This window comes from Myotis myotis, unplaced genomic scaffold (genome assembly GCF_014108235.1).
Source record: "Myotis myotis isolate mMyoMyo1 unplaced genomic scaffold, mMyoMyo1.p scaffold_m19_p_12, whole genome shotgun sequence".
Lineage (NCBI taxonomy): Eukaryota > Metazoa > Chordata > Mammalia > Chiroptera > Vespertilionidae > Myotis > Myotis myotis.
In genome coordinates, this window is record NW_023416316.1 from 70844647 (window position 1) to 70915749 (window position 71103).

Genomic DNA, 71103 nt, shown 5'->3' on the forward strand with positions numbered 1-71103 from the left:
CACCAAACACCAAAGCAACACAAGAAAAAAATTAATAAATTGGGCTTCATTAGAAGTTGAGACTTTTTTCCTTCCAAAGACACTCTCAAGAAAGTAAAGGACAGCCCAGAAAATGGGAGAATTTAGTGGAAACCATATCTCTGGAAAGACACTTTTACCTAGAATATGTAATGAACTCTCACAGCTCAATAATAAAAGCCAAACCAACTAAACTTGGCAAACGATGAGGACACACTGCTCCACAGAGATGTACACGTGGCCAGGAGCACAGAAAAGATGCTCAACATCAGGGAAACGCAATCTCCATCCGCAATAAGATGCCGCTCAGAGCCATGAGGGTGGTGACAGGTCGGTCCCATGTCACTGGGATTTCCCCAGGATGCCAGGGCTTCCTCGAGGGGATTGATTCCTCGTGGAGAAGGAGGAAGTCTCTGCAGCCAAACCTGCCTGGTGCCTCCCAGGCTGTCCCAGTTCCTGCTGTGGGACCCGCACTCAGTCCCCAGACCTCCCAGCCCCACTCTCCTCACAGAAAAACAGGGGAAAGGAACTCACTCGCAGGCTCCCTAAGGGAGGAGGTAATATTACAACATTACTCCCCTTTCCCTCCCCCCTCCCAGCCCCACCGGGAGCTACAAGGAAGTGGAGCAGCAGAGAGCGCTGAGCACACAGGGAGCACCTTCTCCGTATGAGCACCGCGATTTCCCTGGAGGAGTGACAGGAGGGCATTGCCGTTTCACAGATTCTACTCAGTCACTAGGAGCGCCGTCCTGCTTCCTGCCTAATGCCCTGCCCTCCAGGGTGTCGTGTCAAGTTTATTTTCCATTCATTTATGACAAACCCAGTTCATTTTATTTATGTCTGCAGAACTGCCTGTAATAAGTTTGTAATAAAGAAGGTTGGCTGCAGGGAAATATGAAACACTTCTTCCCTTTTCTCCCCATTGCACCTACCATAGTATTTTCCAAACGCTAATGTGCAAATCTCTCCAGGATTCCACATACCCCGTGGACTTGGCCTCGCCCACAGTTGAAGCAGCAATAGGCCTCCAGTCGGCCCCACTGTGCAGGTGCCAGGGAGATTTCGGGGTTCCCAGGGCTCCGAGGTGGGGGCAGCCCAGGCTCTGCCTCCCCCTGGGAACTGTTCATCCAAACAATGACGCAAAGGCAGAAACAGCAGGCGAGTGAGGACAAGCGCAGAGACACCCGGGGCCAGGTGTGAACCTGATGATGGTGACAAGGCACACAGGGGTGGAGCAAGTGTGTTCCCTTCAAACACAACTCAGTGCTCCGACAACCCTAGGGGTGGGGGGCCGGGGCCGGGGAGCAGTTACCCTGTTTAACCACGGAGACCCTGAAAGCAGAGACGTCACAGGACTAATCCGCACCAGTGACCAAGGGTCCAGGCTCTGTCCATCACCCACACATTTGCATCCAGGGCCTGCCACCCAGGCAGGGACACATCGGGGCTCATGGGGGGGATGCTCACCCGGGAGGGGAGGCAGCTTCTGCACCAGCCCCAGGACACACACACAGTCTGGCACAACCTCCGAGCCCGTTTCTCTGTTTGAGGCCCAGCGGGACAGGGAGGGGGCAACGGCCGGGGAAAGACGGGCCCAGGTGAGAAGTCTCCTTCACAAAGTGCCCAGGAGCTGGGAGAGTGGGTGCTGCCCGCCACACGGGACAAGGGAAGGCAGCAGAGGAGGACCTGAGGGCTGACCTGCGGTTTTGTGGGAGGGGTGAGGGCCCTGACATGAGTCCGTTCTCGCCCGAGCTCTTTGTGGGGCAGCAGAGGGTCAGGCCGCCTTTCACTGCGCGGCTTCCGCCCCATCCCATCGCTGCTGCTGGACCGCCGCCCGGGGCCACAGCTTCGCATGCTGGGTGGGCTGGGGCCGTGCTCGGGATCCTCAGCCGTCCCACCCAACCTGAGCCCGGGGCAGGAATCAGACTTGAACCTGGAGAAGAGGCAGTGGCCAGGAGGCAGGGGGTGAGGGCCAGGGCGTGGCCACGTGGGAGCAGAGCTGGGACAGGCAGTTCTGCAGACAGGGGTCTCCTCCTGGCTCAGCTCCGACCCTCACTGCTGGCTCATCTCACGCTTACATCCGGGGTCGGGTCTCTGCTTTGTCTGTGGGGTCGGTAGCAGTGCCCACAGCAGGTGACTGGGCCCCTCGCTCAGCCGGGATCTCAGCTGCCACCAGCCCTGGGGCCACACGCACCTGGGCCCCTGCCGCCCCTGCTGGTCGTGCTTGTGAAAGGGCCCCACAGGTTGTGAGTAGCACCTGTTTCCCACGCGGATGTAAATCTGCGTCAGCATCTGTCACACAAGAGTCCAGCCCTGGTTGGGAGGGAAGGGACAGCAGTCGTGGGCGTCCTTGAATCCCCGTTGTCCCTGAGCCCCTCCCCCAGCCACAGCAGAGGGGCCCTCCTCCCCCAGCTGGACAGGATCATCCCACACAGAAACCCCCCAAGGGACTTGGTATCCTCCCCACCCTCTGCCATTCCCCGTGTACCCACCTTTAACAGGCTTGTCGCCATGACTCTCCTGTCACCCCCTTGTTCCAGACTCCCCCCACCCCCTCCACTTTCAACCACCCGCTGAGACAGAGGGTGCTCCTCCTGCAGGAGGCCCATGGGGGACAGGTGCCCCTGAGGCCCAGCCTTTCCCTCTCGGGTCAGGACACAGTCCGGCCTTGGGAGCAGAAGTGGTGGGAGGGGTCCCTGGGATTGGAGAGCTGTGTGCTCCCAGGAGCAGGAAGAGGTCCCTGTCAATCAGGAGGAGGGACTGAGGGTCCCCTGTGGATGCAGAGCGCCCAGGACCTCCCGCATCCTCCCTTCCTCTCAGGTCCCCTCTCCAAGGAGCAGCGCAGACCCGAGTACAGACACAGCGGCCTCCAGAGCATTTTCAAACAAAATTATCTTTATTCATAACAGACCCACAATGCCCCACAGGTGCTACTCCTACCCCCACCCTGACCCACCCCCACCCTAATGGTACTGCCCTCACTCCTACCCCCACCTCAGGCCCACCCCTGCCCTAAGGGTCCCGCCCTCCCTCCTACCCCCACCCCAGGCGCACTCCTGCCCTAAGGGTCCTACCCTCCCTCCTACCCCCACCCCAGGCCCACCCCCCCCTAAGGGTCCCACACTCCCTCCTGCCTCCCACCCAATTCCCACTCCTGCCCTAAGGGTCCTGCCCTCCCTCCTATCCCCACCCCAGGCCCACCCCCCCCCTAAGGGTCCTGCCCTCCCTCCTATCCCCACCCAGGCCCACCCCCACCCTAAGGGTCCTGCCCTCCCTCCTATCCCCACCCAGGCCCACCCCCACCCTAAGGGTCCCGCCCTCCCTCCTGCCTCCCACCCTCCCATGTCAGTGGAACAGCAGGATCAGCCCTGCGATGAGAAGCAGCCCTTGGCTCCTCTGGGGGACAGCCAGGCCCCATGCAGTCTGGGCCCCTCGGGGCGCTGGCAGTGGGGGGCACACCCCAATGCTCCATCCTGGCTGCAGTGCCGCTTCCTCCCACTCCCTGGGTCAGACGGGTCACTCTTCCTCTTGCGAGGCTGTGAGGAGGGCACCAGCCCCAGAGCCAGTGCTGGCCGCCCACAGACCCCGAGGTCGGCCCCTGGGCGGGGGGTCTTCTTCTGAGACTTGGACGCGGCAGGTGCAGCTCGGCTGAGGCCTCGTCTCTGAAGGGGCTGGGACTGGGCCGCGCCCCGGGGCCCCCGACGTCCAGGGCAGGCCAGGCCCGAGGCGGGGACAGGACTCAGAGAGAGCGCGCAGGGCAGCAGGCGGCCGGGAGAGGCCCAGAGGAAGGCCAGGCTGCGGAGGTCCTCCTCCTCCTCACGGGGCCTGTCCGCTGGCCCGCGAGTCTCCCTGGCAGGAGAGGCCTCTCTGGGGACGCAGGCCTCCCTGGGGCCCAGTGCGCAGTCAGCAGGCCCGTGGCCCTGGGGAGCAGCGGGGGGGCATCGATCCCGGAGTGGTGGGTGCTCCTGACGCCCCGCAGAGACAGCAAAGGCCTGGGGCCTGGGCCGGTGGGCGCCTGCTGGGCCGCGCCTTTGCTGGTCCTTGAAGTCGGTCTCTGGTGGGCAGGCTTTGTCACTGACCCCCAGCTGGGGGCCACGGTCACGCCTCTGGGCATCTTGGCTGGTTGCAGACTCAGAAGGACTTGAGTCCCACAGGGGACCTTTGTGACTCGGGGGTGCCTGCACGCCCCCCTCTTTGGAGGCCAGGATTCGCTTCTCTATCAGCTGGGAGGAAGAAGGGACAGTGACTGGCGCTGCACACGTGTGTGTGTGTGTGTGTGTGTGTGTGTGTGTGTGTGTGTGTGTGTGTGTGTGGAGGAGGAGCGTGGGTGATGGGACAATGGCACAGGGGGGAGGAGGGGGAGGTGACACCGTGACTGGAATCCACCACAGTCATGTGTCTCTCCTCTGTCCCCTGTGCCATATTCCCAGCTTTGCAGTCCCTCTTCTTCTAAGTTTCCACCCCCTCCTCTCTGTAGCCCTCTCCTTCTTGTCATCCTGCCCTGGTCCCACCCAGGGCTGGCCCCTCTGCATGCAGTGCCTGCAGGCAGGGGTGGTGTGGACACAGGCATGTGTGTCCTGGTTCTGGACTGCTCCCTGCCCTGGTTTGCCCTCCCTTGGCTCCCTGAGGGCCCCCCACACCCGATCTACCTGGATCCCTCCCTCCCTGACTCACTAGGGCCTGTCCCTCCTCTAACTCCCCTGGGGTCCCTGGGTCCTATGGCTCACTTAGGGACCCCCTCCCATCTCCCTAATGTCCACACTCCCCTGGCTCACCTGGGCAGCAGTGAGCCCTTCTTCCTGTTCCAACTCCTCAGCTAGGGCCAAGGGATCCTGCTGTGCGTCTGGGGAAATTATTTGTTCCATGAATTGGGGGTGAATGACCGCCTCCACCTGGGACAGAAGGAAGCGGCTGTGAGCCCCTTGGCAGGGAGCAAACTGGGAGTCAGCGGGGCCTGGAGCACAAGTGGGAAAGCCAAGACCCACCCGTCCTCCTGCTCAGGGGGGTGTTTTACTCCATCATGGTCATCAGGTGCACACACACACACACACACACACAGAAACACATACATGCACACACACACAGGGACATACCCACAGGAACACAGCACACACACCACACCCACACAAAGCGCACACATGCACACAGACACACACTCTCTCACCCATCCAGCTCAGGAACAAAGAGCAGAGCCCAATCCCATCAGCCTGGGAGAACCCGGGTCTGGGTGCTGCAGCGCCTCCCTCTGGGACCGTATAGACCCGGAGCTGCCAGCCAGCCCACCTGGGTGACAAAGTCTTCCTGGGAGCACAGCTGGTCCAGGTAGCTCAGGAGACCCTCATCCTGCAGCCACTCCTTTTCTTCATCTTCCCGTCCTCCACCTGGCGCCCCCACGGGCAGCTCATCCATGATGTCCATGTCCTCTTGCTCGGGCTCAGGGGGGGTCCCATTGCGGGACTCAGTCTCCCGGGGCGGCTGGGGTGTGTGGGCGCACTGGGCGCTGGGTACAGCCTTCCTGGTAGTGCGCGCTGGGCAGAGAGGGAAGAGGAGGGAGCGTGAGGGGATAAAGCTCCCACCTTCAGGGCATGCGATGCTGAGGGCAGTGTTTGGGGCATTAATATGGGTGCGGCTGGGTCGGGCCACCTGAAGCCTGTGACTATGTGAGGGGAGACCAGAGGGGAGCACCCAAGAGAGTCATGTGTGAGGACGTGTGGAGCCACCAAATCTCCAAGGGGCCCCGCAGCCAGCCCGCTTCTCAGCAGACTTCATGTGGGGCCTTTGACAGGGAGCGGGGAGAGGGGATGAGAAAGAAGACCAGGTCCAGAGCCCATGGGGACAAAGGCTCAGAGGCCCGACTCTCAGGGCTGTTTCCCTTGAAAGCCCAAAGCCCCCCTGAAGGAGAAGGGCCCATGTGGGTGGGGACAGTGGCCTGCTCTAGGCCCTGTTGCCTTTGGCCATGGGCTCCCATGGGAACGTGTTGGCCTACCTGGCTGCCTGCCCACCACTGGGGCTGGGGGCCCCCGAGGATCAGGTCTCGGTGGGGCAGCAGGAGGCTGGGTGTGCGCCCCCTTCTTCCACTGGAACTTCTCAAACCGCATCTGCTCCTCCGCCTCAAACTCCATGAACCTGGAGGTGAGGAGGGCACAGCTGTGCTGATAAGGAGGCCGCCGGGAGCCCAGCAAGGCAGCAGCGGGTGGGCAGATGGGAGAGCCAGTGCCTTGGGGCTGTCAGGGCCCGGACACTGGGGAGGCAGGAGGCTGGCTGAGCATATTCCTGCACAGCCCCTCTGGCTGGAGTCTGCCCACTGGGCGGGGCACCTTCTCCCCAGCCTGTCCTGAGCCTTCATGTCCAGCCCAGGACGGGTCAGGGTCAGAGGAGAGGGGAGCTCCCAGGAGGTGAGACAAAAGCACCCACACTCTGAAGCTGATGGAGTGGCTTCCCCAGGAGAGAAGGGCCTCTGGGCTGCAGGGACCCCGTGCTGAGTGACACCCTCCCACCACCCTCCTCTCCGATGAGACCTCACAGCTGGACCCTGCCCAGCAGTCAGGCTCCACACGTGCCCCCGTTCGCCCCCCCCCCCCCACAAGCTGTGGGGACCAAGACTCACTTTTCTGCCATCTCAGAATAGACCCTCCGGTCAAAGTTGCTCTTGCGCTGCCATTCCTGCATGGCCTGCCCTATTCCCTCCTCCAGCGTCATGGTGGGCCTCAGGCGGGACAGGGACCGGAGCGCTGGCCTGTAATGGCTCAGGGTCAGTCATGGCTGCAGCCTGGCCTCCACCCGCCTGCCCACCCCAGCTCAATGGCGCCAGGTTCCCACCCCCACCCGGCAGGACTAAAAGCTCCAGGCGCCCCCTGCCCTGCCCAATGCACTCACATGAGGAAGCAGCAAAGAGCTCCCACATCAGGACTCTGGGGAAGGTGCTCCCGGGCCAGGGCCTTGAAGCACTGCCAACGACGGAAGTCCTCATACACACTCTTGGGGTTACAGGCGTCCTCCAGCGAGGCCTTGGACTGGGAGGCGGCCAGGCCACCCTCCCTGGAAGCCCCGTGTGGCCGTGGTCCAGGGTCCACTTGAGGGACAATGGGGGCCAGCTTGGCAGCTGGTGGTGGTGCCTGAGGAGGAAGGCCGGGACACCAGCCTCCATAGCCAGCCTGGGTGCCCCCAAAAGCCGAGGCAGACATGATTGTCTCCACCGCAGTGGCTTCCAAGAAGAGGGGTGCAGGACACACAGCACCCCCACAGATGGCCCCTGGAGCACTCCCGTTGAGGGGGGCCTGAGTCAGGACAATGGTCTCAGTCTGGGAGGGCTGTGGTCGTCCCCCTTCTGACCTGACCTGGTCCATGATGTTACAAGCCCCAGGCCCAGCGGGGCCTTGACCCACATCTCCTGCCACCAGAGGTGTCCTGGGCAAAGCGGGCAGCACCAGGGGGCGGCCAGGAGGGAATGACGAGGTCCTGAGGGGCGGCAGGTGCTGCTCCCAAGGTGGCGTGTGTGGGGGGCCAGTAGTGGGCTGGGGAAAGGGCCGTGCCATAAAAGGAGTCATGGAGGCACCAGGCTTCAGGGTCACATCTGCTCCCAGCACTGCAGATGCTGTTGAGACAAAGGAAAGGGTGAAGGGAGGAGGAGAACCAGCAAACAGCACTGAGGCACTCTGGGCCCCCTGTAGCTACTGGGGAGTCAGAGCAGTGAGTCTCCCAGGGGAGGGCCATTGGGATGGGCAGACTGAGGCGGTGGCAAATGTCCTCAGGTCATTGTCACGCTGTGACCTCCAGTTGGAAATTATTCCACTGGAGAGCTTGCTCCCCATCTCCAAGGCTCCCTGAGCATGGTCTGCGAGAAGAAACGGCCCCAGCCAGCGCTGACCCTGAGAGCCGCCCTAAGGATTCCCTGGTACCGACCCTGCCAGCCTCATGCCTGGCCCTGGGCAGCAGTCTACTCTGGGGGCAATGACCCCAGGCAGACCCACTCCGGTAGTGACCTTCTCCAAGGTAAGTTCTAGGCACCCAAAGGACCTCTGAGAACAGGCTGTGTCTAAAATATTAGGGCCCCATCTGTTCCTCAGTCTTCCCTTTTCTCAATAAATCACCCCCTTTCTGCCCTGGGCTTGCACAACACAGAAACACTTGCGTAATGTCTCCCCACAACAAGGTACAGGGACCCTGATCTGACCCTTGAACGCACTGACCAGCATGCACATGTGTGTCACAACCAACAGTGAACACTCAACATGGGCCAGGTCCTGCCACTCGGCCCCAGCGCTCAGACTAATGGCCCCTCAGGTGCTTGTCACTTCACAGCCAGCAATGGCTGCAGAGCGTTAGAGAAGGGCCACGGAATGCGGCAAAGTAGGGCTGTCAGTAGGGGTTTCCAGAAACTTCCTAGCTGCTGTCCTGTTAGATGGGTCATGGGACTGCAGACTGTGTGAGGTCCTTCCCCTTCCAGCTCCCAACAGTGGAAAGTGAAGGCCAGTAGGAAGCAGGTGTGAGCCGCTGACTGTGGGACACAGTTGTCTGAACACATCCCCGCTCAGGGGAACTCGAGCAGACCTAGTCCAGGAGAGCACGCTGCACACTGCGTGCCCCTAATTCCTCAGGACAGGCGGCCTCGGACGTTTACTACTGACACAGACCGTGGTCTTCCTGCCCCTGTGCACTCCCCTTCCCCTTTAATAAGGAATCTGCCTTCACAGAAGTTCCACGGACACCACCCAGGCTCCACATCTGTTTTCTGTCCCTGAAGCAGGGACGTGGACTCTGAGCAAACCCCTCATCTCAGAGGTAAAGGGCAGGGCAGAGGGTGCGCCATGAGATACAGGACAAGAGGAAGTAGGTCTGAAGACCTGGGTGGCCACAGGGGGGACTATTCGGGACAGCTCAGGGAGGCGGGGCCTCTCTTGGTTGAAGTTACCCGGCTGCCCTGCCCCTGTGGAATCCAACCCAACAAGCAGCTCTCTGGGCTGAGGAGGGGCGAGCTCTGGGCCAGAAGCAGGGGAGAAGCTCTGGGCTCCAGCAGTTGGAGGACCTTCCAGCCCAGCCCTCAGGGAGGACATTTCATTGTGGACTTGGCCACAGACAGCCCCACTGGACAGCTTTCTGGCTAAGACCCTCCCACAGCCCCCATTAGCTCTAGTGAACTCAGGTCAAGTCCCTTAGAAAGATACTGCGGGGCAAGCTCCAGGTGCCCGAAGAACAGCACACAGGACTAGGCTTTACCATGACCCTCCCTGTGCCACCCCCACGACATCGCCCACTACTCCCCCCACACACGTGGCAGTGGCTTGTCTCCCCTCTGGGAAGAACCCACGTGCCTGCTGCTGTCCTTTCTCCACACCCAGGCATTTCCCTGAGCCACCCTGACCCACCTCTAGGAGCCCTCCTGCCAGTGCCCTCACAGGTTCCCATGGGCTCCCAGCCTCCCTGGGTGACAGGTCCTTGGAGGTCCAGTGCTCGCTCCCTCCCCTACTTCAGTCAAACCGTGTTTCCCCAGTGTCACAGTTTAACCCCAAGTTTTGAGGGACAGCTCAGTGTTTAAAACATCCCCCTCCAATCTATAGTCTTACCTCCTACTGAAGCCATCCCCGCAGGCTCATTCACTGACCACTGCTGCCTAGTAGCCTCCACAATGAGAAAAGTCAAGTCGAGAATCCAGAGAGTGAGCTGCTCCAACAGCTGCTCAGCATCCAGTGGAGGGAAGGTTTGGATTTGAACTGTAGAATGTAGGGCTCCAGAACTTCTGCAGCGGGGGAGGGGCCGGGGACCAATGGGCTGGGGTGGGGGTGGGGGGGCATTCCATGGAGGGCTCTGATAGGTAGGCGAGAACCAGCAGTTCCTTTCAAATTTAAACTCACAAATTTAAAGACACACTAGCAGTAATGACCTTCTCTAAGTTCTAGGCACCCAAAGTCACCTCATGGGCCCTTTATTTCAGTTCTTGATCCATCACCCTAGTTCTGGTTCCTCAACCTGCTTCCTATCTGGACTTGGTTGACTTCAACACAGACTACACTTTCTGAAAAAAATTCAGAACATGCAGCCTGAAGAAATAATGGCAACTATGGCCACATGGAACCCAGTGTTTGAAATTAGGACTGACCCAGCAGAGGCAGCATGCTCGGTGGCTGTGTGCACATCATTCCTTAGGAAGCAGTCCTGTGGCCCCAAGGGTCGCCCAGTGCTGGGAGCCCTGCAGATGCAGCTGGCCCAGCCTTACAAACCATCCCCTTTGCTCCAGTCCATTAGGGCAAGGCCCTGTAGCCTACAGGGCAAGACCAGAAATCACCACTTTTTGTTTCTCAGAGTATTATGTTGTTCAATGTCTAATTTTTTACCCTTTGAGTGATTTTAATGTACTGTTTTAAGCAAGTAATGCCTTTGCATAGTTCACAAATTGTGCAAAATGGAAAATGTAGTGAGGAGTCTTTCTCCTGCCTCCTTCCCCTCTTGCAAATGACCGGAAAGATGATGCTATAATTTCAGTTTCTTTGGAAAGTATGACAAACTCAAGTCAGTAAGTTGATTCTGCTACTATATATATGTCCTATTGCCAACTGCAATTCTGCAATATAATACAAAAAAGGAGGGCGGGCAGGGTGACATTGTTCCCATGCTACCTGCCATGTCAACGGAAACTGGCCCAGACAGTCATGTCTTCATCAATGTTAAAACAACAGTCTTGCAACGGAAACATCTGTGAACCAACATTTATTGAAAACCCCCACGTACTGAATAAATACAGGAGGAACGGGGTCAGTGGCAAGCGTCTCTTAGAGTGTGTCCAGGTCTAAAGTTCTTGGCCGGAATTGTGCAATGCAGCGCCCAGACTTCTGGGAGGAAGGACCTACTCTCTCTAGAAACCAGGGACCTGCAGTCCAAGGGCATGAAGGCACTCGCCCCTCTGAGGACAGTGCTTTAGGCCGGCCTTTCCCAAACTCTGTCCCGAGGGGCAGCCAAGTGCATGGACTGCACGTTTGCAACGTTAAAGTCGCAAGTGCTCCCTGCACACGCGCTGGGAGGTTCCTGGGAGGAGGACCTGCAGGAGGCCTCACAGGGACCCTCCCTCCACTCCTTCCTCTCCTGCAGGGACAGCCTGGGCCCTTCCCAGGGTGCCTCGCGCCAGGACGCACGGGCACGCCCACTGGGGGCGGGACTCTGTCCCGCAACTGCTCCCAGCATCCGTTGCGGCCGTTGGCTCCCACAGGCGCGCGCATGCGCTAATGGCAGGCGGGTCCCCAACGGCCGCCCAGGCTGCACCCGGGGCCTGGCATGGCGGCCTCCGGAGTCCGTTAGGCAAACGGGGAGGTAAGGGGCGCGCGGCCTCCTCTCCCCTCAGGCGCCCCCTCTTCTCTGTGGTTCTCCCCGTGGGCTCTGTGCCCCGGGTCTCTGCTCAGCCCCCACCCTCCCATATTCTGTGTGTTTTCACCGGGAATTGACAGCAACTGGCCGTTGGGGGTCAGTGATGGGGGCCTACACGGCCCAGTGATGCCTGTGAGCGTCCAACTCGGGGTCGGTCTGTGTCCCCCGCTTTCTGAACAGCGCGGCTCCCGGCAGCTCTTCTGCCTCTGACAGCGCCTCCGGTTCGGCAGAAGCTGCTCGTGTCCCTGAAATGAGTGGACGGGGCGGAGCCCCCACTCCCCACAGTCCCGGGGCTCCCTCCTCAGGGCCTTGGCCCGCGGGCACCTCCCCGCACCCGCCATGCGGGCGATCTGCCGACCGACAGGGATGTGGCTGCTGCCAACGCAGGGGTGGCGGGCAGCCTGGGTCGGGGCGTGGGCACTGGCGGCGGGTCTGCGGTGTGTGCGCCATGTGGGCGCTCGCTGTGTCTGCGGGCGTCTGGCCACGGGGCGGCCATGCCTGTGTCTGAACGTGCAGGTGGAGGCTGCTTTTGGAGGGTGTGGAGGTGTAGTGCGTGTATCCTCAGGGAGTTGCTGGGTAGGTGTTTGTAATATGCTGACTGGGGAAAATGTTTTCCGGTGGTTTTGTGTGTTTTTTTCCTCCTGTGAATCCGGGTTTTTCCCCCTAATGGCCGACTTGGAGGGATTATCTGCATATGCACAGGGCAGTGTTAGGACAAGTGCGGGTGTTCATTGGCTTGGGTGTGTGCTCTGTGTTTGTACTTGGGGAGTGTGGACGGATCAATGTGTGTTCGGGGCATGTTGTGTGGTTACGTGCATTCCCTTTTGTGATCTTCAGCGGCTGTCTACGCCTGCGTCAGTGTGCAGAGGGCAGCCTGTGACTGTTTTCAGGACTGGTGGGTCTTGTATATGCTGGTGAACAGTAGTGTTTGTGCGGTTTGGTGTGGGGTGTGTGACTGTGTGTTCTGCAAGATGGAAGAGTGAATTCTGTGGGAATTTGGGAGGGGTTATGTATACGCAGGTGTGTGTATGTGGCATGAAGTGTGTTTGGGACATACGTCCAGGGAGACAGGTGTGCATGTTTGCAGGGCATTGGGTAATTGTCGGTCTGTTTGGGGCTTGTGGAGAGTGTGTGTGTGGAGTTTACATGTGTGTGTTCCAGGGCCATGACCGGGGAAGGATGTTTGCTTGAGCTCCGGTTTGTATTTTTCAGTCGGGCCCTAAGGCTTACATATTTTGGGAACTGAGGGTGTGAGTATTTGAGCGAGAGATGGTTTCTGTGCTTATACAGGGGATGGAGGATAGTATCTATGTACGGGAGGTGTGTGATACGGTTATTTGTAGTGTTTTTGGATGTGAGAACTGACTCATTCACTAGGGGTAATTTGGAATTTGGAAGTTGTTTCATATGTGGTTTGCTGGAGATATTTCTACATGTCTTGCCCATGTATACTGGTCCGTGTTTATGTCAATCACCAGGTGCATGAATTGTCAGTCTGCTCATAGGTTATGGGGTTGTTAGGTGTACTTAAAGTGTATCTCTTTGGGGAGTGCTCTTGTTTCTACATGTATTTAGTAGCCAGTAAAAAGCAGTGGTCTGTAGATCCAGAGTGAGGGTAGAAAAAATATATATTATGGTGACCTTTTATTACATACTAGAGGCCCAATGCACGAAATTCATGCAAGGGCCTAGGCCCCAGTCCCCGCTCCCGGCCACCATGGCCAGGGGCCTCTGCTGCCTCTGCCACAGCCCCACCCGCTGTGGCTTATTCTGGAAGGAAGGACATCCGGAAGGATGTCTGGTCTAATTAGCATATAAAGCTTTTATTAATATAGACTGAAGTGGAGAGATGATGAGGTTGTATTCTAGAGATGTGGAATAATGTATAGAGTTTGAGGGATCTATATGTTCAGGAATTGGGAATTTTTGTATGCAAGTGTGTGAGAATTGTGTATGCATATTAGCGAGAATTAGGGGATTGTCAGTATTTTGTGTTTTGCGTGTATCTATCCTTGTGTGTGGGGTGTATATTCATGAGTGGCTTGAGGGTATATGTATTTGGGATCTGTGAGTGTATCAGGAAGTCCTCTTTGCATTCGTTCCAGAATGTAATGCTTGCAGAATGTGGTGGTGATGGTTGTATGTGTCCTCTCAGTGTGTGGGAGGCAGGCATATATGTATTTGATATAGAGGTTTTTAGTGTGACTGTGTATGTATTTGAGTACTTGGAGCTTAGGGGGTGCATATGCTAAGGAATGTGAGATTCCAGTTTGTGTGTTGAGAAGTTGAGACTGTAGTGTGTGTGTGTGTGTGTGTTAGAAATCATGGAGAATGTGCATTTTAGGGCTATGGGAATGCATATGGATGTTTTTTTGGGTGGTACATGAGACAGTTGTGTATTTGGTAATTTTAGAGAGTCTGTGTGTAGGTATTCAGTGTGTACATCTGGGTGGTATGTTGGTTGCACATGTTTGTATTCACAACCATGTTGTGTGTGTGTGTGTGTGTGTGTGTGTGTGTGTGTGTGTGTAGCATGTGAATATACAGAGTAATTAGGATTTTGCTGGTAACCATTTAAGTAGTAAGAGTAGTAATTATACTATCTGTATATTCAGTGAGGGTGAGGGTAGAAATGTTCATGTGTGAGATATATGTATCTGGGGTGGGAGTTGAGGGTCCTACTCAGTGTGTAAGAGTATTGTGTGCACATATGGTATGAAAAAGGAAATCAATAAACATATATTTAAAAAAAAAAGGATGGGGTGCACTGGAACTGGCTCATCCTAGCTTGGGATACTTGATGACATATGACTCTCCTAGACACTGTGTTCAGTGACATCAGGTGGATACCTTGAAATTAGTCATGCTGGGGATTTTTGTATCAGGTACACACCAGAAATGAAATCTTTCCTACATGCCCCTGAGGGTGTTCAGCACTCACCAGCACACCACTAGTGTGTGTGTGTGTGTGTGTGTGTGTGTGTGTGTGTGTGAAGCAAAAATATTCAGGCATCAGTGGACATATGTATGCGAAGCTCTATGTAATTTGCAAGTAAGGCATCTGGGTCTGTGGGCCCTTCTGTGTGTGCATGGACCCTAGTTATTGCATTGCTCTTAATCAGGTTAGTCCATTCTCTTTTCTTAATTTTTATTTTTGTTTGATTAAAGTATTACGTATGTCTCCTTTTTCCCCATTGACCCCCCACCCCAACCTGGTTCATTCTTTAGGGTCAAATATTGACACAAATGTGGGTAAGTTCTGGCTCCTCCATGCAGATGGGTTCAGGCATGTCTGTCCTTTAGGCAGGTGGACATTTCTTTTGCACTTGAATGGACCTGACATCAGGGACCCAGATGAGTGGGCCTGGTAGACAGATAGCCAGGCAGAGCAGAACCTTCACAGGTGTGTTATTGGTGTGACAGGGAGCAGTCAGGAAGTCTTGGGGTTTCCTAGACAGGAGGTCAGATGGCCAAGGGTACCCCAGGCAAACTCTCTAAGAATCAGCTGGACAGCTACAGGCATTGTGGCCCTTCTGGGGTATGGCTGGTTGTCAAGGACACCCTTCACATGGGGTCCAGGTGGTGAAAGCCTTGTGTCCCTGCATCCATCTGCTCCATGGTGGTTTCTCAACTAGGTGTGTCACTAGTTCTCAACCCACCTAGCTCCATGGAAACCTCAATCCTTAGGTATAGGAAGTACTTTAGGGCTCAGTGAAGTGGCAGAGATGGAGATGGGGAGACTTTTGGGCCTGTGGAGGGCTGGAAGCTGAGAACTGGAGAGACTGGGGTGTGTTACTCTGATGAAATATATGTCTCTGATACTCCCAAGCCCTTTTAGACATGATCTTCTTTGTTTTCTGAAGGCTCAGGATGCTTCTCACACTGACATGAAGCTCATCTCAGCTTCATATTTCACAGAGGATGACCTGACCCTCTTTTCTCTATTCCATGTTTAACTGCACACTCACCAGAGGGAACCACGTGATCAATGTAGCCACCAGCTGACCCCACAGCTGCCTCCTGGCTCCCTTAGTTCCCCCCGAGGATTTCTGGGCCTTCTCCTTCCTTATGGTTAGTCTCATTCTGGCCTTTTCTCTCTCATGGTGAATCCTCCTGCCAACAGAATGTGCCAGACCCACTTGCTTGAATGCCCCAATAACTGCTTCTCTTAATACTAGCAGATTCCTAGTGACTCTCAATGCCCTCTTCATAACCTATCCTAATATATATAAAGAGCTAAGTGCTGTCACGACCGAACAGGCAGCCGGTCACCATGAAATGCATGGAGCACCTCTCAGTCTCCCTTTCTCCCCCGGCCCCAAGCCACTCAAGATGAGGGGGTGCTGGCGTCAGGGTAGGACTGGGAACTGTTGAGCGGCAGTGGTGGTCTGCCATGAGCTTAGCAGAGCAGTCACCCAGGCGGCAGCAAGTTTCGCGAAGCGGTTGTGGGGAGGCGGGAGGAGGCAGTTTCGCAGAGCAGCTAGCTTCATGGGGTGGCAGCAAGCTTCGTGGAGCAGCTGAGGGGCTCAGAGTGTCCTGGGGTGAGGAGAGGCCATGCTAAGGGGAGACCAGGCTAGGCCTAGGGACCCTAACTGCACACAATTTCGTGCAAGTTGGGCCTCGAGTCCTCAGTAAAATGACAGTGTGTTGTACTGATCATATTGTGTGTTGTTGGTAGAATGGAGCTGGGCCTGGTTTTATATTTTTATAAAGTTTTATATTTTAAATGAAAATGCAGTATAACGTATATACAAGGTATATGTTTTGGTTTTGTTGTTTTGATTGGTTTGGTTTTGAAATGGTAAGTCACGGACCCCGAGTTCTATTAGGGGGAAGGGACAGGAGTATCTCTGTATCTTGAATCAGCACTGAAAATCCCCCACCAGGTGGAATGAATTCAAATTATTGGAATGGCTAAGTCTGGACAGAGCTAGTGTCCTGCGGCCGATATTTTTTGGAGTATATGTTATTCCCCCATCTCGCCATGGACAGAAGGAATCCTCTGCTCTTTAGTGTTAAAATAATTTTTTAAACTTTTAAATGTCAGATGCCATTCAATATTATAATAGTTTCAGGTGTACAACATGGCGACTTTATATAACTTACAAAGTGATTACCTCAATAAGTCTAGTATTCATCTGACAGCATATAGAGTTACAATATTATTGTAAGTATTACACTGTACTTTATATCCCCATAAATGTTTTCATAACTGGCAAACCTTATATCTTTCTCCCTTCTCCTTTTTCACCCATTTCTCCCAACTTCTTCCTAACTACCAACCACTAAAATGTTCTCCGTACCTACAAGTTTATTTCTGTTTTGTTTGTTCATTTATTTTGTTTTTTAGATTCCATATATAAGTGAAATTATATTTGTGTTTTGTGTCTGACATTTCACCATGTTGTTGCAAATGACAAGATTTCATTCTTTCTTTTGGCCATATAATATTCCATTTTCAACAGTAGCACATCTTTCTTTATCCATTCATCTGTTGACAGACAATTAGGTTACTTCTGTATCTAGGGTTCCCTTTTCTCCACATTCTCACCAACATGTGTCGTTTGTTGATTTGTTGATAGCCATTCTGACAGGTGTGAGGTGATATCTCATTGTCCTTTTTATTTGCATCTCTTGGATTACTAGTGACTTTGAGCATTTATTTCTGTCTATTGACCTTCTTATTTCTACTTTGGAGAAGTGTCTATTTAGGTCCTTTGCTCATTTTTTAATTGGATTGTTTGTCTTCCTTTTGTTAAGTTGTATGAGTTCCCTGTATATTTTGGAAATTAACTCCTAATCGGGTGTAGCATTGGCAAATATATTCTCCAATCCATTGGGCTCTCTCGTCATTTTTTATGGTTTCTTTTGCTGTGCAGAAGCTTTTTATTTTGATGTAGTCCTGTTTGTTTAATTTCTCCTTAGTTTCCTTTGCCATAGGAGATGTATCAGTAAACATCTGCTACGAGAGATGTCTGAGATTTTGGTGCCGATGGTTTCTTCTAAGATTTTTATGGTTTCATGTCTTACATTTAAGCCTTTTACCCATTTTGAGTTTATTGTTGTGTATGGTGTAATTTGGTGGTCTAGTTTCTTTCTTTTTTTTTTTTTTGCATATAAGTGGCCAATTTTTCCAACACCATTTATTGAAGAGACTGTCTCTGCTCCATTGTGTGCTCTTGCCTCCTTTATCAAATATTGAGTATAATGGCTTGAGTCAATTTCTGGGTTCTCTGTTCTATTCCATTGATCTATATGCCTGTTCTTATGCCAGTAGGAGGCTGTTTTGAATACAGTGGCTTTGTAGTATAACTTGATATCTGGTATTATGATTCCAGTTTGTTGTTCTTTCTCAAGATTGCTGCAGCTATTTGGGGACTTTTTAAGTTCTGTGTGAATTTTTGCAGTTATTGTTCTGGATCTGTGAAGTATGGCATTATTATTTTGATAGGGATTGCATTGAATGTATAGATTGCTTTGGGTAGTATTGACATTTTAAGAATGTTGATTCTACAAATCTATGAACATGGTATATTCTTCCACTTTTTTATCTTCCTCTATCTCTTTTTCCAACGTCCTATAGTTTTCTGAACACAGGTCTTTAAATTCCTTTGTTATGTTTATTCATAAGTATCATAAATTTTTTGCTGCAATGGTAAATGGGATTTTTTTCTTAGTTCCCCTTTCTGAGAGTTCATTATTGGCCTATAAAAATGCCATAGATTTTTAGGTGTTAATTTTGTATCCTGGTACATTTTAAAATTCATTTATTAAATCGAATAGTTTTTTGATGAAGTCTTTAGGGTGTTCAGTGTACTGTATCATGTCATCTGCCAATGAGAGTTTTACTACTTCCTTTACAATTTAGATGCCATTTATTTCTTCTTCTTGTTTGATCGCAATGGCTAGGACATCCAGTACTATATTGAATAAAGTGGTGAAAGAGGGCATCCCTATCTTATTCCTGTTCTTAGAAAAAATGATTTTAGTATTTGTCCATTGAGTATGATGTTGGCTGTAGGTTTGTTATTATGATCTTTATTATGTTGAGGTATGATCCCTCTATTTCCACTTTGCTGAGAGTTTTTATCAAAAAAGAGTGTTGGGTTTTGTTAAATGCTTTTTCTGCATCAATTGATATGATCATGTGATTTATGTCTTAATTTGTTTATGTGATATATCACATTTATTGATTTGTGAAATTGTACCAGCCTTGCATCACTGGAATAAATCCCACTTGGTCATGGTGTATGATATTTTTAATGTATTGATGGATCTGATTTTTAATAGTTTGTTGAGGATTTTAGTGTCTCTCTTCATCAGGGATATTGACCTGTAATTCTCTTTCTTTGTAGTGTCTTTACCTGGTTTTGAAATTAGGGTAATGCTAGCCTCATAGAGCTGGGAAGTCTTCCTTCTTCTTGATTTTTTGGAATAATTTGAGGAGGATAGGTGTTAGTTCTTCTTTGAATGTTTGGTAAAATTCCCCTGTGAAGCCATCCGGACCATGGCTTTTTTTGCTGGAAATTTTTTTTATTACTGCTTCAATTTTATCACTAGTTATTGGCCTATTCTGGTTGTCTGATTCTTCCTGATTGAGTTTTGGAAGGTTTTCTTTTTCTAGGGATATGTCTAGTTCATCCAGGTTATCCCATTTGTTGGAATAAAGTCATTCACAGTACTTTTTTTTTTTTTTTTACGATCCTTTGTATTTCTCTGGGGTCAGTTGTTACTCTTTCAGTTCTGATTTTGTTTTTTGGGTCCTCTTTCTTTATTTCCTAGTGAGTCTGGCTAGAGATTTATCAATCTTGTTTATCTTTTCAAAGAACCAGCTCTGGATTTTATTGATATTTTGAATTTTTTTTTGTGTTTATTTCTCTATGTTATTTATTTCTGCTCTGATCTTTATTATTTCCTTCCTTCTATTTACTCTGGATTTTTCTTATTCTTCTCTTTCTAATTCTTTAAGTTGTAGTGTTACATAAATTATTATCAGTTTTTCTTGTTTTTTGAGGCAGGCCCTTAGTGCTATGAACTTCCCTCTTAGGACTTCTTTCACTATGTCCCATAGATTTTGGATTGTTATGTGTTCATTTTCATTTGTTTCCATGATGTTTTTTATTTCTTCTCTGACCTCTTTGGTAACCCATTCATTGTTTAATAGCATGCTATTTCCTTGTTGATTTTTTTGTGTAGAAGATTTATACAGTGATGTTAGTGGGGTATTAAAGTCCCCTACAATGATTGTATTGCTGTCGATCTCTCCCTTGATATCCTCCAGAAGTTTTTTTAAAAAATATATTTGGATATTCCTGTATTGGGTTCATATATGTTTAACAGAAAATTGAAACATATAGTGATAAGGTGCAGATCACTGATTGTCTGCAGCCAGAGGCAGATGAAGGGATGGGCTACAAAGGGGCATAAGGAATATCTGTGGGCATATTGGATGTGGTCTTTTTCTTTTTCTTTTTTTTTATTATTAGTTAAGGTATTACAAATGTGTCCTCATCCCCCCCCATTAACCCCCAACCTCCCTCCCCGCCCCGCACACTCATGCTCCCATCCCCCTGTTGTCCATGTCCATTGGTTTGGCTTATATATATGTATACAAGTCCTTCGGTTGATCTCTTCCCCTTACCCCCGCCCTCCCCTACTTTCCTTCTGGGGATTGATAGCCTGATCGCTGTTTCTCAGTCTTTGGATCTGTTTCCTTTCATCTGTCTATGTTGTTCTCTATAATCCACAAATGAGTGAGATCATGTGGTATTTACCTTTCTCTGACTGGCTTATTTCACTTAGCATAATGCTCTCCAGTTCCATCCATGCTGTTGCAAAAGGCAAGAGTTCCTTTTATTTTTTTTTACTGCAGCATAGTATTCCATTGTGTACATGTACCACAGTTTTCTAATCCACTCATCTGCTGATGGGCACTTAGGCTGTTTCCAGATCTTAGCTATGGTGAATTGTGCTGCTATGAACATATGGGTGCACATATCCTTTCTGATTGGTGTTTCTGGTTTCTTGGGATATATTCCTAAAAGTGGGATCACTGGGTCAAATGGGAGTTCCATTTTCAGTTTTTTGAGGTAGCTCCATACTGTTCTCCACAGTGGCGTGGTCTTTTTCTTGATTGTGGTAATGATTCCACTGGTATATTATGGCTCAGGATTCAGTGGATTATTTGTACAAGTTGTAACACAAGAATTAGATAAATATAAAAAGGGTTTCTGAACAAGGATATACATTGAGCTACAATTTTAAATAGAAAAAATTAAAACAGTCTTAATTTTCAGTACGAGTTTAAATTAATCCAGTTGCCTACAACAATTCCACTAAAACCAGAACTTGTTCCTAATATTCAAAGAAGCATCATCATAACTAAAACTTATTAGATTGCCAAAATGTCTTAGCCCAAGATATCAGAATGTGTCTTTGTGTTTTTAAAATTTGGTTTTGAAAATATTTAGTATAATTGCGTTGATCTTCCTTTTTTATTATTAACATTAACCACCTACTACTGTCCATTCCTTCTATTATGAAGTGCAAATACATGGCTTTTGGTGAATTCATATCTAAGTATTATAATCTGGTGAATAGTAATACAGGGTTGGGAAACGTATACGTAGGTGAATATTCATTCTCTGTCATCTCCTAGCTATGTTCACCTGGAACAGGTTATTATTCTCAGTGTAAAATGCAGTACTAAGAATATTTATTTCAGAGAGATGTTGTGGAGAACTGCTGAGACATGTAAATGATACACAATCATGATACTTATTACTTTCCATAATTACCAACTACTGCTCTTGTTTAGCAATTTCATTTTACATATGAGGTAACTGAGAACTAGAAAAGTTAATAGACTGACCCAAGGCTATAGATCATTCAGCTTAAAGCCTAATTTACACCTATTTATTCTAAATACTGTTACTTTGCTGTATAAAATGTAGATGGACTTTAGTTTAATTTACCATTCTGTCAAATTTTTTTCTAAAACTAATAAATTAAGATGCATAATTCATGGTTATATTTCATTCAGATCAAATATACTCAGCTCCATAATTTAGAACAATGCCTTAATGTTTCTCCACAGGCCAGAAATATGCCACTATTGAGTCTTTTGCAGACAGATGTTCTAGACTCTATAAAAACTTGAGAAGGTGAAAATCTCACCTACCCCCACTTTACACTCATAAACCCTTCTTGTCTGCAGTGAGCAATATGTTTCCAGGTAATAATTTGGGGACATTTACAGCATTCACCCTGTTTATTTTCTTAAAGTATCACAGATCTATGCTGCATTTGTTTAAAGTCTGAAAACAATTATTTCATATATTTTTGTTTTCCTTTAGATTTTGTTTTTGCATAAGGAGAGAGGGCTAATCCAGTTCATTACTTTGCCATGGCTAGAAAGGGAAGCTACTGTTTTATTTTTACTCTGATTATTTTTTTTATTATTTTATTAGAATACCTTTAGGTAATTTCAGTTGGGAACTTTCTACCAGGTATATTAAAATATTTTATGGGTTTTTCCAGTACAAGTTTTTATACACTAGGGTTTTATCATAGAGTCATGATCAAGAGGGTTTCATTCCCTTTGCACACATGAATTCCCTCTGAGCTTGAACCACCAAGTCTAAATATACTTGATTCTAGAAAACATGTAAGAGTATAAGAGTTTAGTATTTTTTCCACTTCACAAGTGCTGTTTAGATAAATAATATTTTGATGTTCTAAGCTGGTTCATCATATTCAGGAACAATTATATTTTGTGTTTTCAAGTTTCCCTTTGCTAATATGTGCCAGGCTCTGATTAACTACATTTATACAAATTTACATCTGATCGTCTTTTGTAGATGATTACACAAAGAATTCCCAATTTCACAAGCTTCACTTTTCTTTAAAGTTTAAAATATGAGTATCTTGGTTGTCTTAACTACAAAGAAAAGTTTCTAAATAATACTTCAACACAATTAGAGTAATTGATCATTATCAATAGGTTTTGTTTTAAAATACATATTTTCTGAATATTATATACTAGAGGCCCGGTGCATGAGATTTGTGCACAGGAAGGTTCCCTAGGCCTAGCCGGCAATCAGGGCCTATTGGGGCCTCCCAGCTGCCAGCCAGGGCCTTCCTTCATTCCACACCACACCCTGGTGGTCAGCACACTTCATAGCGAGCAATCAAACTCCTGGTCTCCTGGTCAAACACCCGAGGGGACAATTTGCATATTAGGCTTTAATATATATAGATTTCTAACTTGCTGACAGCCTGTTTCAAACACTAAATAAACTAATTTACTCTCCAATATATTTCCCTTATGGTATTTTAATTATAAAATAGGGGGGAGAAAGAAGCTGCATTCTACATCTGCAGCGGTTCTCAACCTGTGGGTCACGACCCCTTTGGGGGTCTAAGGACCCTTTCACAGGGGTCGCCTAAGACCATCGGAAAACACATAAATAATTACATGTTGTTTTTGTGATTAATCACTATGCTTTAATTATGTTCAATTTGTAACAATGAAAATACATCTTGCATATCAGTTATTTACATTACGATTCATAACAGTAGCAAAATTACAGTTATGAAGTAGCAACGAAAATAATTTTATGGTTGGGGGTCACCACAACATGAAGACCTGTATTAAAGGGTCGCGGCATTAGGAAGTTTGAGAACCATTATACATCTCTGATAAAGTCTTTCAATAAATGAGACAAGCAACATCAGTAATAAATAAAGGAATTTACATATTTCAAAGATGACTATCTTTTTTTTTATAGTTTAAACGTTTTATTTTGTTAACTCTTATGTACCTCATAGCATCCTCTCCTGCACAGAGGTTTCCAAGTTGACTCCCACCGCCTTATGTCCCCCGGTTTTAAGCTCGATCCCCAGGAGGGCTCGCACTGGCAAAGAAAGTAATTGATGGGTGTTCCTGCCTTTACCTCCCACTAGCCTAAAAAGAACATGAACATATTTATAAGAAAAAGCAGGCACAGCTGTTCATACTTTTAAAGTATCCACAGCAGTTCCCAACTACCACGAAAACAAACTACAATTGCGTTCACGAACTTAACCTTTCTTTTCAACCAAATAAAAACCAAAAGCCACTCAGAATGCATTCTCTCCTTCTTCTCCCCTGAGAAAGAGAAGAACGATCATCAATGGCAGGCGGCTGTTGCCGAAACAACACCTAGAGCCGGCTTCACACTCAGAAGAGAACGCTGCATCTCCTCCTCGTGGAAAGATGACTATCTTGCCCTAGCCAGTATAGGTTAGTGGATAGAGCATCAGCCTGCAGACTGAAGGTTCCCAGGTTTGAATCCTGGTCAGGGCACATGCCCAGGTTGTGGGCTCAATCCCCAGTAGGGGGTGTGCAGGAAGCCACCCATCAATGATTCTCCTCATTGATGTTTCTATCTCTCTCTCCTTCCTCTCTAAAACCAATAAAAAAAATTACTCTCTCTACTTAATATCAAAGCTGTAGCCAGTGGTAGAGCCTAGCAGCTGATATGGCTAAAGTGAGTACTTACTGGGAAATCAGATTGTCATTATATCAGCTACATTATACCGACAAGGACACACTAAGATTCCTGTGAAACATTTAAGAGCTTTCCTTTTGAGAGAAACTAAGATGGCGGCATAGATAAACACCGGGAAATTGCTGCCTCCCACAACAACTTCAAAAACAACAACATAAAGACAAAAGGGACATCATCCAGAACTACAGGAAGGCTGGCTGAGTGGAAATTCTACAACTAGAAGAAAAGAGAAAAGCACACTGAGACTCAGAGGAGCTGCGGAAGTAAAGTGCAGAGGTACGGAGGCTTGCGCGTGCAGAAAGGGGCTGGCACCTGAGGACGTGGCTGTCTTTTTGAATCGGGAGGGAGTTACAAGCTCCCGACTGCTCTGAACTCCGGTTCTGGGAAGTCTCTGGGGACCCAGGACTCATACGGGGAGAAACTGGACTGTCTGGCAGTGGGCAGGACTCGGAACTTGAGGTTGGCTTTCCCTCAGAGGTGCAGCAATTACCCGGACACTGAGACGCGGGGCCCCTTAGGGCAGGGCTGAGGATCAGCCATAGCTGCTTGCTCCGCCCTTTGATTCCCTGAGACCCCGCCCCACCCAGGCTGTGGCAGAGGCTTTTGCATATGAATGCCCCGGCCCTTTGCAACCTGAAAATTACCTAACTGCAGCTGGGCCAGACAGACCCAGAACTTCCAAGAGAAGGCCCAAGGCCCCACAGCGGCTTGCATTGCTTCACAGCTGAGCCTCATCAGGGTACCTCCAAACTCCAAAAAAGGAAGGGGAATCTGCAGTTCTCTTCGTAGCTACTGCTGTGTAACCTCAGGCAGAGGCTAAATTAGCACCTCCTTAGATCCAAGAGCCAGTGGACCCAGTGGTCAGAGGGGGGCCATCCAGATTACAACTCCTCAGATCCATAAGGGACACACTCAGGGTGCAGACTCAGTGAGCACCAAAACCCCACTGAAGCAAGTCTTGCCCCAGAAGGGTGTCTTCAGCACAGAAGTTCTCCCACTGCAGACACAGCTGATTCTCACTGCCAATTGGCCTGGAGGTCAATTCCTCCCAGTGATCCTACAACAATCAAGGCATAACTACAATAAGTGTGCAAAAAGCCCACAAGGGGGTACACCAAGAGTGTCCACCTCAGGTAACTGGGGAGGCTGAGCCACTGGGCCCTACAGGACACCTAGCACACAAAACCACTCTACCAACACAGGGAAGCATAAAAAATGCGGAGACAAAGAAACAGGTCACAAATGACAGAAATGGAGGAAAGCAAACGACTGGATATAGAGTTCAAGGCCACATTTATAAGGTTTTTCAAGAATTTTATGGAAACCGCCGATAAATTTAGTGAGATCCTCGATAAATCTAGTGAGACTCTTGAGGATATGAAAAAGGACCAACTAGAAATTAAGCATACACTGACTGAAATAAAGAATAATATACAGAGATCCAACAGCAGATAAGAGGATCCCAAGAATCAAGTCAAAGATTTGAAATACAAAGAAACAAAAAAGACCCAACCGAAAAAGAAAAAAGAAAAAATATTCCAAAAATATGAAGATAGTGTAAGGAGCCTCTGGGACAACTTCAAGCGTACCAACATCAGAATTATAGGGGTACCAGAAGAAGAGAGAGGGCAAGATATTGAAAACCTATTTGAAGAAATAATGACAGAAAACTTCCCCTACCTGGTCAAAGAAATAGACTTACAAGTCCAGGAAGCACAGAGAACCCCAAACAAAAGGAACCCAAAGAGGACCACACCAAGACACATCATAATTAAAATGCCAAGAGCAAAAGACAAAGAGAGAATCTTAAAAGCAGCAAGAGAAAGAAACTCAGTTACCTACAAGGGAATACCCATACGACTGTCAGCTGATTTCTCAACAGAAACCATGCAAGCCAGAAGAGAGTGGCAAGAAATATTCAAAGTGATGAATGCCAAGAACCTACAACCAAGATTACTTTATCCAGCAAAGCTATCATTCAGAATAGAAGGTCAGATAAAGAGCTTCACAGATAAGAAAAAGCTAAAGGAGTTCATCACCACCAAACCAGCATTATATGAAATGCTGAAAGGTATTCTTTAAGAAGAGCAAGAAGAAAAAGGAACTCTTACCATTTGTCACAGCATGGATGGAACTGGAGAGCGGATAAATACCACAGGATCTCACTCATTTGTGGAATATAATGAACAACATAAACTGATGAACAAGGACTGATCCAGAGACGGAGAGGCATTGATTGGACTGTCGGGCCTTGGAGGGAAGGTAGGGGAGGGTGGGGGTAAGGGGGAAAGACCAACCAAAGGACTTATATGCAAGCATATAGGCCTAACCAATGGACATGGACAACGAGGGGGGGGGGTGAGGACATGAGCGGGGGGTGGGGGGGTAGAGGGTAACGTGGGGATAAGGACACATATGTAATATCTTAATCAAAAAAAAATATATATATATATATAAAGAGCTTTCCTTTTGAGTTCACTACTAGGAAATGATCTCATTTTACTTGGTCACTGATATCAATTGAGTGACACAATGCATTCATTGCTGCTCCTGCAAAGCAATTAGTTTTTACTTCCCATTGTGGGCAGAGTCCAGAGTGTTCTTTAATGAGAAATAGGAAGAAGTGTACTAAATCCATAAGACTGATGAAAAATAAAAATTACGTTACATTTCCAAAGGTTACTGTGTTCCTAAAATGGCTAGGGATTGTGGGAATAGGGCATGTTACAATATGATGTGAGGTAATTCATCATTTTACAAACACACACTTGCCCTGCTTATCAGCTATCACAAGTTAGACTATAGCAAAATTAAAATTTCCCAACGTGTTTTAAGAATTAATTGTATTTTCTAGTAACCACTAAATCTATAAGGATCTATGGTTAGTTAAACTGAGTTTTCCTATGTCACAGGTAACTGGAAAAACCATACAACTACCCAAAAGTAATGATCAAATCACAACTAGGAATCATATCCTCACACTAATGTTTTGATATTAGTAATCTAGGCATCATCTAGTCATGGACCACGAATGTTACTTGAATTTACACAGAACTGAGGAATAGTATTGTATTCACTTTTATTGAAATATTTATAGCTTATGTCTTTATAGCACATGTCAGAGCACAGCCCGAGCTTTGCATGAGCGCTGCTGCTCTGAGTTGCTCTGAGTCCATATATTCTCCAAAATTCTTCCTGACTACGCCTGAGCAGGTCCCTTCTTGAACCCTGCCCACGGTACTAACTATTGGGAACTTAGTCCAAGTTCTTCCTTTATCTTCTGCTCACTAGTTACAGATGTTGGGTTCAAGCCCCTCTACCTGGGGCTGGACCTCCTTGGATGTGGGTCTTAGAGGGTGAAGCCATGAGAAGTTGGTGGGTATATAAGAGTCTTTATTGCAGAAGCCAGTGGCCATATAGTCATCAGACAACACAGTCTTTCTAACAGTGTCCCAATTAGGCAGGCAGCTGTACACTGGCTAGTAAATACATATCTTTCCTGCAAAGCAGCATTAATCTCTGTACCCACAGCTATTATCTGAGCAGCCGCACGCTGCCTCTAAACCTCAAGCTTTACATAGCAATAGTGCCTGAGCTCTCCCTTAGAGCTACAGCTTCAGTATCCTCTCTGGCTCAGCAGCTTCTCCTGCCCAGCACCCTCTAGCTCAGCCGTGGGCAAACTACGGCCCGCAGGCTGGATCCGGCCCATTTGAAATGAATAAAACTAAAAACAAGACCGTACCCTTTTATGTAATGATGTTTACTTTTAATTTATATTAGTTCACACAAACACTCCATCCATGCTTTTGTTCCGGCCCTCCGGTCCAGTTTAAGAACCCATTGTGGCCCTCAAGTCAAAAAGTTTGCCCACCCCTGCTAGCTGCTTAACATGGTAACTATATCTGCACTATGAGCTCTTAGCCTTACATCGTAGCAGTACTAGCTCTCAGCTCTGTCTCTCCATCTTGGTCTTCTTCACACTCCTTCAGACAAGCTGGTCAGTAACCTGTATATTACTCCAGAGACAAAGAAGGCTTCATGCCAATAGTTACATCAAGCATTTTGGCTACAGAAGGGCACACATGCGCAGTATACCGTGAGATCACTGTGGCCTTGCACCTGCTAAAAAGTATCTTGTCTTGAGCACCCTGATTAGGCCCATGCTTAGAGCAGCCTTGGACATCCGGTGTATTCTTAGGGCCCTGTAGTTCATTACAGTCTACAGTATATATTTGTACCTATTAACATATTTTAAAATTATGTAGGATATTGGAAGAATCACTGCCTCATTTGAGATAGAACCACTAATTCAGAAGGGTAATAGGCTAATGATACATATCTAATCATGTGTAATCTTTGTGTTTGCTACACTGAAAAGGTAAGGACCACAGAAACTGTCAATGTCATTATCATAATATGAACATACCAAGTTTGGGAAATAAATTAATGACAGAACTAAAACAAGTGCTTATAATAGAGAATAAGTGGAGAAAGGAGGTGATTATGAAGGAATTTCCGGAAGAACTTGTACGATATATGATAGTATAATAGATTGAATAAACTTCTGTAAACCAAACACAAAAGAGATTTTCAAAATGATAAAGCAATGCCACTATTCTATTTTTATTTTTTTTTTTGTCGAGGATAATAAAAGTTATTTTTATAGTTCTGGAAAAACACTCAAGGCCTTCAAGGCCCTCTGGGTTTCTTTTTTTTTTTTTAATTGTTTTATTGCTTAAAGTATTACAAAGAGTATTACATATGTCTCCTTTTTTTCCCACCCTTGACAATCCCCTGGCCTCCCCTACCCACCAGTTTCTTATGTCCATTGGTTATGCTTATATGCATGCATACAAGTCCTTTGGTTGATCTCTTAACCCTCCCCTCCTGCCCCCCAACCGTCCCCGGCCTTCCCACTGTAGTTTGACAGTCTGTTCGAGGCTGCTCTGCCTCTATATCTATTTTTGTTCATAGTTTATAATGATCTTTATTATCCATAAATGAGTGAGATCATGTGGTATTTTTCCTTCATTGACTGGCTTATTTCACTTAGCATAATGCTCTCCAGCTCCATCCATGCCGTTGCAAATGGTAAGAATTCCTTCTTTTTTACAGCAGCATAGTATTCCATAGTGTAGATGTACCACAGTTTTCTAATCCATTCATCTACTGATAGGCACTTAGGCTGTTTCCAGATCTTAGCTACAGTGAATTGTGCTGCTATAAATATGGGGGTGCATATATCCTTTCTGATTGGTGTTTCTGTTTTCTTGGGATATATTCCTAGAAGTGGGATCATGGGGTCAAATGGGAGTTCCATTTTTAGTTTTTTGAGGGAACTCCATACTGTCTTCCATAGTGGCTGCACCAGTCTGCATTCCTACCAGCAGTGCACGAGTGTTCCTTTTTCTCCACATCCTCTCCAGCACTTGTCGTTTGTTGATTTGTTGATGATAGCCATTCTGACAGGTGTGAGATGGTACCTCATTGTTGCTTTGATTTGCATCTCTCGGATGATTAGTGACTTTGAGCATGTTTTCATATGTCTCTTGGCTTTCTGAATGTCCTCTTTTAAAAAGTGACTATTTAGGTCCTTTGCCCATTTTTGGATTGGATTGTTTATCTTCCTTTTGTTAAGTTGTATGAGTTCCCTATAAATGTTGGAGATTAAACCCTTATCAGTGATAACATTGGCAAATATGTTCTCCCATGCAGTGGGCTTTCTTGTTGTTTTGTTGATGGTTTCTTCTGCTGTGCAGAAGCTTTTTATTTTGATGTAGTCCCATTTGTTTATTTTCTCTTTAGTTTCCAATGCCCTAGGAGCTGTATCGGTGAAGAAATTGCTTCGGCATATGTCTGAGATTTTGTTGCCTTTGGATTATTCTAGTATTTTTATGGTTTCCTGTCGTACATTTAAGTCCTTTATCCATTTTGAGTTTATTTTTGTGTATGGTGTAAGTTGGTGGTCTAGTTTCACTTTTTTGCATGTATCTGTCCAATTTTCCCAACACCATCCCAGCAAGAGCACCTGTCTCACCACCCACCAGAGGCCTCGTTCCATGAAGACCCCACAGAACAGACAGGCATAGGCTGATGAGCAGAACCTCCTGGAGATACATACCACAAAGATAATCAATGTAAAGATTTTTTTAAAAAAAATGAAAAAGATACAATATGTACAACTCCAATGAACCCAAACATGCACTCTTTGGGGAATACGTGGAAATCACTGGGTGCTGAGCAGGACACCACAACCCCCCAACCCTTCTGGAGCATGAGGGATGAACAAGAACAACTGCATAGTCCTCTGCAGCTCTACAGCCAGCTTTTTTGGGGTCTCCCCTCCCTGCACAGCGAATCCCTGGAGGCTACTGCCTGGACATCGAAGGGCTCTTCCACATTACAGCCTCCACCTTCCTTATTCAATGGCATCTCGAGTGCCTGCCCAGTTCCACTGCAGGCTACAATGCCTCCACTGCCTTCCCATTCCCAGCACATGTCTCACTTGGAGTTCCAATCTCCACCCTTGCTTCCAACCATGCTTCAATTACAGCCCCCACCTCTGGCTCAGGTCCAGGCCCGGGGCCATCTCCCATCGTCTCTACCAACCCTACCACTTTCTTCTCCACCTCAGATGAGGGGCTGTGGAGTATCATGCCCGACAGCCCAGAATAAGCCACAATCTTTAATACCAGTTGAGATTCAACATCCAGAAAGGCCCTTGTTGCAGAAGCAAGTAGAAAGTGGGTAGGATTTATCCTCTGTAGTCAACAGATCTCAGGAAGTCTTCAGTGTCTTCACTTCCAACCTTCCCAAGAACAGCATCCTTCCTGAGAATTTTCCAATCAGTCCTGAGCCCCGGAAGCAGCTGGAGCCACATCTCCAAAACTCGCATATGCAACACAGCTGGGAGCTGTCCCACAAGATCAGAGAACCTCCAGAACTAGGGCAACATCAGAGCGAATTACCAGGGATATGTCAGGCAAAGGACAAGCATGAGCCCTCACAGCCCACTTCACTCACAGGTGAAAGCAGCAACAACGCACAGAACGTGGGGCTCCAGCTAAGCCCCGATACAGGGAAGGTCCCAAAAGATCTCTCCAGGGGCTCAGAAAGCTCCTTAGTGACGTTTCAGAGGGGAGACTCTGAGGAGTCAAAGTGATGTGATGCTTTGGAGAAGGGACTCCGGGAGTGATTTATTGAGGAACTTAGACAAAAATCTAGAAAACACGCTAAAAGGCCACTTGGGCAGAAAGTTGGGACAGATGAGCAAGAACCTGATGAGTGTGCATGGGCCCTGGCTTCCTGTCAACCACTCTTATGCCAAGGCTGACACTCACATGGAAACCAAAAATCTGGGAATTTTAAATGGCTGGGAACCCTGCATGAATGCCTCCCATGGGGCCTTCTTTCTTAATACAGACATTCAAAAGGTGCTAGAAGCACATATTACAAAGTTCTGGGTGAAGCACCGGTGGGGCCTGCCCCTCAAGGTCCTCAAGCCCGTGAGTCTCATTAAGTTGAAAAGGGCTCAAGCCTCACCCATTCTTGGGATGATATTGGTCCATAAAATTATATAGGTTTCAAGTATACAATTCTATGATACATCATCAGTATATTGCATTGTGTGCCCACTATCCAAAGTCAAATCTTCTTCCATCACCAAATATTTGACTCCCTTTACCCTTTACTACCTCCCACCCGCTTCCCTCTGATAACCAAAATACTGTTATCTGTGTCTATGAATTTTTGTTTTTCTTATCTGTTCATTTGCTTTCAGCTATTTGCAACAACAGGGATAGATCTTGAGATTATCATGTTAAGTGAAATAAGTCAGAAAACGTCAAGAACCATATCATGTCACTCATATGTGGGACACACTGAAATTTTTTTTCTTTATTCTGCATCTTTTTGGTTGTATTGCTCTTCTTTTCCTGGTTATTAAGGTGGAAGCTGAAATCAATTATTCAAAATCTTCTTTAATGCAACCATTTAGTGCAATAAAGTTCTAAGTACTCAGTGAGGGAGATTCCACTAATTTGATGCTTTTTAATTGTTTGACTCTATTTCAACCCATGAGTGGTTTATAGGTGTTTTACTTGGTTTTTAAGTTTGTGAAGAAATTCTAGAGATCTTTCTGTTACTGGCTTCTAATTTAACTCTATTGTTGTTGATTTGAAATATAACACATCCTATTAAATTTGAGAGAAGTATCTCTTCCATTGTGACAACCAGCACATGTATTTGTACTGTTTTTCTAGGTAGGTTATAAGCTCCATGTGGGCAGGGCATAATCCAAATACCTTGTATAATGTCTGTTATGTATGTGTTTAATAATTACTCATTATATAAATATTCAAAGGTCCCACACTTCAAATACCATCACACTGGGGACTAGGGCTTCAAAATATGGAGATTGGGGGGACACAGATATTCAGTCTATAGGGTAGGGGATGAAAAAAGAATTCACATACAAGTCATCCCTACTTCACAATTTTATTTATTTTTATTTTTTTGCGACACCAGATCTGGACGTCCCTATAATGGGGCTGAAATTAATATCCAACAGTTTGGAAACATCACCAAATGAGAAACTATGTCTATTACTTTGACTAGTGGCAAGAATTCCAAAGGGATTGATTGGATGGATAATCTCCCTGTATCACCAAGTTGGGCTGACTGTGCCAATGTTTTGTTGCCTTGTGGATGGGACAGCCATATTTCTCTGCACTTAACCAGCTCAACCCTATACGGCTAGGAATGGCCCAAAGAGGAAGCCCTGGTCATTTCGCCTTGCTACCATCACTATCAGTGACTTCAAGGGGAAAGGTTGATTTTAAAATTAATGGTACATGGGAGCAATAGTGAGATTGTTGCTTAGTGGAGGGAGCCAACAAATGGGTGTTACAAAAGCAAACATTCTAAGATAACAGTGATGCCTGAAGAGAGGCTTAGAACAAGTGAAAACTATGCTCTTAGCTTAGACTCAGGTGCATCTTGGGACAAAAAACTGCCAAAATTTCCTCCACTTTTAACTAAGTGAAGCAGCTGTACAATGGCCAATCTAAACACACTTTCAGGACTGATTTATCTCGTCCTTTTTATTCCATAAACAGATCAGAACTCAGATAACTATATGGAACAATACCAATGTAGCTGTCTCTTTTTTTAAAATATATTTTATTGATTTTTTACAGAGAGGAAGGGAGAGGGATAGAGTTAGAAATATCCATGAGAGAGAAACATCGATCAGCTGCCTCCTACACACTCCCCACTGGGGATGTGCCCACAACCAAGGTACATGCCCTTGACTGGAATCGAACCTGGGACCTCTCTGTCCACAGGCTGACGCTCTATCCACTGAGCCAAACCAGCTAGGACATAGCTGTCTCTTATGATTCTCATTCCATAGAACATTGTCTATGAGACAGAATAGGCTTAAAGATTTACACTTGAATGACAGATAGATCAGAATTCTTATTATTCAACAGATGTATACCATAAAGTGCAGACAGCTATAGATCTGGGAGCCCCCCCAAAAAGAAAAGTAAAAATATAAAAATATGAGACAATCTGTATCAGCATTATAGGGTGGTCTAAATTATACAACCCCGCATTTGTTACTACAACTCTCTGAAATCTGTGTGTATTTTGACTGTCTATTTGATTACATGTTGTTGAAAGGCTAATGACTGTTGTCAAACTAAGAGTGATGTGTATTTTGTAAAAGGCTTTGACAAAACATCAGGGGATTAAGTCCAGCAGACTTGGAATAGGCTTGACCTAAAGTATCTATACATCACTATTCATTAGTCCAAGATGAAATACATTAGTGTTGCTTTGTAACCATGGATCCAAGAAGTTTGGGGACATGTTTGAACATCTTATCAACAGTGTTTATTGATAACAGTGCAACTGATCATTTATACCCATTCTCATTAAGACCTTCAGGGTCTGCTTACCTAACAATACACCTACATACCTAGCACAATAGAAGAAACCTCGGCAGTAAATCAACTTTTGGCTTATAGGCTATAATGTGCACATGTTGGTTCTTACTAGATAATAAAATTATGTCTATACAATGGATAAAATTAGGAGCTCGTGCCTGACTTTTATCTAAACCCCTTGCTGTGAAGCAACCTTTGGCTATGAAGCAATGCATCCTTTTTCCTTAATACATTAACATGTGTAAGTATTGCCATTTTGGGCCTGAGTCTTCTTTAGCAATTTAACTCTAGTTAACTGTCACTGTTAGTGCACCACGTTCCTTGGAATGTGGCAGTTCTGTAGTTTAAAGCCTTGTGGCCACTTCTCAATGTATAACCTTTTGCTCTCTCATGCGTTATCTACCCATAAGGCAGTGATGGCGAACCTATGACACGCGTGTCAGAGGTGACACGCGAACTCATTTTTTTGGTTGATTTTTCTTTGTTAAATGGCATTTATATAAAATAAATATCAAAAATATAAATCTTTGTTTTACTATGGTTTCAAATATCAAAAAATTTCTATCTGTGACATGGCACCAGAGTTAAGTTAGGGTTTTTCAAAATGCTGACACGCCAAGCTCAAAAGGTTTGCCGTCACTGCATAAGGCATGTATAATCTAGGTCTTTTTTCATGTTTATTCAGTAGTCTCTTTCATTCCTTCCCTTATTTTCTGTGCTTTCTCAGTGTGCTTGTTGGTTTCTCCTTCTCTTGGATTCACAGTGCACTCTGGCCAGCAATAATCTTCTCTGGTTTCCTGAGCAAACAATGAAGTTTTATTCCTGTTTATCACAATAGGCATGATTACATTCTACTTGTGCTGTTGGGTTATTATCTTCTATCAGAGGTACATGCCTATTTTGAAAGCATGTTATCAGTAGAACTGTTTTTCACATATACTTCAATCAATTTCTCTCCCAGAAGTGTTGCTTTTATAACAGTTCCTTTAGATTTTCATCCACACTTGTCTGATGATATGCACTGCTTGTGTGCAATAATATATGCCAGTGTTCTTGCTTCACTAGTAATCCTTGGTCTCTATAGTCCTTCCCTGGTTTAACTATTAAGTTATTATCTGGGAGTGACCATTTGCTCCTAATCTTTTATGTATCTATCTTATTATGTCATCTGCCTATTGTCAATAGACTCAAACTTATTTTTCTAATGGTAACACACCCACCCCTGTTTTGTTTTTATTTAATCCTCACCCTACAATATTTTTCCCACTGATTTTTAGAGAATGGGATGGAAGGAGGAGGAGGGAAGAGAGAAACATTGATGTGAAAGAGACATATCGATTAGTTGCCTCCTGCTTGCCCGGGCTGGGGATGAAGCCTACAGCCAAAGTACATGTCATTGACTGGGAATCGAACCAGCAACCCTACAGTCCACAGGCCAGCACTCTAACCACTGAGCAAACAGGCTAGAGCAACACCACTCTTATTTTTAAAAATATATTTTATTGATTTTTTACATAGAGGAAGAGAGAGGGATAGAGTTAGAAACATCGATGAGAGAGAAACATCGATCAGCTGCTTCCTGCACACACCCTACTGGGGATGTGCCCACAACCAAGGTACATGCCCTTGACCAGAATCAAACCTGGGACCCTTCAGTCCAAAGGCCGACACTCTATCCACTGAGCCAAACTGGTTAGGGCATCACTCTTTTTTTAAGTTGTGTTAGTACCATACAATTTATCAATGCTTTAAAAAGAAAAAGCCCTATGTAGGCATTTGGCTGTGATACCCCATCTTACTCTCAAGCCTGACTTATTTCTCTTATCATTTTGGATTTCTTAGTTATCATGGATTGTCATTCTTTGTATCTACTGTTATTATCTGGGTTAATATAACCATCTCTGGGTTGATTGGCTCAGAAAATGCAAACTTTCTTTCAGTCCTTTCATTACTCAAAGTCCAACCTCCGAAGATAAAGATGATGTATAGAAGAGCTCAGCCAATGTGGTTCAGTGGTTGAGCCAGGAGGTTGCAATTTTGATTTCTGGTCTGGGCACATGCCCAGGTGTGGGCTCAATCCCCAGTGTGGTGTGTACAGGAGGCAGCTGATCAATGGTTCTCTCTCTCCATTGATGTTTTTATCTCTCCCTCTCCATTCCTCTCTGAAATCAATAAATATATATATATATATATATATATATATATATATATATATATTTTAAAAGATGTATAGAAGAGCTGAGCACCACTTCCATGATGAGATGTGAAGATAAATAAAATCCTGAAGTTAAATCCTGGGGAACAAAGGGCAATGATTCATTTATGTTCCAATAAACACTAAAACCAAAAAGTTGGATTGTGAACTAGATCAGCTTAAGACTTAAGACTATTTTTAAACTCTGGGTGTTCTAGTTTTTAACTTATTTATATTGTTTCCAACATTAAAATAAGAAATATATAAAAAGGATTTTGATCTTATTTTATGTACAACTTGATAAACTATTAGTTTATTAAAGAAATTTTTATCAAGTAGCAAGCATGGTGCTATGCTTTTAAGTTGAGGGATACTACCTCAACCAGGTGATCAAGCTTAGCATTGTTAATGATCATTCACGTTGACAGCATATGCTATTAATGAGAATGGCTTTTTTTTTTTTTAAAACTCTGTGATCTTCCTTCAAAAGTATAAAATGGTAACACCAGTGCAAACATAAAAATATACCAGAAATCCAAATTGACAGTCTACAAAATACTTAAGTACTCCTCAAAACTGTCAAGTTAATAAAAAACATGGAAGGTATGAGAAATGGTCACAGACCAGTGGAAGCTAAGGAGACATGAAAATTAAGTGTAATGTGGTATCCTGAATGAAATTTCGGAACACAGCAGTAGAGGAAAATACTAGTGAAATCTGAAAAATAATGTGTTTAGTTAATAATGTATCAGTATTTCTTAGCAATGGCAAATGTACCAGAGTAATAAAAGATGCTAATAAGGGGACTGTGTGAAGAGTGTATAGGAATTATTGTTTTAACTATTCTTTAAATCTACAACTATCCCAGAATGAAGTTAATTTTCTAAAAATTTAAAGTACTTTAGTTTTCTAGAAATCAATAGTTTTCTGAAAAAATCAAGCATGTAGAGATACCCTTTTGGCCCCGTGCAACACACTCACACATATTGAAGTGTCAGACTGAGGAGGGACAAACATAGTTTCTTAGTTGCTGGAACTCTCCTGCCACCAGGAGTGCTAACCTAGTCTCTGGTGTGCTAGCCCGGGTGGTACTATTAGCTTCATCTCCTGGCCTTTTTCTATGGCAGTGATGCCAACAAGTAAAGCGATGATAAGCCAGTCAAAGAAATACTTGTTTTCCAATTAATGGTAAAGAAAAAACAAACAAAAACACATAATGTTGCCTCACGTAATATTAATAGAAGATAGGGAATAGAAAATTTACTCAGGGAATCAACTGACTTTGTCCACATAATCTACCAGATCATACTTGCAGAAAGCAACATGCCCAATGTTGAGAGAAATTCTTAGTGGTTCAAAACTGAGAAATTCATTTACTTTCTTCTCTGTGCTGATCAAACCATGTAGCCTGAAATTAGGACAGATTTGAACAAATATTTTCTTAGCTAAGACTATACTATATTGTCCCCCCCTCCCCCCACCCAAAAAAAGTGAGTTCTTTTCAATACTAATGCAGTGCTTCTGACGTGAAAGTAGCCCTGATTTCATTCTAATTCTACAACCTCCTATCCAAGCAGGGCAGAAATCAACTAGTTTGCAATGCTGCAGTATCAGCAAGCATCGTGGGACTGGGAAAAGATCCTATACCGGATACTCAGGCTACATGCATACAAGAGAGCTAAGACTTGCTTAATAATTAATTACTCAGTGCAAAATGAACCACTAAAATGGCAGAAAATGAAGGCCAAAAGACTATGTAAGAATCAACATCCACCACACATGCAAAGAATCCTTGAGAAATCTTATGGTCCTAAAAAAACAGGGCCAGACCAATAGTCCGATATCCCAGGCAGGCCAACATTGAACAGCATCAAGCTGAGGGGAGCCAAAGAAGCAGCACATAGACCAGTGGTTCTCAACCTTGGCTGCACATTAGATCACCTGGGAATCTTTTTAAAATCCGGATTTCTAGGCCTCATCCTCAGGAAATTCTGTTTCTTTGTTACTAATGTTGTGGCCCCACCCCATCACAAAGAAACGGAATTTCCGGAGGATGATGCCCAGAAATCAGGATTTTAAAAAGATTCCCAGGTGATTCTAATGTGTAGCCAAGGTTGAGAACAAACATAGAATGTTGCTCAGAAAAGTTAACCAGTCCAGACCAGGTTCAGCTACTGCCTTCTATTGTTACACAGACTAACAGATGTACACATAACTCAGAGACCAGTTACAAACATTTATTAGTGTTGTCCACAGAATTCAAGCTATTCTTCCATCTTTAAAATGTCCACAGTGAGTTTGTGCACAAATATTTTCTATAAAACTTAATAAAGCAAGTTTTAGTACATCAGTTCTAGGTGAAGATTTTACTCATTTCTGAAACTGACACATTTTCTTAGAAAAAAATTACCTGTTGCAAACTCAAAGTGTTAGAAATGTCACAACAAAATACAAGGTTTTATCTAATCTTAATTGTTTGATGTTTAATAAAGTTAACTGGGAAGTAAAGGCCTTTGTGTTTTTCCCTGAGATTTCTCTCATTTTTAATGAGGTTGCCTGATCATTCAGGATTATTGACAGAAGTTGCCTTCCTCATGTGAGTTCTATAATATACGATGACAGGTTGAATTATGCTAGATCTTCTGACATTTATTATATTTACAGAGTTTGTGAACCCTCGAAGGAAAAAAAGACACATATTAAGAAGGGCTTCTGGTGACTGCCTTGGCTCAAACAAACAAACAAAAAAAGCAGAGCCAGCAGCCATTTCTGCACAGGGGACTTTCATGCAAACTGCTCAGCACTAAGCTGCCATTGGCTGAGCCAGCCCTTCTAAGGGTTTCCTGGAATCCTATTTCTACCAATTGGATTGAGGCTTTCTCCATTCAATCAGAGCAGCTCTATTCTGACCAATCAGGACCACTGCCTTTGGACCAAACTGTGAGGATTTGGATGCCTCATGTGCATGAGGACAGACCAATCAGGGACCAGGGCAGGGACTTCTGTCCATTGAAGCCAGCTTCCCTCTGGATTGAGGAGCGAACTTTCCACTGGAGACCGTTTTTCCCCAGCTACAGTTGAAACATGGGAGATGCCTTGCTGGAACAGACCAGAGCTGCCTGGCCAAAGAGAGTCCTGGCCCAAGGGTGACCTAGCCCCTGCTGTTTTCACAGCTGCACTGCATCACAACTGAGCTATTCCTCAGCTGTGCTATTTTCACAGCCATGCTATAGCACTGAGTCAAGTTTCCTTCCTCACTGCACCCCAAATCAGGGATTCCTGTTGGTGCTGAATTGGCACCAACGACCGAGGGTTAACAGGTTTAACTTCATTGTAACAGAGTTGGCTAAATTATATGCATTTAACCAATACACCAAATCTTTAAGAGCTCAACAAATACAAATGTAATTCCTGTTTAAAGAAAAAAAAAAAACAGGGGAAGACTGTTTAGTGGAAAATTGTTTCATCACTACCTTGTGCTCTATACTCAATATACAGCACACAAGTCTGCCTTGCAAATTTCTCCATTCCAGTATGAATAACATAGAACAGGAAGAATGCAATTTTTAAAAGCTAAACTTAGCTGATATGTAATAGCATAATAACCCATGGCCAGCCCCACCTGGATGAAAGGCAGATTGGGAAAGTTAGACATGCTTGTGCCTATTAGAAGAGGAAATAGTTAAAGGAAACAATCTGCAGTCTGTGTGACATGACCTTCTCCACTGTGTGTTTTAATAGCCAGTTTCTTCAGAACTTTCCAAATTCATTACATGGAAGGTTTTTCTCTGTGGTGTGCCTTCTGTTATAATGTACCCGAAGAACTGCCTTACGAGCGAAAGTTTTCCCACATTCATTACATTCATGTGGTTTCTCCCCTGTGTGAATTCTCTGGTGCTCTCTGAGAGTTGAACTGTGGGCAAAAGCTGTCCCACATTCATTACACTCATAGGGTTTCTCCCCTGTGTGAATTCTCTGATGTGATTTTAGACCAGAAATACGAGCAAAAAACTTCCCACATTCACTACATTCATACGGTTTCTCACCTGTGTGAATTCTCCGATGGGTACTGAGGTTTGTCTTACGGGAAAAAGTTTTCCCACATGCATTACATTCATAGGGTCTCTCCCCTGTGTGAATTCTCTGATGTGCACTGAGGTGTATCTTCCTGGAAAAAGTTTTCCCACATGCATTGCATTCATAGGGTTTCTCCCCTGTGTGAATTCTCTGATGTGTACTGAGATGTGATGTCTTGGAGAAAGTTTTCCCACATGCATTACATTCATATGGCTTCTCCCCAGTGTGAATTCTTTGATGTACTCGGAGGGCTGAATTATGAGTGAAACTTTTCCCACATGCATTACATTCATACAGTTTCTCACCTGTGTGAATTCTCTGATGTGTTCTAAGGGTTGAATTATGGGCAAAAGACCTCCCACAATCACTACATTCATACAGTTTCTCACCTCTGAAAATTCTCTGGTGAGGACTGAGGTGTGTCCTCGGGGGAAAAGTTTTCCCACATGCATTACATTCATAGGGTTTCTCCCCTGTATGAATTCTCTGATGTGCACTGAGGTGTGTCTTGTTAGAGAAAGTTTTCCCACATGTAATACATTCATGGGGCTTTTTGCCTGTGTGAATTCTCTTATGTGCTCTGAGATGTGATGTCTTAGAGAAAGTTTTCCCACCTTCAATACATCCATTTGGTTTCTCCTCTGTGTGAATTCTCTGATGTTCTTTGAACTGTGCCATCCTGGAGAATGATTTCCCATATTCATTACATTGATAGAGTTCAACCTCTGTGTGTGTTCTCTGATGTACTAAGAGGGCGCACTTGTAAGATTCCCCACGTTCATTGTTATAAGGTTTCTCTTTTGTGTGAACTGTCAGATGTTCATTGAGGTTTGACATCTGACAGGAAGTTTTCTCACATTCATTATATTCATAGAGACAGGCCCCCATATGAGTTCCAGGATAATCACTAGTGTGTGAATTTGAACAGAAGAATTTCCCACACTCCTCATATTCGCAAGTCTTCTCCTCTGAGTGGGTCCTCTGTTGCTGAATGAGGTGTGCTTTCTGGTAAAAGAACTTCCTGCATTCATTACTTTCAAATGCCTTCTCTCCTATGTCATTTTCCTGATGTACACTGAAAAGTGAGTTTTGATGCAAGGATTCCCCATGTTTACCACATTGGTAGAATTTCTCTTCTGTCTGAGTTCTCTGATGTATTGTAAGGTCTAAGTCCTGGTAGGAGGCACTTGTACATCCATTAAAAACACAGACCTTATCTCCAGTTTGTGTCTTCTGATGTACCAGATGGGCTGAGCTTTGGGTCAAGTTTTCTTCACATTTACTGCTTTCAAAAGCACCATGTCTTGTAACAGTTCTCTGAGGTTGAATGAGGAATAAATTCCTGTTGAAATTATTTCCACTTTCATTACATTCATAGTGTGTCACAGTCATCTGAACTTCATCGTATTCCTCAATAGTGGCTTTGTCACAGGATCTCCCACAATCATTAAGATCAAAGCATTTCTCCCTTGAACCAGTTCGCCTGTGGTTAAACAGAGTTGCGTTATCTAAAACTATCTGCCTTTCTTTACTCCGTGGTTTATCATCAATGAATATTACTTGCCAACGAGGTTTCTCTTGTTTTTCCTGGTTCTCCTCAATGTGGACATCAACTTTGTAATATCCTAGAATTAGAAACATTGAAAATATCTTATGAATTTTACATTTCTTATTATGAGGAGCTTATAATCATGTTTTGTTATGCTTTGTATTGTTTCTAGTCATGTTTTCAAAGATTAATAATTCATGCACAAAGACAGAAACACAAGACACACACTCTTTCTCTCTATTCATCCAAGTTGTTTAAAAAAACAGAATTACTCCCAGTGCTAGCCAAAATGGAGCAGCCCTATTCTTCCAGGTCCTTCCTCTTGCAATTCAAAAATCCCTAGGGGAAAAACTCTCAGCAAAATGGGAATAGAGGGATCATGCCTCAACATTATAAAAGCCATATGTGACAAACCTACAGTCAACATCATACTCAATGGGCTAAACTAAAACCATTTCCACTAAGAACAGGAATGAGACAGGGATGTCTGCTTTCACCATTCTTGTTCAACATAGTACTAACAGTCCTAACCATAGCAATCAGACAAGAAGAAAAAACAAAAGGCATCCAAGTTGGAAAGGAGAAAGTAAAACTGTTATTATTCACAGATGATATGATACTGTACATAGAAAACCCTAAAGACTCCATCAAAAAACAATTCTAGTGGGGAGGAGAGATGGGGGGTATGGGAAGAGACTGGACAGAAATCTTACACCTATGGATGAGGACAGTGGCGAGGGCTAAGGGCATGGGGAGAGGTGGGAACCGGGTGGAGGGGAGCTATGGGAGGAAAAAAGAGGGACATCTGTAATAATCTGAACAATAGAACTGGTGTTCTAACAAAAACAGAAAGAGCCATCAGAGCTCTTTCTCCCCAGGGGTGCAGAGGAAAAGCCATGTGAGGACACATTGAGAATGTGCTCACCTGCAAGCCAGGAAGAGAGGCCTCACCAGAAATCTACCCTGCGGGCACCATGATGTTAGACTTTCAGCCTCCAGAATTGGGAGAAATATGTTTCTATTATTCAAACCACCCAGGCTATGGTATTTTGTTATGCCAGCCCAGATGACTAATATAAAAATGCAAATCAAAACCTCCGTGAGATAGCATTTCACATTCAGTAGGGTTGCCACAATCAAAAGTCAGTTAATAAAGGCTGGTGAAGATGTGGAGGACCCAGAACCCTCAGCTGCTGTCATTAGGAATGTAAAATGGTAAAACCACTTTGGAAAACAGTCTGGCAGTTCCACAGAGTTCCCATATAACTCAGCAATTCCACTCCTATCTAGAAACGTGAGATAAATAACGGCATATGTCCAAGCAAAACCTTGTAAATGAATGATTATATTAGCATTACTCAATAATAGCCAAAAGATAGCATCCTAAATGTCCACTGACTGATGAATGAGCAAACAAATGTGGTATATCCAATGAAATTTATTCTTTCCATAAAAAGAATGAAATTTTAATATATGCTATAATATGAGCCTTATAATGCAAAGTGAAAGAAACCAATCACAAAAGAACACATAATGTGAAATTCCATTTATATGAAATATGCAGAATAGCCACATCCATAGAGACAGAAGTAGATTAGTGGTTGCTAGCACTGGCAGGCCAGAGGATAGGGAGGTAATAGCTAAATGGCATGGGGTTTCTCTCAGAGGTGAAGAGAACTGACTGTGGTGTTTGCATATATCTACGAATATAATAAAAGCCATTGAATTAACTGAACACTTTGAATGGGTGAATTATATGATATGCAAATCACATCTCAATAAAGCTATTTAAAAGCAAAAACAACTTTCTAAAGTGTTTCCCTTAAAGGGCTAACAACCCCAAGAGTTTCTGTTTGTCTGTGCTCACCTGGGTACGTCTGGCTTAGGAATTCTTCCTCTAAGGACCAGGGCTCTTCACCTTGCTCCAACTTTAAGATCACTGGGGGTTTGGTAATGCAATACCCTGTGAACAGAACAATTGAGAGTATATACAGAGCAGATCCATCTTTTTAGTTTCTGAAAATAAAAGTACCTATTTGCAGGTTTTAATGGGAAAATAATGACACAAACGTTTCAATTTCTCTAAAAGTTTCAGTTACTTAGGCCTCTTAATCAAAAGCCTAAAGATTAATCTCTATAAAGGATCGATGTGTTTTGAAAATTTAAAAAGAGGAAATTTCTTCTAGAGGCAGTCGCAGGGGAAGGGCTGCTCACCCATGGAGACGAGGTGGCTGTAGTTCTCCAGCATCACCTCTCTGTACAGGGTCCTCTGCCCAGGACCCAGGCACTGCCACTCAGCCCTGGTGAGCTCCACAGCCACGTCTTCGAATGACACTGATCCCTGTAATAAAGTTCAGAATTACGTGACAAAGAAAATACCTTTGAGAACTACTATTTTCCTATTTACTCTCAAGGTTCAAAAACAGATATCAAGGATGTCTAATTTTAACTTAATTTGTTTTTAACTATGGAGTTGTTCAATTAGCTTCTAATGTACCATTATTCATTTACATTTATGAATTGTAGTTTTGCTTTGTTTTTGTTAATCTTCACCCAAGGATATTTTTCCACTGTTTTTTAGAGTGGAAGGGAGGGGAGGAGGGAAAGAGAAGAAGAGAGGGCGAGAAAGAGAAATACCAATGTGAGAGAAACACATCGATTTGCTGCTCTGCCATGCACCCCGACTAGGGTCAGGGATGGAACCTACAACTCAGGTATGTGCCCTTAACCAGGAATTGACCCATGACCCTATGGTGCACAGGCCAACACTCTAACCACTAAGCCAAACAAACCAGGCCAAATTACAGTTTTTTTAAACAAAACAAAACAAATCCAGTGTAAAGAGACCTCCTACAGCTCTTCTACATCCCAAGTGATTATCCTGGGTATTCTAGAGAATTCTAGGATGTTCAATCCCTCCTTGGACATCACTACCATACATAATGGGAGTCAAGAAAGAGATACATGTAAGTTGTGGAGATATCATACATGATTGAGCTCATGAATAAATAAATGTATCTATATATATAAAAGGCTAATATGCTAAGTGTCCTTCACTCCGTCTGACCAGTTGCTATAACGCTCACAACCACCAGGGGGAAGACTCCCAACGCAGGAGCTGCCGACCTGCAGTGACATGGTAGTGGTGGCTCTCGGGTGACGCACCCGAAACCAGAGAGGAGGGAGCCCAATTCCTTGCAGGGCCTCACGATTCCACCTTCAGCCGTGGGCTATGTTATTACTGGGACACTGTCGACCCTCAATCTGGTTTACTGCGCATTTGTATTTGCATTCCACACCTTGTATGACAGCAACTTTGCAGAGTGCCCTCTTGCACTCTGGGACCCCTCAGAGGATGTTGGAGAGCTGGTTTCAGCCCGATCCCCGCAGACCTGGCCAGGCCAAGAGACCCCACCTGCCAGAGGGACCCTGATCACTCTGCAGATGCTTTCCTTTCCATGTGCATGAATCCGTGCACCGGATCACTAGTAAAGATATATAAATCTAGAGCTCATGAAGAGCAAAGAACAACCTACCAAGGAGGTGGAATCAGAGAGACCAGTAGGAGAGAACACAATCTACACTGAAGTAACAGCAACTGCTATAAGGATAGGGAAGTAGTCACAGAGCAGAAGCAGAAACCAATGTGATAACTACTTTCTTATGTAGCTACCCTTGTGTGGCTCTAGCAACGAGCTGCTCCTTCAATGCTCTTGCCAAATACTGACTTGAGACACAAAAGGAAAAATGTGCTATAAGTCTAATGTGACAGATCCGTTCATGTTGCTACTGAAGAGTCTATGGAATGTAAAGCTGGAACTGTCCCTTAAACTAGTATACGCATGATTTTAGAGCACAGAAAGGAGGTCTAGGAAGGAGACAACATTAAGGAGTTACTAGCAATTTAGATGGTAACTGAAGTCATCTGAAGGAATCAGACAGCAACTTGAGCATGAAGGAAATGAGCAAAGCAAAGTACCAAAAACATTTGAGAAATATTAAGAGGCTAGCAGAGCCCTGAGCAAGTATTGCTCAGAGGTTAGAGCGTTGGCCTGAGCACCAAAGGGTCTTGAATTTAATTCCTGGTTAAGGACACATACCTAGGTTGCAGGTTCGATCCCTAGGTCCAGTCCGGGGTCTGGTTGGGCTTCATGTGGGAGGCAACCAACCAACCAATGTGTCTCACATTGATGATTTTCTCTCTATCTCTGTCTCTCCCTCCCTACCTCTTTTTCCCTCTCCCTCCCTTTTTCCTTTCCACTCTCTAATAATTAATGGAAAATATATCCTCAGGTGAGGATTAACAAATAATCAATACTAATAATAGAGGAATACGCAAATTGTCTAGGATGCCATCACAGTGACAGTAATGTTCCGCAGGCTGCGTGGGGCAACAAGGCTGGCAGGAGGGTTAGTGAGGGATGACCAAACAACTAAACAGCAGGCTACGTGGGGCAACCAGGCTGGCAGGGGGGTTAGTGAGGGACGACCAAACGACTGAACAGCAGGCTGTGCGGGGTGACCAGGCCGGTGGAGGGGGGGAGAAATTTGGGGGAGACCGGGCCGGCGGGGGGGGTGGGGGGTATAAGTTGTGGGCGACCAGGCCAGCAGGGGGGTGCAGTTGGTGTTGACCAGGCAAGCGGGGGGGGGCAGTTAGGGGAGATCAGGCAAGCAGGCAGGTGGGCAGTTAGGAGCCAGCAGTCCCAGATTGTAAGAGGGATGTCCCAGATTGGAGAGGGTGCAGGCTGGGCTGAAGGGACCCCCTCCCCACCCCCGTGCACAAATTTTGTGCACTGGGCCTCTAGTAATAAATAAAGACACTAACAGAAAAAGTATAGGCCACAAAGCCAGAGAACTTTTTGAAAAGTAGTAATAGAGGCATGAGAGAGCAGAGTTTTGGAAAACAAAAAAAGGGAAAGTTTCCACAAGTCTTCAAAGGGGCTGGTGGTGAGAAGCAGAGAGTTGCTGTTCAAGGAGCATGTTTCACTTGTGAAAAACATTATGTTCTAGAGATCTGCTGTACAACACTGTCCCTCTACTTAACACTGAATTGTACACAGAGAAATTTGTTGAAAGTGGATCTTGTCACAATTAAAAAATAGAAAGAATGGGAAGGAGATTAAGAGATAAGAGGACAGACACAATCCAATTACATGTTCATTCATGTCTTCATTACTGAGTGAATACCTGCTCTGTGTGAAGCTCAGAACTAGTAGCTGGGAACTAAAACAAATGAAAACAAGAACAGGAACACTTCTCATTAAATGTATTGTAATCTAAACAAATGAAGAAAATTTAACTATATTTTCCAGAACTAAAATATTAGTGAGAAAAATGGAATTTTTTCATTTTAGCTAATCTTTAATATCTGGCTTAATAAACATCAGCTGGATTTTTTTTTTTTAATTAAGCTAACAAGTGGTTTAGGTAAAAATGTTGAAGCAGGCATCCCAGAAAATTATCTCCTCCACTAAAGCAATGAAAAAACTGGCAAAAATTATAGAAGTTAGCAAAGGCAATCTGTGGAAATATACAAGAAAAACGGCTGACTCACAGTAAGAACAATATTGTGTCCTTTTAATTTAACCCTCTCTCTCCAACTCAGCAGTAGTTTGAGAACCAACAGTCTGCAACCAGCAGCCTGGCAACTACAAGAGGATTGGAGTTCCACCAAATCAAAACCTCATTCCCAGAAAACTGTCATCACTTGGTCTATTTGGAGGTTCCCTGAAAGACCCGGCTTACAAGGATGTCTTTATCTGAGCTAACTTGGAGCTTACATAGTGGGAATAGACTATCTTCAGACGCATCTGTCAAAACACTGAAAGGCAAAAAAAAAAACACTGAAAGGCATTTGTTTAACTTAGTGGCTACCTGAGGTGGTAATAACAGCAGGGGCAAACAATGACCAATCGAGAAGCTTAAAAGGAAATGCTGGGGAATGAAAGGTCAATGAAGATTCTGTAAAGCTCCAATATATTCCTGGGGATCTGGAAGGCCACTTACATGCAATTCGTATTTATGCAGAGTAATTTTGAGGATATTCAGTTGATTTATCAGAAAAATGCCTTAATTCAACCCCTGTGTTTCAGTTTCTGAAAATCAGTATTAACTGAGTTTACATATAACATTAAGTCTTCTACTTTAATTGAAGAACAATTAGAGGCAATATTCTAGATTATTTCAGGGTTATATTACTGGAAAGTTGTTAACTAAATTGCCTATTTGAAAACAACAAAGATTATTTTTTATTTTCAATTGTCTTTATGGGGAATCAGTTTGCTTTATCTCCTCACCAATGTCAGCCTTTAAGGATGTATTGTCTGACATTCTGACATAGATATCAGAACCCTCAGAAATAAATTTCTGCATATATCCACATGCCAACCTTGTTCTGCTATTCATCTGTATTTCTGTATCTTCTGTGAATGCATATGATCCATTTCTATTTTTCCATGTTAACACAGAGACACTTAAGCCCTTATAAAATCCACTGTAAAATAAATAGGTTATTAAAAACTGAACTCACCTCAGCTTCGTTCATTTTCTGCTGCTCCTGCAAGAAGGTAAAAAACTGTGAAGGTCAGCTGGGGAGAAGGGAAGAGAAATGGGGTCATGAGAAACCTGGTCTGCCTTACAATTCCTATATTCATCTGCCTAAAAAATCTCCTAACACCAGGTGGAGAAAAGGCTTCCCTATGGCAGAATGTCCCTTTGACATTCTTTTTTTATTATTGATTTCAGAGAGGAAGGAAGAGGGAGAGACAGAAACATCAATGATGAAAGAGAATCATTGACTGGCTGCCTCCTTCGTTCCCCCACTGGAAACTGACTCCACAACCCAGCCATATGCCCCAACCAGGAATCAAACCGTGGCCTCCAAGTTCATAGGTCAATGCTCAACCACTGAGCTACACCAGCTGGGCCCCTCTGACAGTCTTAAGAAGGAACAGCAGAAACCACACAGAGGTAGCACCTGAATATCTGCATCTCTGAGATGATCACGTGGGCTTAATCTTGCATTTTCACTAACTAAACTGCTTTTTGTCGATGAATTAACAATTTATGCTCCCTCCTAATTAAATCAAAAATTTTTAAAAACTAAATAAAGCAGAGGATTCCTTAAATAAATTCAGGTACACCAGAGGTGAAACGCCCTACTTTCATTAAAACTAATGTCAAAAAACTACTCTTGCTGGATTATTAATCAAGTTCTTGTTGTCTTTACAGCTTGAGTTAGTTTCCCCAGAAAACTCTAAAATATGGTGGGACATTTTATGTAAGAAATACATTCTTAAACTTTTTGCTCTAAATTGGTTACAGTTTCTACAAAGATCTTTAGAGAAGATGTGTACAGCACTTTTCTGTGTGAGTAAACAGTTCTGTATTGCTGCTGTTTGGTTCTGCCCTGAGTGACTCTACAAAAATCATTTATTTCGGGACCAATATTTTTGGGTTTTCAAAAGTGGCCAATGTAGAAAGCCCTTCTACACTCATTCTGTTATCTCTACATTCAGGAAAGAGGGAGCATTTGCATAACTCTAGATGCCACCTGTGGTGATGGACAGGTCTGACAGCAGCTCAGAATCTGGAGTTCGGGCAGAATAAAGGAAACCTAGTGTCCAGGATTTCATCAGCTCCGGCAGGTTACACCTCCCCTGGACATCTGTCCTCACCAGCCATCCACTGAAGTGCCTTTTCCTGTGCAGCCTGACAGTCCCCCATCCCTCTCAAAACAAGGCTCCCACCTCCTGCAAACTGGTCCACAGCTGCCACCGTCACAGTCTGTGATGGCTTTTGGATGTGGCAACATCGCCCAGTTTGACTCATGCTGTACAGGTATCATGACCTGCTTCTAGTGGAGCAAATCAGCACCTGCTCCTTTCTAGAAACTTCTGCCTCTGCTCTGAAGCTCTGGTGAAGGGCCTGTCAGAATGGCTCTTCTTCCAAGTGGCAGCTGTTTCTGGGGTCCCTCCTTCCTGGCGTGAAAGAGTTACTTTGCTCCAGAGGAACTGGGACCTGAGCCTGAGAAACAAATGCACTTTATTTGAAACCTCCCGCCGACATTCTAAGCCTGACCCTTTTGGAATTCACTAAGAATGTACCACCCAGGACTGGAGCCAGCAGCTGCATGCAACTCCTGCACCTGAAATGTGGCTGCTCCGCAGGACGGTCATATTTTGACTGTATTGAATTAAATCAGTATTGAATTCATTCACCACCTTTCTTTTCACTGTGACTACTGAAATTTTTTAAAGATATTTTTATATTATCTTTGCATTATCTTTCTATTGGCCAGCACTGCATGTGATGGCCAGACTGGGCCTTTGAGGACGGAGGCAGCCTGGACAGTGCAGGAAGCTGCAAGAGCCTCCGTCTGACCCGGGTTTCTGGAGAAAACCCACGAACCCCAGGGATATTTACCAAATGGTGAGGTCCTGTCCCCCTTCACTTTACAATCACGTCTCTGGGATTTGGGGACAGGCTACTCTTCTATGTGCTGCAGAGGTTGCAACTTCGGTTTGGGGCGGGGCGGGTTCTCAGGAGAGCAGAGATAGGGGGTAACATCTGCATTTGCATCCTACCGCTCTCCGCGGCCAGCTCGTGCGCTGGGGTATATCATTCCGCCCCCAGGAAAGTCCTCTCGCTTCTTAAAATGGCACGTCCATACCGACAAGTAGGCTTGTTGTCAGCGCTCAATGAAACAAAACAAGGGAACAAAGTGTCTCGGTAGCCATTTACACAGTGATCACACGGCATTTGGCAAAGTAATTTGCAGATGACACCTTATTTCGTTCTCAGAATATCTGCATAAACTATGAGTAGCCCCTTGTGCACTGTGAGCGTCCAGAGGGTGCAGTCCCCCGCTCGCCGCACAGGGCGTGTCCTCCCAGGAGGACTCGGTCCCACCTGCGCTGCGGGAGCCGACGAGGGGGACCCGCACGTACACGGGCTTGGGGCAGGGAGGGCCCGCCTGCGGAACCCCGGGACTGCCGGCTCCCGCGCCCCACACTTGAGTTACCTGACCGCGGGGGCTCGGGCTCTCAGGTGCGCAGGCTGTGCTTCCGCACAGACCCCGGAAGGCGGCAGGGAAGAGGCGGGACTGCTGGGCACCAGCGCAGAGTGCCTGCTGAAGACCCTTTCCCAGAGGCCTGTTCGGTAGGCCCACACATTCAAGACTACATTTCCCATGAACCCTTGAGACCGAAGGAAGTAATTTTTAAAGCATTTCCGCTTCAGTAGCCCGTTGGACCTGACCCCTGGAGACTTCCTGAATCCACTGAGATTTGGGGTTAGACTTTAGGACCTAACAACACGTTGCAGAGCGTGGTACTTGATGGGATCCGGGTTGGAAAGACAAGAGCTGCAAGAGACACCAATTGAGGAAACACAAATATGAACCAGATATTAGAAATATTAAGGAAAATTACCATTACCTTGGTTAGTGTGATAAGACAAGGGTGGACAAAAGTTATTAATAATAAATAATACAATAATTAATAACAGGACACAAGATCAAATCAATGAGTCATTTAATCAGTAAAGCAGGCTACTGCGAGGGTTGAAGCGGCTCCAAATCTCCCAGTGCCAAGTGGCAGAAACATCAGACTTATAAAGGCAAATATAACAAAGATATTGATTACATCTCGAGGTTTGGAATTAGGAACCTGATTAGCAAAAAGTTTGTTACAGAAGCTTAGATTGAGCAAGTTAGTTATCTACAAAGATTAATTATAGTTTCAGGTCTTGGGACTACTGAGTCAATGGAAACACATTATCTGGAGCCACTGAAGCAATTTAAAGCAAGTGTGCTGTCCTGGTCTCCAGGTACAGAGGAATGTGTTTTGAAAGACCAGTAAAACCACAATCAATGGGGTATTCAATCCACAATCAATGGGGTATTCAATCCACAATCAATGGGGTATTCAATCGAATAGGATGATTTATGTAAGTTCAGAAAATCAAAATAACAGAAGCCAGAACAGCAGGGTTAAAATATTAAACAGCAATTGTTACCTGAGATGATTGCTACCATGCTTCATAAACTTTCATGTACTCACTACTGTGAACTTATTTTTGCCTACCCTTGAATTTGGACTATGCAGGAAAATGCTGTACTTTAAAGATACATACTGATATAGTTACAATTTAAAAAGAATGTATTTATAATTTACTTTTTTAAAATTAAGCAAAACAGAGAAAGCAAATATGTTAAAAGATTAAGAATCATTAAATCTGTGCAGCATGTGTAAATGATACTTATTTTACTATTTCTGCTATTTGGAGTGTTTAAATTTTCTTTTTAATAAACAGTAAAAGACATGGGATGGGGTGAGATGGAAAGAGATTACAGAGTTTACTAATCCAGAAGTGTACCTTTTAAAATCAAACTTCCAAGAGAAGTAAAAGTACACACAAGAATCCCTTTCACAGCTGTGAAATAGAACAAACCTGGAAAATAGAGCCAGCATTAACCTCTTAAAAAGTAACATCTGTAACCAGCAGGATTCAGGTGGGGGAGGAGGCAATAATCTAGCTGTTCAAATTACATAAGTGATACATGAAAATCATACAACCCCCAATAAGAAAATGATTGTTGCATCAATTTTGCATTTCCATGAAGTACACCTTCCTTGAAACTTAATGTGTGCACACATCAAATTAGAGACATGGATACAATAACATAATTTTCTCCTATCAGACTTTTTTTAGAGCAGTTTTAGGTTTACAGAGTCATTCAGCAGGATGCAAAAAGAGTTTTCATATACTCCATCTCATCACTCCCAGAGCAGTTTCTCCTATTACTAACATCTTACATTAGTGTGGTATATTTTGTACAATTAAAAGGATTATTACCAGCTTAATCCCATAGTTTACATTACCAGTCACTCTTTGTGTAGTACAGTTTTATGGGCTTTATCAAATGCATACTGTCATCTGGAATAATATCCAGAATTACATTATCATACAGAATAATTTCACAGCCCTAAAAACTTCTGTGCTATGTCTATTCAACCTCTCCACTCTTGCTTTTCCGTCCTGAACTCTTGGTAGGCACTCATCTTTTTAGTCAATTTTCCCTTTTCGAGAATGTCATAGAGTTAGAATCATATGAAGTGGCCTGCTAGTCTGGCTTCTTTCACCTTAATGTGCATTTAGGTTTTCTCCATGTCTTTTCCTGGTTTGGTAGTTCAGTTTTTATCAATGAATAATATTCCATTGTATGGGTGTACACAGTTTGTTTATTCACTCATCTACTGAGGGACATCTTGTTTGTCTCCAGGTGTTTACAATTGTGAACAAAACTGCTGTAAGCATATCTTGTGCAGGTTTTTGTGTGAACATATGTTTTCAAATCAATTGAGTAAATACCGAGAAGTAAAATTGCCAGATTGCATAGCAGAGATTAGGTTTTGCTTTATTTGAAACTGCCACATTGTCTTCCAAAAGCAGAGTCATTCAGCAGAATGTAAAAAGAGTTTTTATATACCCCATCTATCATTTTACATTCTCACCCGCAATGAAAGAGGGTTCTGCTGCTCCATATCCTCACCAGCATTAAGTGTTGCCAGTGTTTTGGATTTTGGTCATTCTAAAAGGTGTGAACTGATATCCTGTAATTTGTGATTCTACAATAACACCTAATGCTGGGCTTCTTTTCATATGCCTATAGATCTGATGCTGAGCTTCTTTTCATCTTCTCTTGTGAGGTGTCTTTCTGCGCAACTCTTTCACCCGTTTTTATTGGATTCAATATCTTATTTCTGAGTTTTAAGAGTTTTTGTATATTTTGGATAAAATTTCTTTACCAGATATGTCTTCTGCAAGTATTTTCTCTGAGTGTGATTTGTCTTTTCATTCTCTTGAAGTTCTTTCACAGAGTAAAAGTTTTTAATTTTAATGAAGTCAAACTGATCAATTTGTTTATTCATACTATATAATAAAAGCCTAATATGCAAATTATCCCCTCAGGCGGGTCGTTCGATGGCAATTTGACCAGGAAACCGGAAGTTCAACCGCTCGCTATGACGTGCACTGACCACCAGGGGGCCGCGCGGAACATGGCAAGTGTTAGCTACATGGCACCTGGGGAGTGGGGGAAGGAGGGGGGAAATCCTGAAACTCTAGCTGACTACCTGGGGGCAGGGGTGACAGGGATGGAAATGTGGTGAGAATGCGGGGTGCCTGCAGGGGTGTCCGCTGAGCTTGCTCTCACTCCCCCTGTTACCCTCCCCTGGGATGCCAGGGCTTGCATGCCAGGAAAGCCCTCATGCTCAGGTACCCGGCACCCGCGAGGAGCCTGCCATTCCATGCCAGATGCCTAGGGACCATGATCACCGGCCAGGCCTAGGGACCGCACCCATGCACGAATATCTGTGCACTGTGCCTGTAGTGTTAAAATAATTTCTTAGCAATATAGTACCTACATTTTGTTTCCGAATGTATGTGTGCCTACACAATTACTTTAATATCAAGTATCTATTTTCCAGGAAAAATAAAAGGATTTGACTTACCAAAAATTCACAACTGCCCTGGCCAGTGTGGCTCAGTTGATTGAGTGTTATCCCATGCACCAAAAGTCAACAGTTCCATTCCCCATCAGGGCTCATGCCCAGTTTTGAGCTCCATCCCCAGTAGGGGACATGCAGGAGGCAGCAGATGAATGTTTCTCTTTCACATTGATGTTTCTCTCTCCCTCTCCCTTCCTTGCTCTCTCTCTCTAAAATCAATCAAAACATATTTTTTAAAATAACAACTGTACAAGAACATATTTATTACACAAATAAGGGCACATATTCATTAGACATATTTTGATTCCCCGTGTAAATGCATATAATTAAAGGTTTCCAAAGGTGCAGTTTCCATACATTTAAAATTATATATTAATTAAAGACTGTCACATTACTCTGATCAGAAAAAAATTAAGCTTCTATTAGCTGCTCCACAAATACAATAAATGGCTTAATTTTGAATTATCACAGTTTTAAAATCACAATGTACATCTTATTAAAGCTGCCAATTATGTAAATTTCTCTTGCTTTCTTTTCATCGTGTGTATAACAATAAAATCAAATTAGACACATTTGATTCAAAATACTTGAAAATCACTAGACACTTGAAATATACTAATTTAACTTCCCTAAATGATGTGTTAGCTAATAACTATGCTGTAAAATATTTGTAAATTATACAGAAATTAACCCTTTGCTAACTTAAAATAATTAATATAAAAGCACTTATTCAAAAGAATAAGTGATTTTACAAACCAACCACTATTCTTTATTTAAAAATTGAAATTTTGAATTAAAAAGTCTTTAAATACTCTGCAAACAAGAATAAAAATAATTTAAATTCTAAGCAAGAAATATTTATAAAAATTATGTTTTTACATCATTTTAATTTGTTATGATTCATAATGTGAACGAGAAAAATGAAAAAGACACCTATTAAGAAGAGCTCCTGGTGCTAACTGGGCTTAAATTTAAACAACAACCAAAAAACAAACAAACAAACAAAAAACAAAAAAACACACACAAAACAAAAAGAGAGCCTAGCAGCCATTTCTGCACATGGGCCTCTCACACAAACTGCACTCCACTGAAAAACTGCCGGAACTCCCTGCCTCTGCGTTAAACTGCTTGCTTTTGCACTGAACTGCCTGCCTGTTTCTGCCCTCTGAGTCAGTCCTTACAAAAGTTCCCTGATGCTCTATTCTAACCAATCAGGACAGTGCTTCTTGGACCAATCAAACGGAGAGGACTTGAAGCCCTCATCTGCATGAGGCCAAACCAATCCGAGACCAAGGGGGAGGGGACTTCTGTCCATATAACCCAGCTCCCCTCTGACTCTGAGATCCCACTTTCCTTTTCCATCAAAGAATGAAGACTGGTCTCCTTCGCTGGAAGATGGCTGTGAGAGCAGAGTGGAGCAGACCATAGCGGAGCAGAGCAGAGCTGTCTAGTGGGAGAGGGGCCTGGTTCCAGGACTTCCTGTCCCCAGAGCCTGCTGGCCCCAGAGCTGTTCTATAGCTGTGCTGGTTTTGCAGCTCTGCTGTATCACAATTGAGCGGTTTTGCAGTGCGTAAATTTTTCTTCTTCACCACACCCTAAATTGGGGATTCTTGTTGGCATTGAATTGGCGCCAATGACCATCTGTTGACAATAGCCTAACCACTGTTTTCATTTATACAATGAAATGGTTTGCCATATACAAAGTATCTGATTGACATCTACAGATGATGGACTTCCTCAATCTTCAAAATAATTTTAAATGGAAAAGAGACAAGGAGACATCCATAGTTTGGTTCACAAGTTTAGTTGACAGAAAAGAACCCCTATGAAGAACCAAAAGAGCACTGCCATTAACCTTTACAACACAGTATTTTACACACACACACACACACACACACACACACACACACGCAATATAACAGAAAGGAAAACAGAGCGAGAGCACAACATGAGCAAGCAAATTCATGAGCCTAACAGGAATGGCTGGTCATGCCCATGTAACTGTGTCTGCACAGTTGCAGGAGTAGATGTCCTAGGACTGGGAGCATTCACTCCCATTTTATAGATCATTTTAGATGGCATTCTGCTGAATGTGCCAGTCTCATGTGCTTTGTCAGTGTGAGTTCACTCCTGAAAGTTGGAATTTGTCATAATGTGTTGAGAAATAAGTTTTTTTGAACATGTAAGAATAAAGGCCAGATTACCCAAAGTTCCAGGCATGCAAAAAATGAATGTTTTGCATAGATTAAGCTATACATGTATGTTGAGAAACATGCTTGGAATCAGGTTTGCCTAATCAAGATAACTAAAAAAAAGTTTTGGGTGTAAATGAACTTGAGACAAATGTTGCTTGGTGGAGAGAAGATCTGGCTAGCATGAAAATAGGAAATATTCTTGTTCACTATTGTTTCATGGTGACTAGCTCACGGCCTGGGAAACAATTGGCATTAGATTCCTGTTCCATAAAATTATATTGAGTTTCCTTGCTAATGTTAAGAAATGAAAAAGAGGAGATTCAAGATGGCGGCAGTATAGGCAGACGTGTCCCAGGTCTTGTCTCGGAGCAAATGGAGTAAGCAGCTGAAACTAATAACACCCACCCCGAATTGGTGAAATTACACAGCTGGTGAGACAGTTTACAGTCAGGAAGGGCAGAGCTCCCCTGGAAAGGTAAAAAACCAGGGATCTGGGCAGGAAAGTTTGCCAGACCTCTAAGCCCAGAGGGGCAGAGGGAGACTGTGTGGCAGACAGCCGCGTCTCTTGGGACAGGCACAGCCCCTGACTGGGGAAAGGAGATCCGAGGGACTGTTGGCGCCAGGGGATTTGAGATCTGGGTTCTGTAATTACGGAGGACTGAGCCTAAAAGGGGCAGCCTGAAGAGCTGACCAGACCATGCAGTGCCGGTAAGAGAGGAGCTTACAGAGACTCAGCCTTCCCCGTTTCTGCAGCCGGCATTTGTTTGTTTGTTTTCACTGAACCCTGTTCATAGGACATTTCAGATACAGACATTCACATGTGCTGAAGAGAGGGAGAAGGTGCAGACAAATGGAATCTGGGGAGAGGCTAAGGAAAGAAGGGGGGCCAGGAGAGGTGGCAGCAAATTGAGTGCTGAGTCACCCCTGAGCCCAGGACTAGGGCAGCCATTCTCTCCAGAGGTTAGGATTCCTCCCCCCAACCCCCAGGCAAAGAGCACAGCCACACCTAGATTCCGCCCTAAACGAGATGAAGGATTAAAATAATCTGATTAGTCCCTGGGAGTTAACAGGGTCTGGCCTATAGAGGGACTTTCAGTCCCAGCAACAACACAGAGCAGGGTAACGATTAAAGAACCAGCTCTGGGCAGTGGACTTCCCCAAACCAGTTTTAAGTGCAATAGAGAAAATAAACCCAAGCTACTGCATAGAGAGGCCCAATAGCCTCAGAGGCCAATCCGGAAACACTGCCACCCAGAGGCTGAGCCACAAACTGACTCTTAGGTAAATACAAATTAAGGCAGTCTGGGACACAAATATGGCCTGCTTTAAAATCAGGACTGTGGTTTACAACACGGAGGAACAGTGTATCGCAGGGAAATTCAACATTCTCCTGAATACCTGGCAGGACTAAGGTGAGCCAGACTGAAGAGTAGAAGAACTGAAGGACCTTCACTACTGCAAATTTTTATTTATTTTTTGTATTCTTTTTTCACCTTTTAACTAAGAAACCAATTTTTTTTCTTTTTCCATCACCTGATTTTACCCTTTTAATTACTACATTTTAATTTTAACCAGTATTATTACTGCTACCATTTTACCATTTTTTAAAGTGTCATTTTATTTTCTCTTTATTTTATTTTGGGATTAGTGTTCTACATTCAGTTTTCATCGTTCCCTTAGCATCATTTTTATGTACCTCAATTTTACCTCTATGCTAAAACCCTCTCCCTCACTTTTCCCCTTTTGTTGTCCTGTTTCTCTTACCCTATTCCTGCTTTAGATTTTCCCTATTCCTTCTTTTTACCCCCTGTCAAAATTTCGCCCTACTTATATATCCTATTTCCAATCCACTGCTCTAAATCTTCATACACCTCTCCCTTATCTTTCTTCACTATCCAAATTTTATTCTTTTATCTTTCTATTGTTTTGTTGCTGTTTGCTTGATTGTTGAGTATATTGGGTTTTTTGTTGTTTTTTTTTAGGATTGGTTGTGAGGTTGTTGTTTTTTCTTTTTATTTTTCTGGTGTTTTTTTTTCTCACCCCCCCCCCCGCCCCCTGGTTATTCTTATGCTTCTGTTTTCCCTTGCCTCTGTTTTCCCTTGATTATTTGTAGTTTGCATTCATCTCTAGGGATCTGTTGCTGGAATATGTTGGGATTGGTGGCGGTTCTATGGGAGTTTTCTCCTCATATAAACAGTCTCTTCCCCTCTTCTACTTCATTCTCTCTTTTCACTCTTCCCACCCCTTTCCCAATTTCATTTTTGCACTCCTTTTTTTTTCTTTTCTTTTTTCTCTTTTCTCTTTTTCTCTTCTTTCTTCCTTATCCCCTAATTCTCTTAATTCGGGTGGTCACCTTTATTTGGGGTTATTAATATCATGAATACATTTGTGTTCAGTGCCTGGTACGTGGTGCTTTGTTGTGTTATATTTTGTGCCTTTAAATCAATGCAGCAGATCCAAGCAACAGCAGCCACCTGATCACCACACCCTCTGTCTGAGGAACAGCAGCTGTATGTGAAGCCGCCCCACACCAGCCAGAAGAGCCACCACAGCTGTGAACAGCACCCACGAGAGGAGCTGCTGCCACCTGAGGAGCTGCGGCTACCACAACCGCCCAAGAGGCAACCACAGCCCGAGGAGCCACTGCCACCCAGGGAGCAGCCACTGAACAACTCAACATCTAGATAAGTCGGTGAGATCAAAAATGGGTAGACAAAGAAACCCCCAAAGGAAAGAAAAGGAGGATTCACCAGAAAAGCAGCTAAGTGATACAAAGGCATGCAACATGACAGAAAAAGAATTCAGAATAAGGGTCCTAGAGTGCATAAACTGGATGGAGGAAAAAAATCAACAACATAAGCAAGAAGCAAGAAGAAACAGATGAAAAAAATCAATAACTTATGTAAGAACCAAGAAGAAATGAAGAGCCATATAGCTGCAATAAAAAACACCATTGAAAATATCAACAGTAGACTAGGAGAAGCGGAGGACCGAATTAGTGAATTAGAAGACAAGGAAGCAAAACACACCCAAACTGTACTGCAATTGGAGAAAAATATTAAAAGACAGGAGGGAGCTTTGGTACAACATGAAATGAAACAACATACGAATAATAGGGGTGCCAGAACAACAGAAAGAGGAACAAGGATTAGAAAACCTATTTGAAGAAATAATATCAGGAAACTTCCCTGAGGTGGGGAAGAAAAACGTCACACAAGCACAGAGAGTCCCAAACAAGGTGAACCCAAAAAGACCCACAACAAGACACATCATAATTACCATGGCAAATGTTCAGGACAAAGAGAGAATCTTACAGACTGCAAGAGAGAGATGGAAAGTTACATACAAGGGATCTCCCATTAGATTATCAAATGATTTCTCAACAGAAACACATCAGGCCAGAAAAGAATGGACAGAAATTTACAAAGTGATGCAAAGCAAAGGACTGAATCCAAGAATACTCTATCCAGCAAGGCTATCATTCAAAATTGAAGGGGAAATAAGAAGCTTCACAGACAAAAAAAGGCTAAGGGAGTTTATCACCACCAAGCCAGCAATACAAGAAATGCTAAAGGGACTGGTGTAAAAAGAAGAAATAAAAAGCTCAGAAGAAAACAGCCACACGAAAAAAGAAATGGCTACAAACAAGTACCTTTCAATAATAACTTTAAACGTAAACGGACTAAATGCTCCAACCAAAAGACATCAGGTGGCTGAATGGATAAAAAAAAATGACCCATACATTTGCTGTCTACAAGAGACCCACCTCAGAAGAAGGGACTCACATAGAATGAAAGTGAAGGGATGGAAAATATCTTTCAGGGAAATGGAAATGAAAAGAAAACTGGGGTAGCAATACTTATATCGGACAAAATAGACCTCAAAGTGAAGGCCATAACAAGAGATAAGGAAGGCCACTTCATAATACTAAAGGGATCAATACAACAAGAAGATATAACCCTGGTAAACATATATGCACCCAATGCAGGAGCACCCAAATACATAAAAAAAAAAACTCCAGGAAGAAATCAAAGGAGAGATCGACAACAATACAATCATAGTAGGAGACTTTAATACACCACTGACATCACTGGATAAATCCTCTAGACAAACAATCAGCAAAGAAACAGCAATTCTAAATGACTCACTAGATCAGATGGACTTAATTGACATCTTCAGAACACTTCACCCCAAAGCCACGGAATATACGTTCTACTCAAGTGCTCATAGGACACATTCAAAAATAGACCACATATTGGGTCACAAAGTCTCCCCAAATTCAAAAAGATTGAAATCATACCAAGCATCTTCTCAGAACACAATGGCATAATATTAGAAATAAACTACAGTAAAAACAACCCAAAATACTCAAACACTTGGAAGCTGAATAGCATATTATTAAATATTGATTGGGTTACCAATGAGATCAAAGAAGAAATTAAAAACATCCTGGAAACTAATGACAATGAAAACACAACAATCCAAAACTTATGGGAAACAATGAAAGCAGTCCTGAGAGGGAAGTTTATAGCTCTACAGTCCTATCTCAAAAAAGCAAGAAAAAATGGTAGTAAATCATCTAACTCTACAACTCAAAGAATTAGAACAAGAGCAACAAGAAAACCCCGGAGTGAGCAGAAGGAAGGAGATAATAAAGATTAGAGCAGAAATAAATGACATAGAGACCAAAAAAAAAAATACAGAAAATCAATGAAACCAAGAGCTTGTTCTTTGAAAGGATATACAAGATTGACAAACCTCTAGCCAGGCTCACCAAGAAGCAAAGAGAGAGGACCCAAATAAAGAAAATCAGAAATGATAGAGGCAAAATAACAACAGATATCACAGAAATACAAATGATTGTTTAAAAATACTATGGACAGCTCTACTCCAACAAACTAGACAACCTGGAGGAAATGGACAAATTCCTAGAAAAATACAACATTCCATAACTCAATCAGGAAGAATCTAAAAATCTCAATAGGCCAATAACTATGGAAGAAATTGAAGCAGTCATCAAAAAGCTTCCAGCAAACAAAAACCCAGGACCAGATGGCTTCACAGGGGAGTTTTACCAAACATTCAAGGAAGAACTAAAACCTATCCTCCTCAGACTACTACAAAAAATCCAAGAGGAAGGAACACTTCCAAGCTCATTCTATGAAGCCAGCATCACCCTCATACCAAAACCAGGTAAAGACAACACAATGAAAGACAATTACAGGCCAATATCCCTCATGAACATAGATGCCAAAATCCTCAACAAAATCTTAGCAAATCGGACCCAGCAGTACATCAGAAAGATCATACACCATGACCAAGTAGGATTTATCCCAGGGATGCAGGGATAGTACAATATCCACAAATCAATAAACGTGATACATCACATAAACAAATTGAAAGAAAAAAAACACATGGCCATATCAATTGATGCAGAAAAAGCATTTGACAAAATCCAATACCCATTTTTGATAAAAACTCTCAGCAAGGTGGGAGTAGAGGGATCATACCTCAACATAATAAAAGCCATATTTGACAACCCCACAGCCAACATCATGCTCAATGGACAAAAACTAACACCATTTCCCCTAAGAACAGGAACAAGACAGGGATGCCCCCTCTCACCACTTCTGTTCAACATAGTACTGGAAGTATTAGCCATTGCAATTAGACAAGAAGAAGAAATAAACGGCATCCAAATTGGAAAAGAGGAAGTAAAACTGTCCTTATTTGCAGACCACATGATATTATACATACAAAACCCTAAAGACTCCATCAAAAAGCTACTAGACTTAATACATGAATTTGGCAATGTAGCAGGATACAAAATTAACCCCAAGAAATCTATGGCATTTCTATACACCAATAGTGAACTTGCAGAAAGAGAGACTAAAAAAGCAATCCCATTTACCATCGCACCAAAAAAATTAAGCTGCCTAGGAATAAACTTAACTAAAGAGGTAAAAGACCTATACTCAGAAAACTATAGGACATTTAAAAAAGATATAGAGGAAGACATAAAGAGATACAAGCACATACCGTGTTCTTGGATTGGTAGAATCAACATCATTAAAATGTCCATACTACCCAAAGCAATCTATAAATTCAACGCACTTCCCATTAAAATATCAACAGCATATTTCACAGAACTAGAACAAACTCTCCAAAAATTCATCTGGAATAAAAAAAAGACCCCGAATAGCTGCAGCGATCCTGAGAAAGAACAAAGTAGGTGGGATCTCAATACCAGATATCATGCTGTATTACAAAGCCGCTGTTCTCAAAACTGCATGGTACTGGCACAAGAACAGACATATAGATCAATGGAATAGAATAGAGAGCCCAGAAATCGGCCTGAACCAATATGCTCAATTAATATTTGACAAAGGAGGCAAGAATATACAATGGAGTCAAGATAGTCTCTTCAATAAATGGTGTTGGGAAAATTGGACAGATACATGCAAGAAAATGAAACTAGACCACCAACTTACACCATACACAAAAATAAACTCAAAATGGACAAAGGACTTAAATGTACGACGAGAAACCATAAAAATTCTAGAAGAATACAAAGGCAACAAAATCTCAGACATATGCCGAAGCAATTTCTTCACTGATACAGCTGCTAGGGCACTTGAAACTAAAGAGAAAATGAACAAATGGGACTACATCAAAATAAAAAGCTTCTGCACAGCAAAAGAAACCATCAACAAAACAAGAAAGCCCACTGCGTTGGAAAACATATTTGCCAATGTCATATCTGATAAGGGCCTAATCTCCAAAATTTATAGGGAACTCATACAACTTAACAACAGGAAGGTAAACAATCCAGTCAAAAAATGGGCAAAGGACATAAACAGACACTGTTCAAAAGAGGACATTCAGAAAGCCAAGAGAGATATGAAAACATGCTCAAAGTCACTAATCATCCAAGAGATGCAAATCAAAACAACAATGAGGTACCATCTCACACCTGTCAGACTGGCTATCATCAACAAATCAACAAACGACAAGTGCTGGAGAGGATGTGGAGAAAAAGGAACACTTGTGCACTGCTGGTGGGAATGCAGACCTGTGCAGCCACTATGGAAGACATTATGGAGTTTCCTCAAAAAACTAAAAATGGAACTCCCATCTGACCCTGTGATCCCACTTCTAGGAATATATTCCAAGAAACCAGAAACACCAATCAGAAAGGATATATGCACCCATATGTTCGTAGCAGCACAATTCACCATAGCTAAGATCTGGAACAGCGTAAGTGCCCATCAGTAGATGAATGGATTAGAAAACTGTGGTACATCTACACGATGGAATACTATGCTGCTGTAAAAAAGAAGGAACTCTTACCATTTGCAACGGCATGGATGGAGCTGGAGAAGATTATGCTAAGTGAAATAAGCCAGTCAATGAAGGAAAAATACCACATGATCTCACTCATTCATGGATAATAAAGACCATTATAAACTTATGAACAAAAATAGATACAGAGGCAGAGCTGCCTCAAACAGACTGTCAAACTGCAGCGGGAAGGCCGGGGAGGGTAGGGGGGCAGGAAGGGGGTGAGTAAGAGATCAAACGAAGGACTGATATGCAGGCATATAAGCATAACCAATGGACATAAGACACTGGGGGGTAGGAGAGGCCAGGGGATTGTCAAGGGCCGGGGGAAAAAGGAGACACATGTAATACCCTTTGTAATACTTTAAGCAATAAACAAACAAACAAACAAACAAAGAAATGAAAAAGAGCCTGGCAGGTGTGGCTCAGTAGTTGAGTGTTGACCTATGAAACAGGAGGTCACAATTTGATTCCTGGTCAGGACACATGCACAGGTGTTTGGGCTACATCACCAGTAGGGGGCACGCAAGAGGCATCCAATCAATGATTCTCTCTCATCATTGATGTTTCTTTATCTCCCTCTTCCTTCCTCTCTGAAATCCATTAAAAAAATGAGTTTCCTTTGCTAATGTTAAGAAATAGAGAAGATACAATTTTATGTAAAAGTCATAGGGAAAACTGGCTAACTGTGTTAATGGTTAGATAATGCTATAAGGTACGTGTCACAGGATGTCTTGAGCAAGAGCTGGTCTATAATTGCCAGGCAAACAGTGAACACCCATCTGGCAGTCTGAGAATGGTGGATGGGCACACAGAGGGGGTTGTTGCATCAGGAGCCTACTCATCAGGTGGTATAGTCTGAGTGGAACCTCATGGTATGGCCACTGGCTACAGCCCCACTTTCCTCACAGAAAAACAGGGGAAAGAAACTCACTCCCAGGCTCTCTAGGGGAGGAGGCAATATTACAACATTACTCCCCCTCCCCCACCCCCAACCTCCCACCGGGAGCTACAAGGAAGTGGAGCAGCAGAAATCACTGAGCACACAGGGAGCATCATGATTTCCCTGGAGGAGTGACGGGAGGGCATTGCCGTTTCACAGATTCTACTCAGTCACTGGAGCGCCGTCCTGCTTCCTGCCTGATGCACTGCCCTCCAGGGTGTCATGTCAAGTTTATTTTCCATTCATTTATTATAAACCCAGTTCATTTTATTTATGTCTGCAGAACTGCCTGTAATAAGTTTGTAATAAAGAAGGTTGGCTGCAGGGAAATATGAAACACTTCTTCCCTTTTCTCCCCATTGCACCTACCATAGTATTTTCCAAACGCTAATGTGCAAATCTCTCCAGGATTCCACATACCCCGTGGACTTGGCCTCGCCCACAGTTGAAGCAGCAATAGGCCTCCAGTCGGCCCCACTGTGCAGGTGCCAGGGAGATTTCGGGGTTCCCAGGGCTCCGAGGTGGGGGCAGCCCAGGCTCTGCCTCCCCCTGGGAACTGTTCCTCCAAACAATGATGCAAAGGCAGAAACAGCAGGCGAGTGAGGACAGGCGCAGAGACACCCGGGGCCAGGTGTGAACCTGATGATGGTGACAAGGCACACAGGGGTGGAGCAAGTGTGTTCCTTTCAAACACAACTCAGTGCTCCTGACAACCCTAGGGGTGGGGGCCCGGGGACGGGGGGCGATTACCCTGTTTCACCACCAAGACCCTGAAAGCAGAGACGTCACAGGACTAATCCGCACCAGTGACCAAGGGTCCAGGCTCTGTCCGTCACCCACACATTTGCATCCAGGGCCTGCCACCCAGGTGGGGACACATCGGGGCTCATGGGGGGGATGCTCACCCGGGAGGGGAGGCAGCTTCTGCACCAGCCCCAGGACACACACAGAGTCTGGCACAACCTCCGAGCCCGATTCTCTGAGGCCCAGCGGGACAGGGAGGGGGCAGCGGCCGGGGAAAGACGGGCCCAGGTGAGAAGTCTCCTTCACAAAGTGCCCAGGAGCTGGGAGAGTGGGTGCTGCCCGCCACACGGGACAAGGGAAGGCAGCAGGGGGGACCTGAGGGCTGACCTGCGGTTTTGTGGGGGGGGGAGGGGTGAAGGCCCTGACATGCGTCCATTCTCGCCCGAGCTCTTTGTGGGGCAGCAGAGGGCCAGGCCGCCTTTCACTGCGCGGCTTCCGCCCCATCCCATCGCTGCTGCTGCACCGCCGCCCGGGGCCACAGCTTTGCATGCTGGGTGGGCAGGGGCCGTGCTCGGGAGCCTCAGCCGTCCCACCCAACCTGAGCCCAGGGCAGGAATCAGACTTGAACCTGGGGAAGAGGCAGTGGCCAGGAGGCAGGGGGTGAGGGCCAGGGCGTGGCCACGTGGGAGCAGAGCTGGGACAGGCAGTTCTGCAGACAGGAGTCTCCTCCAGGCTCAGCTCCGTCCCTCACCCTGGCTCATCTCACGCTTACATCCGGGGTCGGGTCCCCGCTTTGTCTGTGGGGTCGGTAGCAGTGCCCACAGCCGGTGACTGGGCCCCTCCCTCAGCCGGGATCTCAGCTGCCACCAGCCCTGGGGCCACACGCACCTGGGCCCCTGCCGCCCCTGCTGGTCGTGCTTGTGAAAGGGCCCCACAGGTTGTGAGTAGCACCTGTTTCCCACGCGGATGTAAATCTGCGTCAGCATCTGTCACACAAGAGTCCAGCCCTGGTTGGGAGGGAAGGGACAGCAGTCGTGGGCGTCCTTGAATCCCCGTTGTCCCTGAGCCCCTCCCCCAGCCACAGCAGAGGGGTCCTCCTCCCCCAGCTGGACAGGATCGTCCCACACAGAAATCCCCCAAGGGACTTGGTATCCTCCCCACCCTCTGCCATTCCGCGTGTACCCACCTTTAACAGGCTTGTCGCCATTACTCTCCTGTCACCCCCTTGTTCTAGCCTAGCCCTCACCCCCTCCACTTTCAATCACCCGCTGAGACAGAGGGTGCTCCTCCTGCAGGAGGCCCATGGGGGACAGGTGCCCCTGAGGCCCAGCCTTTCCCTCTCGGGTGAGGCCACAGTCCGGCCTTGGGAGCAGAAGTGGTGGGAGGGGTCCCTGGGGATTGGAGAGCTGTGTGCTCCCAGGAGCAGGAAGAGGTCCCTGTCAATCAGGAGGAGGGACTGAGGGTCCCCAGTGGATGCAGAGCGCCCAGGACCTCCCGCATCCTCCCTTCCTCTCAGGTCCCCACTCCAAGGAGCAGCGCAGACCCGAGTACAGACACAGCGGCCTCCAGAGCATTTTCAAACAAAATTATCTTTATTCATAACAGACCCACAATGCCCCAAAGGTGCTACTCCTACCCCCACCCAGGCCCACCCCTGCCCTAAGGGTCCTGCCCTCCCTCCTACCCCCACCACAGTCCCCCCCCTGCCCTAAGGGTCCTGCCCTCCCTCCTATCCCCACCCAGGCCCACCCCCACCCTAATGGTCCTGTCCTCCCTCCTACCCCCACCCAGGCCCACCCCCTCCCTAAGGGTCCTGCCCTCCCTCCTACCCCCACCCCAGGCCCACCCACACCATAAGGGTCCTGCCCTCCCTCCTACCCCCACCCAGGCCCACCCCTGCCCTAAGGGACCCGCCCTCCCTCCTGCCTCCCATCCTCCCATGTCAGTGGAACAGCAAGATCAGCCCTGCAATGAGAAGCAGCCCTTGGCTCCTCTGGGGGACAGCCAGGCCCCATGCAGTCTGGGCCCCTTGGGGCACTGGCAGTGGGGGGCACAACCCTCTGCTCCATCCTGGCTGCAGTGCCGCTTCCTCCCACTCCCTGGGTCAGACGGGTCACACTTCCTCTTGCGAGGCTGTGAGGAGGGCACCAGCCCCAGAGCCAGTGCTGGCCGCCCACAGACCCCGAGGTCGGCCCCTGGGCGGGGGGTCTTCTGAGACTTGGACGCGGCAGGTGCAGCTCGGCTGAGGCCTCGTCTCTGAAGGGGCTGGGACTGGGCCGCGCCCCGGGGCCCCCGACGTCCAGGGCAGGCCAGGCCCGAGGCGGGGACAGGACTCAGAGAGAGCGCGCAGGGCAGCAGGCGGCCGGGAGAGGCCCAGAGGAAGGCCAGGCTGCGGAGGTCCTCCTCCTCCTCACGGGGCCTGTCCGCTGGCCCGCGAGTCTCCCTGACAGGAGAGGCCTCTCTGGGGACGCAGGCCTCCCTGGGGCCCAGTGCGCAGTCAGCAGGCCCGTGGCCCTGGGGAGCAGCGGGGGGGCATCGAGCCCGGAGTGTTGGGTGCTCCTGACACCCCGCAGAGACAGCAAAGGCCTGGGGCCTGGGCCGGTAGGCGCCTGCTGGGCCGCGCCTTTGCTGGTCCTTGAAGTCGGTCTCTGGTGGGCAGGCTTTGTCACTGACCCCCAGCTGGGGGCCACGGTCACGCCTCTGGGCATCTTGGCTGGTCGCAGACTCAGAAGGACTTGAGCCCCACAGGGGAGCACCGTGACTCGGGGGTGCCTGCACGTCCCCCTCCTTGGAGGCCAGGAGTCGCTTCTCTACCAGCTGGGAGGAAGAAGGGACAGTGACTGACGCTGCACACACGTGTGTGTGTGTGTGTGTGTGTGTGTGTGTGTGTGTGTGTGTGTGTAGGAGGAGCGTGGGTGATGGGACAATGGCACAGGGGGGAGGAGGGGGAGGTGACACCGTGACTGGAATCCACCACAGTCATGTGTCTCTCCTCTGTCCCCTGTGCCATATTCTCAGCTTCCTGGCCCCTCCCTTTCTGGGTTCCCACCCCGTCCTCTCTGTAGCCCTCTCCTTCTTGTCATCCTGCCCTGCTCCCACCCAGGACTGGCCCCTTGGCATGCGGTGCCTGCAGGCAGGGGTGGTGTGGACACAGGCATGTGTGTCCTGGTCCTGGGCTGCTCCCTGCCCTGGTTTACCTGTGTGCACCCTCCCTTGGCTCTCTGAGGGCCCCCCACCACCGATCTACCTGGATCCCTCCCTCCCTGACTCACTAGGGTCTGTCCCTCCTCTAACTCCCCTGGGGTCCCTGGGTCCGATGGCTCACTTGGGGTCCCCCTCCCATCTCCCTAATGTCCACCCTCCCCTGGCTCACCTGGGCAGCAGTGAGCCCTTCCTCCTGCTCCAACTCCTCAGCTAGGGCCAAGGGATCCTGCTGTGCGTCTGGGGACATTATTTGTTCCATGAATTGGGGGTGAATGACCGCCTCCACCTGGGACAGAAGGAAGCGGCTGTGAGCCCCTTGGCAGGGAGCAGACTGGGAGTCAGCGGGGCCTGGAGCACAAGTGGGAAAGCCAAGACCCACCTGTCCTCCTGCTCAGGGGGGTGTTTTACTCCATCATGGTCATCAGGTGCACACACACACAGAAACACATACATGCACATACACACACACGGGTACACACACATGAACAAAGCACACACACCACACCCACACAAAGCGCACACATGCACACAGACACACATACTCTCTCACCCATCCAGCTCAGGAACAAAGAGCAGAGCCCAATCCCATCAGCCTGGGAGAACCCGGGTCTGGGTGCCGCAGCGCCTCCCTCTGGGACCGTATAGACCCGGAGCTGCCAGCCAGCCCACCTGGGTGACAAAGTCTTCCTGGGAGCACAGCTGGTCCAGGTAGCTCAGGAGACCCTCGTCCTGCAGCCACTCCTTTTCTTCATCTTCCCGTCCTCCACCTGGCGCCCCCATGGGCAGCTCATCCATGATGTCCATGTCCTCTTGCTCGGCCTCAGGGGGGGTCCCATTGCGGGACTCAGTCTCCCAGGGCGGCTGGGGTGTGTGGGCGCACTGGGCGCTGGGTACAGCCTTCCTGGTAGTGCGCGCTGGGCAGAGAGGGAAGAGGAGGGAGCGTGAGGGGATAAAGCTCCCACCTCCAGGGCATGCGCTGCTGAGGGCAGTGTTTGGGGCATTAATATGGGTGTGGCTGGGTCGGGCCACCTGAAGCCTGTGACTATGTGAGGGGAGAGGCCAGAGGGGAGCACCCAAGAGAATCATGTGTGAGGACGTGTGGAGCCACCGAATCAACAAGGGGCCCTGCAGCCAGCCTGCTTCTCAGCAGACTTCATGTGGGGCCTTTGACAGGGAGCGGGGAGAGGGGATGAGAAAGTGGACCAGGTCCAGACCAAATGGGGACAAAGGCTCAGAGACCCTGCTCTCAGGGCTGTTTCCCTTGAAAGAACAAAGCCCCCCTGAAGGAGAAGGGCCCATGTGGGTGGGGACAGTGGCCTGCCCTAGGCCCTGTTGCCTTTGGCCATGGGCTCCCGTGGGAATGTGCTGGCCTACCTGGCTGCCTGCCCACCACTGGGGCTGGGGGCCCCCGAGAATCAGGTCTCGGTGGGGCAGCAGGAGGCTGGGTGTGCGCCCCCTTCTTCAACTGCAACTTCTCAAACTGCATCTGCTCCTCCACCTCAAACTCCATGAACCTGGGGGTGAGGGGGGCACAGCTGTGCTGAGAAGGAGGCCGCCGGGAGCCAAAAAAGGCAGCAGTGGGTGGAGGGATGGGAGAGCCAGTGTCTTGGGCCTGTCAAGGCCTGGACACTAGGGAGGCAGGAGGCTGGCTGAGCACATTCCTGCACAGCCCCTCTGGCTGGAGTCTGCCCACGGGGCTGGGAACCTTCTCCCCAGCCTGTCCTGAGCCTTCATGTCCAGCCCAGGACAGGTCAGCGTCAGAGGAGGGGGGAGCTCCCGGGAGGTGGGACAGAAGCACCCACACTCTGAAGCTGAGGGAGAGGCTTCCCCAGGAGAGAAGGGCCTCTGGGCTGCGGGGACCCCGTGCTGAGTGACACCCTCCCACCACCCTCCTCTCTGATGAGACCTCACAGCTGGACCCTGCCCCGCAGTCAGGCTCCCCACCCCCACCCCCAGCTGTGGGGACCAAGGACCCTGACTCACTTTTCTGCCATCTCAGAATAGACCCTCCGGTCAAAGTTGCTCTTGCGCTGCCATTTCTGCATGGCCTGCCCTATTCCCTCCTCCAGCGTCATGGTGGGCCTCAGGCGGGACAGGGACCGGAGCGCTGGCCTGTAATGGCTCAGGGTCAGTCATGGCTGCAGCCTGGCCTCCACCCGCCTGCCCACCCCAGCTCAGTGGTGCCAGGTTCCCAACCCCACCCGGCAGGACTGAAAGCTCCAGGCACAGCCCCTGCCCTGCCCAATGCACTCACATGAGGAAGCAGCAAAGAGCTCCCACATCAGGACTCTGGGGAAGGTGCCCCTGGGCCAGGGCCTTGAAGCACTGCCAACGACGGAAGTCCTCATACACACTCTTGGGGTTACAGGCGTCATCCAGCGAGGCCTTGGACTGGGAGGCGGCCAGGCCACCCTCCCTGGAAGCCCCATGTGGCTGTGGTCCAGGGTCCACTCGGGGGATGATGGGGGCC

The 71103-nt window shown here is 45.9% G+C and overlaps 3 protein-coding genes and 1 pseudogene across 7 annotated transcripts in view; all 4 read right to left on the reverse strand.

Annotated features, from left to right (window-relative positions):
• Window positions 1-3380: 3380 nt before the first annotated feature.
• On the reverse strand, window positions 3381-11714 carry LOC118666857 (NUT family member 2G-like). Its single transcript, XM_036329143.1, has 7 exons — window positions 11708-11714; window positions 6895-7612; window positions 6626-6754; window positions 6005-6144; window positions 5302-5546; window positions 4794-4910; window positions 3381-4241 (listed from the first exon to the last, which is right to left on the reverse strand). Exons 1-7 carry the CDS (start codon window positions 11712-11714, stop codon window positions 3381-3383), a joined length of 2217 nt encoding a protein of 738 aa, XP_036185036.1.
• An 11775-nt stretch (window positions 11715-23489) lies between these two features.
• On the reverse strand, window positions 23490-23625 carry LOC118667829 (annotated as a pseudogene).
• A 14454-nt stretch (window positions 23626-38079) lies between these two features.
• LOC118667625 (zinc finger protein 658-like) lies at window positions 38080-50849 on the reverse strand. 5 transcript variants are annotated; one of them, XM_036331363.1, is made up of 6 exons: window positions 50717-50849; window positions 50280-50389; window positions 48224-48250; window positions 43909-44035; window positions 43562-43657; window positions 38080-41770 (listed from the first exon to the last, which is right to left on the reverse strand). In XM_036331363.1, exons 3-6 carry the CDS (start codon window positions 48236-48238, stop codon window positions 39819-39821), a joined length of 2190 nt encoding a protein of 729 aa, XP_036187256.1. In that variant the 5' UTR covers window positions 48239-48250; window positions 50280-50389; window positions 50717-50849; the 3' UTR covers window positions 38080-39818. The 5 variants fall into 5 exon arrangements, with proteins under 5 accessions (XP_036187256.1, XP_036187255.1, XP_036187254.1 ...); XM_036331362.1 differs by having other exon boundaries at window positions 48224-48281; XM_036331361.1 differs by having other exon boundaries at window positions 50119-50389.
• A 16539-nt stretch (window positions 50850-67388) lies between these two features.
• The window catches only part of LOC118666858 (NUT family member 2G-like), a 4335-nt gene continuing 620 nt past the window's right edge, over window positions 67389-71103 (reverse strand). The window contains exons 1-6 of the mRNA XM_036329144.1: window positions 70888-71103; window positions 70617-70745; window positions 70008-70147; window positions 69303-69547; window positions 68803-68919; window positions 67389-68246 (exon numbers count right to left, since the gene is read on the reverse strand). The exon at window positions 70888-71103 is cut by the window's right edge and continues 620 nt beyond it. Of these exons, the coding sequence (XP_036185037.1) occupies window positions 67389-68246; window positions 68803-68919; window positions 69303-69547; window positions 70008-70147; window positions 70617-70745; window positions 70888-71103 (1705 nt within the window). The remainder of the gene's footprint in view (window positions 68247-68802; window positions 68920-69302; window positions 69548-70007; window positions 70148-70616; window positions 70746-70887) is intronic.

Excerpts from the sequence above, each read along its gene's own strand:
- LOC118666857 (XM_036329143.1), bottom strand. Across the intron at positions 4,911-5,301 it reads AGGAAGACTTTGTCACCCAG|GTGGAGGCGGTCATTCACCC; the intron begins GTGGGCTGGCTG and ends CTTCTGTCCCAG. Across the intron at positions 4,242-4,793 it reads AAGGGCTCACTGCTGCCCAG|CTGATAGAGAAGCGAATCCT; the intron begins GTGAGCCAGGGG and ends TCTTCCTCCCAG.
- LOC118667625 (XM_036331364.1), bottom strand. Across the intron at positions 43,658-43,908 it reads CAGCCACCTCGTCTCCATGG|GGTATTGCATTACCAAACCC; the intron begins GTGAGCAGCCCT and ends TTCTGTTCACAG. Across the intron at positions 41,771-43,561 it reads CCTAAGCCAGACGTACCCAG|GATATTACAAAGTTGATGTC; the intron begins GTGAGCACAGAC and ends TTCTAATTCTAG.